Source organism: Oryctolagus cuniculus, unplaced genomic scaffold (genome assembly GCF_964237555.1).
Source record: "Oryctolagus cuniculus unplaced genomic scaffold, mOryCun1.1 SCAFFOLD_125, whole genome shotgun sequence".
NCBI lineage: Eukaryota > Metazoa > Chordata > Mammalia > Lagomorpha > Leporidae > Oryctolagus > Oryctolagus cuniculus.
The window spans coordinates 2,538-74,626 of NW_027208252.1; the positions used below are offsets into that span (position 1 = coordinate 2,538).

Below are 72,089 nucleotides of genomic sequence, written 5' to 3' on the forward strand. Positions count from 1 at the left end.
TATCATAATGAAGGAACAGGCTGTATTTTTTCCCCTGCCCAAGACTGAAAGTAGGGTCTGTTATTAGCTTCAGACAAAACTAGCACACTCTGTATCACACAATGGGACAGCACTCAACCATTTGGAAAAGGAATTGAACAAATGGCCTCATTTCAATGAAACTATTCAGCATTGTATTTATCTCAGCAACATCATAGACACCAAAGATGTAAAGTAATCAGAATTTCTTTGTGCAAACAAGGCAATCAGCCCAGCACGGCATGCGGCATACAAGGGAAAGCTCGTGGACTCGGGATCAGAGGCAGGCAAGCCTGCCCCCAAACCCATCTCATTCTGGGACAGTCAGTGCACAGCCATCTCGCAGCCTGCTCTGAAGTCAGAAGTCCCCACATCCAGCTGATCATGTGACTCAGAAGGGCTTGTAAGAGCTGTAGGACATGGCAGAATCAAGTCTCCAACCTGAATTTGCCAGCCTAGCTTATGTGGAGCTAAGCACTAAGAATCAATTATCCAAATCATTTTTTTAAAAAAGGTTTATTTATTTATTTGAAAGTCAGAGTTACACACAGAGAGGAGAGGCAGAGAGAGTGAGAGAGAGAGAGAGAGAAAGAGAGAGGTCTTCCATCCACTAGTTCACTCCCTAATTGGCTGATCCGAAGCCAGGAGCCAGGAGGTTCCTCCAGGTCTCCCACATGCATGCAAGGGCCCAAGGACCTGGGCCATCTTCTACTACTTTCCCAGACCAGAGCAGAGAGTTGGATCAGAAGTGGAACAGCTGGGACTCGAACTGGCGCCCATATGGAATGCCAGCACTGCAGATGGTGGCTTTACCCACTACACTGCAGCACTGACCTCCCCCCAAATCTTAACATTGCACCTGCAAGTCACAGGAAGCTTGTCACTGTGCCCATCACATTAGGATTTCTGCTCTGGCAGGTGGGGCAGCTTTCAGAAGCCCGCTGGCCCTAATTGGCTTCAAAGCCAGATTCCTGCAGCTGTAACTTGTTCCCATGGTGTTTTACAAGGGGAAATCCTTCATTCTTTTTTTTTTTAAAGATTTATTTTATTTATTTGAAAGAGAGAGAGAGAGAGAGTGAGAGAAAGGTCTTCCATCTGCTGGTTCACTCCCCAGATGGCCACAGGCCCAGAGCTGAGCTGATCCAAAGCCAGGAACCAGGAGACTCTTCTGGGTCTCCCATGTGGGAGCAGGGGCCCAAGAACTTTAGCCATCTTCTACAGCTTCCCCAGGCCTTAGCAGAGAGCTGGATTAGAAGTGGAGCAAGCAGGACTGAAACCGGCCCCCATATGGGATGCCGGCATTGCAAGAGGTGGCTTTACCCTCTATGCCACAGCACAGGCCCCAGGAAATCCTTTATTCCTAGAGAATGCCTTGCAGGATATCAATATTGAAAAAATTCACACTTACCTTTCCTGCATTCATGGTTTTATAGTTCTTTAACCGTAAGAGCCTCAAATTGCACTTGGACTGATAGCAACAAGTAAACGGCAAGGCAGGTAGTGAAGGTCTGTGCACTGTGCTGGGGAAGGGGATCCAAGCAGATCTCTTGAATATTTACACAAATATTCAACACCACAAATTCACAAAGCCGAGACAGCTCTCCAAGATACACTGCTATCATTTAGTACATTTGTACACCTGTGGCACCCACTCTAATAACGGTTCTTGGGATTGGGCCCAAGTGTACACAGGCAGCCACATCCAGTATGTATGTGAATGGATCCACCAGCGGCTTCTCTAAATGAAAGCTGATCAAGGAACTAAATCACTGGGAAGCCCAGCATGGGCTGATGCCTCAGGTTTCCTGGTCTTCCACCAGCAGACATAGTGGGCCTTTCTCAAGGATCTTCCTAAGGAATTATTCTTCTGTGTATTCTCACAGTCTAGAAAGATACTGACATGTATGTCCTGCAGGACAACTGACCTATCATCACTTTGAAGTCCAGAGAAGCATGATTTTGCCTTTGCCAATTGTAATGGGCTAAGGATCCGGGAACAGCCATCTGAGTGAAACACAGAAATACAGGGTGCAGCTTATTAACCAAAGTGCTCTAGGAGAAAGGCAGAAACACTGCCCCTGTTCATATCCACATAAGTGCTCTTCTCAAAAAGCAAGAATGGCGGCTGGCACTGTGGCATAGCGGGTAAAGCTGCCGCCTGCCAGTGCCAGCATCCCATATGGGCACTGGTTCAAGACCCAGCTGCTCCACTTCTGATCCAGCTCCCTGCTGATGGTCTGGGAAAGCGGTGGAAGATGGTCCAAGTCGTTGGGCCCCTGCACCCACATGGGAGACCCAGAGGAAAATCCTAGCTCCTGGCTTCGGTTCAGCACAGCTCTGGCCATTGCAGCCAGTTGTGGAGTGAACCAGCGGATAGAAGATCTTTCTCTCTCCCTCTCCCTCTCCTTTTCCCTCTCCCTCTCCCTCTCCCCCTCCCTCTTTCTGTGTGTAACTCTGAATTTCAAATAAATAAATAAATCTTTAAAAAAAGCAAGAATGGCACAAGACGATCAGTGGTGATGTGCTCTGCCAGCTGTTGGCAGGTGCAGTCAGGACAGCTGCTTTCTTCTTAGCACTCAGACATGATGAAAAAGAACAGACAGGGTGTCGGCCTGCTGAAGAGGACCCTGTTAAAGCTGCCCCCGTCTTGCCTCAGACAGCAGGCTCCATACCTGGCTCTAGGTTATGATTACACCTTCCTGCTACTGCAGATCCCGTCAGTGATAGCTCCAGGACTTGGGTCCATGCCACCCACATGGGGAGACTTGGATGGAGTTGCTGGCCTTTGGCTTTGGCCCTAGCCCAGTCTCAGCTATTGTGGGCATCTGGGTAGTGAATCAACCAGTGGGAGCTCCCCTCTGCTCTCTCTCTCGCTCTCTGACTCTTTCTCTGACTCTCTACCTGCGGAAAGAAAAAAGAGGGAAGGAAGGAAGGAAGGAAGGAAGGAAGGAAGGAAGGAAGGAAGGAAGGAAGGAAGGAGGGAAGGAAGAGGAGAGGAGAGGAGAGGAGAGGAGAGGAGAGGAGAGGAGAGGAGAGGAGAGGAGAAGAGAGGAGCAACTCTGACTAACTTATGGGGTCTTGGGTTTGGGTGGGGTGGGGGGACAGCTACAGGAAAGTCCGGAAGAGCAGAGAAGGAGCAGGTGCATGATTTGAGCTTCCTAAGACCTAGATGCTCACCAAGAGGAGGAAGACTCAGAAGGAGACCTTATCATAAGCACCAGCCCTCTAGCAACTGTGGGAGGGAGACTAGAGAGGGAAGGACGAGGAAAAAGCCAGGCTCGAACACACATTCTCATGCCTGGACAAGGGCCTGCAGGTGTGGCCAGAGAAGAAGGAAACCTTAGAGTTAAAGCTGATGTCCCCAGGTAGGGCCAGTGTCCCTGGTCCCAGTGACCGTGGCCTCAGCTCAGGAAGCCTGGTTCTGCTTAGCTGCTCAGTAGATTTGGAAATATGGTGTGATTTTAGCACTGTTTCTGTGAATAAAATCCCTGCACTGGAAAAAATGTCATCCATAGTAAGTTGGGGTGCATAGTTTCCATTAGATTACATTTCCAAATGAATATTCAAGAACACCCAGCTAATGATGTTTAGAATTATGGCCATGGATATAATTATTAGAAATGAAGGAAGTGATTTTCATAAATGAAAACTATTTCTCAAAAGAAATTTTATTAAGCAAAGTCACTGACTCTTTCCTCCTTATTTCCCATTTAAACAGTCCCAGATGTGTCTGTGTACTGTCCAAGGAATTTCTAACTCTGCCTTCTAAGGGTGCTCAATTCTAATTCGATCCTGAACTGTGCACAATGTTTTATTCCTAACAGGTAGATTCTGTGAAGTTGTACACCCTGATCACAGCAGCATATAAATTAACATGACCCTGCCCATATGTTGACCATGAATAACTCCTGCTTTTGAGGACCACACACACACACACACACACAGGGGAGGGCACCTCTCCCAGTGGTTAAAATGCTGCGTGACACTCCCGTATCCCATATCAAATGCCTGGGTTCAATTCCTATCAAGCTCCTGACTCCGTCCTCCTGCTAATGCAGACTCTCGGAGGCAGCAGTGATGGGTCAGGTATTTGAGTTCCTGACACCCCTGTGGGAGACCTGGATTGCGTTTCCAACACTCAGCTTCAACCCTGGAGTGGTCCTAGTCGTTGTGACCATTTGGGGAGTGAACCAGGGAATGGGAGCTCTCTCTGTCTTTTAATTTGCCTGTCTCTCAAGTGAATAAATAAATTGCTTTTTAACACATGGAAAAATATTATTTCCTGAAGCACTTCTGTTGTGGAAGGGTAGGTAGACAGGGGGAGGAGCTGAGGTCTGACAAATTGAGCAGAACCACTGTTGGGCAGCTCCTGCCAACCTGTGCTGCAGTGGGGCTCACTGATTGACAGTCCCAGCCAACTGATGCAGGCAGCTGATTGACAGCTGCGGGCACCACTCTGAAGGCTCTGGCTGCCAACTTGCCTTGGGACAGCTGCGCCTGCCCACATGGCAGCCCAGCCTGGATTGTGTGACAGCTCTCTTTTCTGTGCACCACTCAAGCCTCCCCAGTGTCTCATTGTCCAAACCCACCTTCTCTGCACCACAAACCTCTCCCCCTTCCCGTGGGGTCAGAAACCCCAAGTTCCTGGGGCCGGCGCTGTGGCATAGTTGTTAAAGCTACCACATGCAGTGCCAGCATCCCATATGGGCGCCAGTTTGAGTCCCAGCTGCTCCACTTCCAGTCCATCTCTCTGCTATGGCCTGGAAAGGCAGTGGAAGATGGCCCATGTCCTTGGGCCCATGCAGCCCCATGGGAGACCTGGAAGAAGCTCCTGGCTCCTGGCTTCAGAGTAGCATAGCTCAGGCCTTTGTAGCCATCTGGGGAGTGAGCCAGTGGATGGAAGACCTCTCTCGCTTTTTTCTGCCTCTTGCTCTCTGTAACTCTGCCTTTCAAATAAATAAATAAATAAATAACTAGTTTAACAAAAGAAACCCCAAGTTCCACAAATGTAGAACCAGAGCTAGCTTAAAATATCCAAATGAGTAGAGAATGTTTTCCTCCAGAATGTGTCCCCTCAGTAACCTTTGGATCATACAATATCACTTCAATAAAATTACCAGGGGAAACGCTCCGAGTCTCATCATGCACCTGTTGCTACAACACTTCCAGTATTTTCCAAAAGTGGCACAGAACTGGGCAGTACTCAAACCCACCCCAAAATGCACTCCCTTTTGAATATTCAATACACTGCTGAGTATGACATCACCCACTGTAGTCCAGGTGGTGTATGTGGATGGTCTGAACTTGTTGGCAAGGGTTTTTCCTTTGTTGAGGGTGTTTTGCATTGTGAGGGGATTTTGTTGATCCTTTTTGTGTTTTTGCTGTTTGTTCTCTCTCTCTCTCTTTCTCTCTCCACCCCCGCCCCCGATCTTGTTTCTTGAGCATACAATTTTGCTCTGCTCTAAATAAACCCTGCTTTCCCTCACACCTTGATGCACAAGAGCTGAGAAGAACCTGGATGAGCCCAGCTGGGGACCCCGCAGCCCAGGACACTTCCAGGTGAGTGTAAGGCAGGAAGCACATGAAAGCTCTTCAGTGTTTCAGATCTGAGGCAGGATGCCTCCCCCGGTCTTTAAGTTAACATGGGGGTATTCACAGTTATGCAAAACTCAAGTTGTCCATGCGGTCTTCAGAAGAATTGGAGCAGTCACTATGAACAATTTAATTGCTGTCACCAAGCTATTACTTTCTCTATGAAAAATAAGTTTCTAGCCACTGAAAGGGTAATCAGATTTCATTTGGTTTCCTTTCATAAAATATAAACCAACCCATAGATGTCTCAGTCTCTAAAATGCTTAGATTTAATATTAGGCTCCCTTAAGCTGTCTTATGCGCCCCTGCATTGCAATGTTTTATTATTGGGTGCACAATGGCACCATGCATGCATCACTGAGCACACAACAGAGGAAAAGAAGAATGAACAAAGGAAGAAAATAGAAAGAATTAGAGATAGAAGAGAGGGAGGGAGAGGAAGGCAGGAGGGATGTCCAGAGGGATGTAGACACAGGCACTCTGGGCTGCCCACTAACACTAAATACCCTTTCCACCTTTTGAATTGGCCCCACACTGTGAGTCTCACCTCCCCAAAGTAGAAATAAACACAGAACCTCCAGGGTCCCTGCCAAGCAGCATGAACAGCACGCTGAAGGCTGCAGGTGCCTGTGGGGCTGAGCCCTCCTGGCTGCTGGCTCTTCCCTGCCCTTTTCCAACACTGCCCCCCTTTACGAAAATAAAGAGCCTGGCTACCCCTCCTCATTTCCCTATGATTCCCCACTTGTCCTGCTCATCATGCGTGGCTCACTTGATTCCCGTGTGTTTTCTTCTGTGCATTATTTCTCTATGCCATGATGTTGGGCTAAAATCATGTGAACTCTCAATGCAGCTTAGAACTGCTTGAGAAATTTCACATACACAATGTGCCGGCTACTTAAATTTTAACACAACATGTCGGCCTGTTTGGTTGTACCTCATGCTGGAATAAGCACTCAGTGAGTAAATGTGATATTCAGTGGATTTCAGCTCAACGAAAATAAATAATTAAAATCTACTCATGGCATAGCATTGGAAGGAGTGTTTACACAGTTTGAAACCACAGTCCCTTCCCATTATTCCTTTCTGTTCATTCCTACCAAGTACCCGAACAAACAGAAGTGAAATAAAATTTTGCAGTAGGTGTACTTCACACACTTCACATGAACACATAACATTGCTGACAGGATTCTGAGCCGCCATTTGAGCTGTTTTGCATTATTCAATGCGATTCACTCATCCAAGAGAAGAGAAGTCCCTTCTACTTTCATGATCTCTAATTAGATGGATCAATAGAATGGCTCCCACACTATGGAAGGCCATTAAAATCTGCTAATTAATCAAAAGCAAAGCTCATCAAAGCTTGGAGTACATTTATTGTGCTTCATTTTCTACCATTAGCAGTTCTGAAACTGAAGAGCATTCATTTCCAATTTTGCCTTTGTCTAATTAATTTAATGATGCCACAGTTTGTTTTTATCATGAAGCAGTCACACAATGCCCACAACCACTAACTGTGAGGCAGTAGAGTCACACGCTCCAGACTAACTTGGCACTGTCTCATTGGAATTGGACCGATTGGTTTTCTGCCCTGTGGGCAGTGCCGGCCAATGAGCAGTCCATGAAGCCCTTGGAAAACAGAACCCGGCTACACATGAAACCATGGATTTGCAGCCTCCAAGAATCAGTCAGCTGTGAAGAAAGTTTCAAAGGCCCAAGGCATTGCAGCAATCCTGATGTGAGGCATATTGCAAACACCTGCACTTAGTTTTTATTAAGCTTACGGTGACTTTCATTTATATTCAGGCCCTCCCACCTCCCCCCACCATATGTAAGTGTGTACATACATATAGATGCATACTATATAGTCCACCTCCCCCCACCAAATGTAAGTGTGTACATGCATATAGATGCATACTATATAGTCTTCACAACCCTCAATTGTCAGATGTTTGAGGAAGAAATGAAAACCCAGGAAAATGCCTATTGATGTCTTCATGTAAAATAACACTGCAGATTCTAGTCCAGAAGTTGTTTTAGGGGGTAGCCTCTCCGCTTTATACTTTCCACTCAAATATACACTTCCACTTCCATTTAGTCAACAGAATTTCTAGGCAAAAATTAGGTCCAAGTTCCCTGGAGACATAATTAAAGAATATTGTCCTTATTTCTCTAATAGTACAGAAGACAGGCAACAAAAGCAGTGTCAAAAAGTATGCAGGACATGGTCTGACAGAAAGGATAAAATGCTCCCAGTCAGGTGTCTGGGTCCTACTGAGTGGAGCTATTAAGGGAGGTGACTCTTAGGTCCCTCACTAAGCTCTGGAAGGTAAAGGAAGAGTTAACCCAAGCAAAACTCAAGGTGAGGGTGTGGGGAAGATGCGACTGCAGGACAAGGGGATGGGTTTTCCAGAACTCTATGAGCATCCCCACATATCCCAAAAAAGCCACCTTCACTGTGTGGTTCTCGGGGCCTGAAATCATGCAAGCTCCACCCTCATCAAGACACAGTACTTTACAAAGAAAGGTTATTACTTTCTTCTGATGAATAGAATACAGGAGTTCTGACATGACAACTGTGTTGTGAGGGTGTGGCAATTTCAAAGTTGTTGACAGAGCCTCTGATAAAACATCAGGGAGAGAGGAAGGGAGGTGGTGCAGCTGAACAGAGGGTCCTTCCAGGGGTGGTCATTTTAGTACCAATGATCAGATTACTGAAACAAAAACAGAACACTGCTCCTGGAATGCAAAATGCTGAGCCCCTTCACTCGCATTATATGGGTCATGTTTTCATTGTGGATTTCTGTTCAAATCCTACATTTAAATACAGTTTAGCAACATGATCCATGAGGGCTCTGACTCACCTGATGAAGGCCAGAAGAGGCACAATCAAGGAAGAGGAGTCTCCCGAGAAGTCAGGCTAAGGAAACACACAACATGATGGCTGTTGAGAAGAGAACAAAATAACAAACCTTAGAAGAAAGCAGCAAAGGAAGAACCTTTCTGTAAGGAAATTTTGGTTCTGAATTCGACAGACTGAATACTTTCTCAGAGTATGAGATGGCATTTAGTGCTGGAGACGGTCATAAGAAAAACAGGATCTAATGAAAAATTAAAACATTTCTGGACGCTTTCTATTAATATGGATTATCAAATTTTCTAATAAATATGGTAAAAACACATCCTATGACTTTCTCCCTTACTTTTGAGGACTTCTATGCTAAATATGTCATCTTTGGTTGACTATATTGGTATATAATTAAATTGATTTTTTCTTTTCCCCTAAACTGCATTTTCTGTGCTATCTTTTCATTTACATTGCCAATTTAGTATTTTTTTGGTTCAGGGAAAGTTATTATAAGCATTAAGACTACCACTCATGGTTCTAATTTTTCCATATGTATTAATTTAGTCAAAAGAGGGGTGTTTGAGAAAACCAAAATTGACTTCAGTCTAGTGCATGCATATGTGTTTTTTCAGCAGATTTTTCTCATTTCTAAATCAGAAATGTTAGTGACATATACTTACTTAGCTATTGTTCTACCAGCCGGGGAGTATCTTACAAATGCTTTTTCATGAAATCCCAGTAGAAAAATTGAAAAGTAAGTGCATCATTCTACAATCCCAAAAGCTGTTACTTAAAAGTTTAACACTTTTCTAAATGGGTGTAATGGTCCTTTTAAGTATATCAAAAAGCAAATTAAAAAAAGAATGCATTTCAACATAAGTAATGCCATTTTCTATGCATGAAATTAGGTGATCTATACATGTATATGTGTGTGTGCATGGGTGACAATACCAGCAGTATTTAAGAAAATATTTACGAAAGATGGCAATCGGAAATGTCAAAATCTTTCCTGTGATAATCAAACAATATTACTACAGCCCTAAAGGATGTACATACACTTATACTTAACAGTTATGATATAGGGAGGCAATCAGGAAGATAGGATTAAATTCTTTAGATTAGTGAGCTGGAGACCAGGACCCCCTCTTGTCCCTACCTGATCTCACATGTGTACACCCAGCTGCCAATCAGACTATGTAACCACTCCCCTTTTGTAAGTGAATAAGAGGCTTAGAGAGCCCTGGACCTGTCCTGTTCTCCCTGTTCTCTCACAGGCTGCCTGTATTTGAGGCTGATTCAGCCTGTGCCATGCCACATGCATCTCTGGCCTGTCGACTCCTGCAAGTGGCCCCTGGTCTGCCCTTTGCCTGGTATAGAACTCCTGGTTTAAATTTCTGACCCCCTTCTCCCTTAAATAAAGCTCTCACATTCCTGTGTATTTCTCTCTCTCTAAATAAATAAATCTTAAACCTTACCATGTTGCCTGTCTCATTTGTGTCTTAGCTTAGAATAACTCTCTTAGCTTAAGACAAGAACCCTGGCCGGCGCCGCGGCTCACTAGGCTAATCCTCCGCCTTGCCGTGCTGGCACACCGGGTTCTAGTCCCGGTCAGGGCGCCAGATTCTGTCCCAGTTGCCCCTCTTCCAGGCCAGTTCTCTGCTGTGGCCAGGGAGTGCAGTGGAGGATGGCCCAAGTGCTTGGGCCCTGTACCCGCATGGGAGACCAGGATAAGTACCTGGCTCCTGCCACCAGATCAGCACGGTGCGCTGGCCGCAGCGCACCAGCCGTGGCGGCCATTGGAGGGTGAACCAATGGCAAAAGGAAGACCTCTCTGTCTCTCTCTCTCACTTTCCACTCTGCCTGTCAAAAAAAAAAAAAAAAAAAAAAGACAAGAACCCTAATCATTAATTTTAACATATGTTCCCTGATAACAGATCTACTACCAAGAATGTTTTCCAGTTGATAATGAAATTATACATATCTTTAAAATTACAATGTATGATCAATATTATATTACAAAGCACTAACTGATTAATTAGAAATATCCTTGTGTACCTAATGCCAAAATAGAGACCCTGATTTATTTATTTTCATATTCTTTGTGACTAGGGGAATGCGTACTGATTCTCATTATTTGATCTGAATAGCTAAGCAATAAATATTAGTTAGCACAGAAAGAAAAAGAAGAATTGATTGATTAGAGATGAGATGGTTATTTTATTATTTCAAAAACTACATTGAGGATGACCACAATAGAAACTTCATTTTTTCACAGATTTCAAGGTTTGGTTATATTACTGGTATAATTTCCCTTTTGAATAATCTTGAAATTTCTCAAAGATTTTGAACAAGTTAAAGAGCTTAAATCTGTGACTTTAAATTAGATGAATATAATTTAATTGCTTCTCTGCTGCCAAAGAGCATGATATTGCCTGAGGCCCTTACATCTCACTTCTTACCAGGAAGATTAATGTAAAATTCCATGAGGGTCACCTGATAGTATGAACTAAGTAAACATTAATTTTGTAGAGATTTAAATGGTCATTATGAAGAATCACATACTCGGAGCCAAGAGACAGCTAAACATTTCCCTTCCAGACCACACATTTGGTAGATTACAGATGGGTGGGCAACGGCACATTTTGGGAACCAAAGGAAGACTCTATGTCCTAAGCACATTGAACAGGAGAGAGGGAAAGCGACCAGGATTGTATTTTCTCTGGAGAGACTATGTTCACCACGAAACACTTTCAAAGATCTTACTCTTCAAATTGAAAAGCAAAGTTGAAGTGAATGCTTAGCTAGCGGTTAAGACAACCACATCCTACACTGATGTGCCCGGGTTTGATTCCCAGCTCTGACTCTTGACTCCAGCTTTCTGCTAAAGTAGTCCCTGGGAGACAGCCTTGGTGACTCAAGTAATTGGATTCCTGGCACCCACTTGTGAAACCCTGGTTGCCTTTGCATCTCCCAGCTTTGGCCTGGCCCTGTCCCAGCCGTTTCTGGTGTTTGGGGAGTGAATTTGCAGCTGACATCTCCCTCTCCCCCCACCCCATTCCTTTCATTTGTCAAAGAAACAAAAAGGAAAAATGAAGACTGATGTGATCAGGTATTGCTTTTAAAAGTGAGTGCTACAATAAAAAGAGGAAAATACAGGTTTGAGGAAACCAGACAAGGACTGCTCCTAACATGTTTTAGAGATTGTTGGAGACACCTTGAATTCGTGGGACACATGGAAATGTAGACACAGACTCATTCAGAAGCTCTCTGGGCCTCCTAACTATAAGACTACTGCCTTGATTCTACACTTATGCTTTCCCTATCAACTCTTTTGAATTTTTAATTTCTCGCTAGTTTTCCAATTCCTTCATCCAAGTCTCAATCTAGCTTAGATTCTGCAGTAGCATCTGCGTGATTAGTTTCTGTAATGTCATAAGAGGTCTCAGTAATATATTCTATTTTTAAGCAGAAGCAGGCAGCATAAGGTCTAAACTTTGCAACATAGCTTCAGGGCCCCCATAAATGTCAAGGTCCCTAATTACCTGGAGCCACATCATGAAAACATCTCAGGTCTAATTCTGTGCTCCAACCGTATCGCTTTGTCCAAACTCCCTCTTCTGCTCACAAGTTGGGCCTTGCTCTCATTAGCTTCCAGCCCTTTGCATGTGTTCTTTCCTCTGCCTGCACACTGTGTGGCAGCTACCCACAGACACCCCACAGCCCACGCGCACTTGCAGGGCAGGCAACTCCTGCTGGACCTTCAGCTCTTGGTGTAGAAGTCATGCCCGTCCCTGCGAATCCTGCCTTGGCCTTTTACAGGGTCTCCAACCCCTGTCCTCCACACCCTCTGTAGCTCACAGGGTTTATCACACCACCAGGCCCCACCTCTCCCAGCCTCTTGAAGTCAACAATGTGTTTTAATGATCATCATACTACCTTTGTTTTGATGTATAGCGAGGCACTTCAAAAAGTTTGTGGAAAATGTAATTAAAAATACTATTATTTTTGGTGCCAAGAAAATTTAAATCCATGCATATGAGTGGACTTTAAGAAGTTCAAGGGAAGATGTATATTATGGAAAACCTGTGCATAAATTTAAAACTACTTGTGAAAACACATCCCATATATTTTAATTGCATTTTCCACAAACATTCACAGGTATCCAACTATAAAGATGGTTAAGTGATTCAATAAGTGAATGGTGTCTTAAATCCTAAATTAAATCCAGTTTTACCTCTTAGCAGCTGTGTCATCTTAGTGAATCTAGTAGCCCTGTGAACTTCGGTTTCTTTGTCTTTAAAACTGAGACGGTAACACGTAATCTCACTCAACATGGATGAGTCAGTTGAGAATATAGAATGCAGTTTTAAATGAACATGTTAATACAGATGAGACACGGCACTAACTTCTTCATCCCTTGGCTTCTTCCATAAGGGAAGTGAGGCTTGAGGAGGAGTGGCTTAATGGACAGATGAATGAATGAATGAACACCAGGCAGGTGCTCTTTAATTATCAGGTGCTCTTTAATTATCCATTATCAGCAAAGCTTGGTAATGAGCTATTTCTAGTTACCATTGAGCCTTTTATTACCTCACTCAGAAACTCCTGATTGTTATCAGTACTATTCATTGTCACTGTAACAACCCAACCTCAGGAACAGATGAGGAAAAGCTCACGTCTCTCCCCATCTGAGAATGAGCTTCTGATACTGAGAAACAAAGACTAACAGTAAATACCGCGTGTAAATATAGTCCCTCTTCCCGGAGTTTTATTTTCTGTCACTCCTTTTAAAAGGCAACTTCCCACACACATCTAGACCTTGATTTTTTCATGTTCTCCAGTCCTTATTTAAAAATAACTTACACTCAAAGAATAATTTCTGTACAAATAACTAACATAGCAAATACAGAAAACATCCAGTGAAAGGCGCATTTCACAAGACCTTGCCAAAGCACGAACTCTAGAGGAAGGATTTGGGAACTCAGGGTTCAGCTGACCCCACTTTGTTCCTTGTGTGAGGCCAGGTTAGGTGCTAATTCAGCGCACACCACGGGAAGTAGCTTCCTGGGGAGGAGTCCTGCTGCTTTCCTGGTCCACCAGGCACTGTGGGTGCAGCAGTGAGGGGAAGGTGTGGCAGACGGAGCATCCCATGCTTTTGTAATCTCTGCTCATCACAGTGAGTAAACCTTCTTAGAAAGCTTTATAAAGTGAAAACCAGCTTGCCAATTCCCCCTTCCTTTCAGAGAGATGCCTTCAGGCACCTGCTGAAAACCACAGAATTCGTCCTCATTCTAATTCACGCCTTTAACCCTGTTGTATTCCTGTTTCACGTGTAACAGGTTTGATGCTTATTCCCAGTGCGAACTGTGCTTTCAATTCTCATCAACTTCAAGACACACTGAAAAATGGAAAGAAGAGAGAGGATGGTCTCAAGACATAAGAGATTCCAAACATTAACACTTCCTGTTTTTGCTTTGAGTGATAGAGGGAGAGGGGCAGACACTCTTCCATATGCTGCTGCACTCCCCAAGTGCTTGCACTTGGGACTAGGATAGGCTGAATCCCGGAGCCTGGAACTCCCACATGGGCCCTGCTTTCCCAGGGGCTTTTAGCAGGGAGCTGGATGGGAAGCGGAGGAGCAGGATCCCAAACCAGCTCTCCAGAGTTACAAGCGGTAGCTTAAGTCACTGCCCCGTAATGCCAGCCCACAAACATTAACACTTTTAAAAATTTTTAACTCTTTATTTATTGGAAAAGCAGAGTTACAGAGAGAGAGAGGCAGAGAAAGATCTTCCACCCTCAAATGACTGCAATGGTTAGGATTGGGCCAGGCTGGAGCCCGGAGCTTCATCCAGTCTCACAAATGGGTGCAGGGGGCCACGCACTTGGGCCATCTTCTGCCGATTTTCCAGGTACATAAGTAGGGAGCATGATCAAAAGTGGAGCAGCTGGGACTCAAATCACCCAAATGGCATTGAAGACGGCAGTTTAACCCACTGTACCAACACAACACCAGCTCCAAACATTATTACTTTTTTAAAAAAATCATAGTCATTAGTCATTTTTTCTCATCTCTTGTGTATATTTTAAAACATGGGTTTATTAGATTCTTTAAAAGTCCTCCAGGAGAGTCAGAGGGTGCCTCTTGCCACACAGAACCTAGATGAGAAGACCTGCGTGTATAAGGGAGGAGGGTCCACCTGCTTCCTCCTGGCTGGCTTTATTTCAGGGAGCCGGCCAGATCCCCAGCTGACTGTCACTCTCAGGACGGAGTCTCACCACCCTCAGGGCCTGGCACACCGAGTCACTGTGAGTAGAAGCACAGACAGGTAGCCTAAGCTCTCTGTGTAAGACAATGAACAGATATTGACTGCTTGTAAAACATGCATCTTTTACGTAGATAGGTAATTTCTTATAACTGGGCTAGTCCTAGAATAATATCAAAGTCACATGAATGCAGTATGTACTAATTTCCATATAATCTAATTCATCCAGTAGATGTTCCCTTTTGAAATATTTATTTAGAAAGGCAGTGATACAGACAGAAAGATAGATCTCCCATCTGCTGGATCACAAGTACCCAGAACAGCTAAGGCTGAACCCAGGAGCCTAGAAGTACATCTGGATCTCTGGTGTGGGTGGTAGGGAGTCAGTGCCTGGCTGTCACCTGGTGCCTCACAGGGTGCACATTAGCAGGAGCTGCAATCAGGAGAAGAGCTAGGACTTGAACCCTGGCTCTCCAGTATGGGATGAGGGTGTCACCGTGTCAACATCCACCCCTGTAGTACTTCCTGAATTTCATAAAGCAGGCAACATTCCCAGTAAATACTTCTTAATATTTCCTTACTTTTCCTCGCCTGCTCCCTTGTCTGAACTCACCATGACTGCCTTACCACCAAACCTTCCCTCCCTGGAGTACACCTCCCTAGTCTGCAAGGTTGTCAGCTTCTCCTCCTCCAAGCTCTGTAACAGGCACCTTCTGTCCCCAGGAGCTGCTGTCCACCTGGTCCTGGCACTGTCAAACCAGAAGAGCCTGTCTGACAAGCCTGGATATTCTTCAGAAATAGGGGAAGAAAAAAGATTATTTAAAGAAGTGGAGGAAAAGAAAGACAAGGAATACTTGCAAATAGATAATTTATCCCCCATAACAAGCTCTTAACTTTTTCACCATGTGATGAGCTCAGCAGATCAATAACATGGGTGGTTCTAAGTTTTCTAAGAAATACTGTATCTAGAAAGATTGGAGTACATCTGAAATGAGGTATGAGGACCACAGTTTAAAAGTAGTGAAGTTAGGAGTATAGGAATTAGGGAAGAAAATGAAATAACATTATATGAATTGGGATTCAAATAATAAAGATGTTAAAGATTGAGAACAGGGGCCAGCATTTTGGTACAGGTGCCAACACCTGCAACCCATATCAGAGTGCCAGTTCAAGTCCCAGCTGCTCTGCTTTTGACCTAGCTTCCTGCTAACACACTTGGGAGCACAACAGATGATGGCCCAAATGCTTGAGCCCCTGCCACTCATGTGGGAGATCTGCTTGGACTTCCCAGATCCTGGCTTGGGCCTCACCCAGCCCCAGTGATGTGGCCACTTGGGGAAGTGGTGGAAGAGTCTCTCTCTCTTTTATATATATATATATTATTTTATTTAATGAATATAAATTTCCAAAGTACAGCTTATGGATTACAATAGCTCCCCCCCATAACTTCCCTCCCACCCACAACACTCCCCTCTCCCACTCCCTCTCCCCTTCCATTCACATTAAGATTGATTTTCAATTATCTTTTATACAGAAGATCAATTTAGCATATATTAAGTAAAGATTTCCACAGTTTACACCCACACAGAAACACAAAGTGTAAAATACTATTTGAGTACTAATTATAGCATTAATTAAACACCTAAGAGTAATTGTGTATTAATTACAGAGTTCAACCAATAGTTTAAAGTAGAACATAAAAAATACTGAAAGGGTAAAGTATTAAGTTCTTTTTTCTTTTTTTGTTTGTTATATAGTTATTTTTTTATTTAATAAATGTGAATTTACAAAGTGCAACTTGTGTATTGTTGTGGCTCCCCCCCCCAAACCTCCCTCCCTCCTGTGGCCCTTCCCGCTCCCACTCCCTCTTCCATCCTGCCCTTCATCGAGTTTCATTTTCAATTACCTTCATATACTGAAGATCAACTTAGTATATACTAAGCAAGGATTTCAACAGGCTGCACTCACACAACCGCACAGGTACAGGGCATTGTTCGACTAGTAGTGTTGTTTTTAAGTTTCATAGTAGAACACATTAAGGACAGAGATCCTACGTGGGGAGCATGTATCCAGTGACTCCCATTGTTGATTAACAATTGACACTCTTATTTATGACGTCAGCAATCACCTGAGACTCTTGCCATAGCAAGAGCTGTCTAGGCTATGGAAGCCCCTTGAGTTCACCGACTCTGAACTTGTTTAGTCAAAGCCATATCACAGTGGAGGTTCCTTCCTCCCTTCAGAGAAAGGTGCCTCCCTCCTTGATGGCCTGTTCCTTCTGCTGGGGTCTTGTTCACCAGGATCTTTCATTTAGATTGTTTTTTGCCACCGTGTCATGGCTTTCCATGCCTGTGAGACTCTCATGGACCTTTTAGCCAGATCCGAATGCCCCAAGGGTTGATTCTGAGGCAGGAATGCTGCCATTCTATGAGTCTGCTGTGTGTCCTGTTTTCCCCGCAGGATCATTCTTTCCCTTTTAATTCTATCAGAAGAGTCTCTCTGTCTCTGTCTCTCTCTCTCTCTCTCTCTGCCTTTCAAATAAATTTCATTTATTAAGAAAATAAAATTAAGTTAAAATTGGGAATAAGATGAAAAGGTGGTTTCATTATTACAAGCTTGTACTAAGAAGAAAAAACATTTTCTTTTTTTAAGATTTATTTATTTATTTGAAAGATTTACACACAGAGAGAGAGGGAGAGGCAGAGAGAAAGAGAGAGAGAGAGAGAGAGAGAGAGGTCTTCCATCTGCTGGTTCACTCTCCAATTGGCCGCAACTGCCAGAGCTGTGCTAGGAGCCAGGAGATTTTTCTGGGTCTCCCATGTGGGTGCAGGGGCCCAAGGCCTTGGGCCATCTTCTGCTGCTTTCCCAGGCCATAGCAGAGAGCTGGATCAGAAGTGGAGCAGCCAGTGACCATATGAGATGCCAGCACTTCAGGCAGTGGCTTTACCTGCTACGCCACAGCACTGGCCCCATAACACATATTTTCTTTTGCTTCAAGGTCCAGATGCAACCTGTGGGGAGATAAATTGCACCTGTGAAAGAAATGTCCTAATGTGTTGCCCCAAAGTGCAATTTTTACATTGGAAGTTGATGTTTTCCAATAGTGAAAATGACGAGGACTAAGCTGGGTGACTGTTTGAACAGGGCACTTTGTCCTTCTGGGACTGTTACAATTCTAAACTGTATTGTTTTACTCTTCTAGATTTGACTTCGTAATATAATAGTTGGAATTCCTCAAATTTCACCCACAGAATAAATTTCCAGACCAAGAAACCCTTGATAGGTGAATAGGTAGAGATGATAGATAGATAGATAGATAGATAGATAGATAGATAGATAAGATAGATGGATAGATAGGTAGAATTGGACATATGTGTCTGGAAAATTTTTTAAATTCAAATTTATTTATTTATTTACTTGAGAGACAGAGAGACTATTCCCATCCACTGATTCACTCCCCAGTTGCCTATATTGGCCAAGGCTAGGCTGGGACCAAAGCTGGCAACTCAAGCAGGAACCCAGTCACTTTAGCCATCAACTACTGCCTCAAAGGATCTGAATTGGCAGGAAACTGGAGTCAGGATCTGGAGCTGAGACTCGAACTCAGGCACTGTGATGTGGGCTGTGGGTTTCTTGACTGCTAATTTGCATTCCCCTATATACTTGTGTTTTAATCCTAAAATAGACATATAAAACCTGTAAGCAGTCTTTATATATTTATTATATATATATATATATGCTTTATAGTTAAAGTTTTTCTTACACATACAAAATACTAATGCATTTACCACTTATTTAAAAAAATTTTTTTATTCATTCCCCAGCAGTATACTGAACAAAAGTATGCAAGCACTTGTCGGGGAGTTGCTGTGAAGTGTGGGTACAAGATGTGTAACCTCAAGATACAATGTGATGAATTCCTGAGGCAGCAAACCAGGGACCAAGAGTCTTGAGATAACCCACAAGTTTCTACTGTGGCCGTTTAAGAACTTGAACCAGGGAGTTTCTTTATCTGTAATATGGAAAGCCCCACTGGTCCACAGCTACTCCAGTTCTAGACCTGTGGTTTGCCTGGGGGCAATCCAATTTTTAAACTGAAGGTTCTCAGGTGAATTGGGATTACTGGCAAATGGACATTAATTAAAATCTGAAAATCACATTCAATGACAAAATCAAAAACATAAACAGAAGTTGGATGTAGAAAAAATCATGAAGTCGTTTAAGGATTTGTTACTTTCAAGATTGACTAGCAAATTATTAATACATTAAAATATATTTTCCTTTTACATTTTTGTTCCAAGTAGCATAAAACAATACAGTTTTGCTAGCTGACAGCAGGAATGAAATCTCATGAGGGCAGGAGGCATACAACTGGGCGGCGGATGTCAACACACAGGAGACAAGAGCATGTTTTCTCCTATTCCTGTGTCTCGCTATCAGGAACCATCAGATAAACAGACAGCAAGTCCACTTTACCATGCGGATTTTCTTCTTTCTTTGAATGCGCAGTTGAATTAGATTTTACAATATACATAGACATATAGAAATGCCTCCTCACTTTGCCAAATGGGAAAAAAAAAAAAAAAAAAGACAGGGCCCGGCGCTGTGGCATAGTGAGTAAAGCCACTGCCTGCAGCACCCTCGTCCCATATGGGCGCCGGTTCTAATCCCGGCTGCTTCACTTCTGATTGAGCCCTCTGTTGTGGCCTGGGAAAGCAGTGGAAGATGACCCATGTCCTTGGGCCCCTGCAACCATGTGGGAGACCTAGAAGAAGCTCCTGGCTCCTGGCTTTGGATCCTCACAGCTCTGGCCATTGTGGCCCTCTGGGGAGTGAACCAGCGGATGGAAGACCTCTCTCTCTCTCTCTCTCTCTCTCTCTCACTCTCTCCCCTCTCCCTCTCTCTCTCTCCTTCTCTCTCTGTGTAACTATGACTTTCAAGTAAATAAATAAATCATTAAAAAATAGAATAAGAAAGAGAAGTCAGAAGAAAGAAAATTATATTCAATTATGGGAAAAGAGGGTCTTTCACATGCCTGCAAATGCCCTCTGAGTTTGAGGATTAAAGTAGTCAGTCACTAATTCTGTGATTCCTGCAGCGTATCGTCTTGATTTTTTTTTTTTTTTGAGGCTGTATGATTAAAAAAACATATGCCTTCTCAGTAATTGTGACCTTTGGGCTATTCCACCCAGAAAAAAAGTATGATGAATTATTTAGACTCAGTTAATTGATTTTGTCTAGTTTGTTTAGATGTTTAGACTTATATAATTAATGAAATGAGCATGCATTTAAAAAAATAATTCATTAGGCATAAACATTTAACCTTGAGGCTGGCATTGTGGTATAGCAGGTTAAGCTGCCATCTGCAGCACCGGCATCCTTATATTGTGCCAATTCAAGTCCCAGCTACTCCCCTTCCAATCCAGCTCCCTGCTAATGCTCCTGGGAAAGCAGTGGAGGATGGCCCAAGTGCTAGGGCCCCTGCACCCATGTGGGAGACCAGGAAGAAGTTCCTGGCTCCTGGCTTCAGCCTGGCCCAGCCCTGGTCATTATGGTCATTCGGAGAGTGAACCAGAAGATGAAAGATTTCTCTCTCTTTCTGTGTCTCCTTCTCATTGTAACTCTGACATTCAAATAAATAAACAAGTTTAAAAAAATTAACCTTGATATTTTCTAAAGGAATTTACAACAAATATTATTTCAGTCATCACTGATGATATATATTTTTAAACTTTAAGAAATAATTTTTTGTATTTTGTTGCAATATGTAATAATATATTTAATAATGTTTAACAGTTGTTATATATATCAATTATATAGTGTGTCATAATGTGGAGGAAACTTAAATTGCAATCATCATCTTTAGTTGTCATATTAATTCATCACATGTGAATCTTAAAAAAATAATTGGAGTGTTGAGAACTCTGTCATGCATTCCTTTCAAAATTAATATTTTAATTTGTACAAACTGAGTTACTAAGTATTCACACAGCAGATTAGAAAATGCACACATTTTCTAAGAAGACAAAAATGATCTGAGTGACTTAAATAATTGAATATGAAGCAGTTTGTTGCCTTTGGATTACAAGAAAATAAATTCATCTAGGTCATCTGATCCTGACCTATGGAAATCTTTTTTTTTTATATCAAATGTTTAGTCATTTACTTAAGAAGCAGGGAGGGAGAGGGAGAAGGAGAGAGCTTCGGAGAGAAAGGTGCCATCTGCTCACTCCCTCCCCAAATGCCCACCACAGCCAGGAGGTCAAAGCAGGAACTGGGAACTCCATGCACACCTCCCTCATGGGTCCAAGGAACCCAATGACTTGAGTCATCGCTGCTGCCTCCCAGGGTGTGCAGGAAGCTGGCGTCAGCAGCCAGAGTCAACCAGGCACTCTGATGTGGGACACTTTCACCCAATGTCCTGACCCCCAGGACACACTCCTGCTCCAGAACCTCATCAACATTTACACTGAAACACTGCTGCTTTCTCGGCAGTTATCCTCAGAGAGCTATCCACAGTCTTCACTGCCCTCTTCTCTCTTCCAATCTCTCACCCCCAAACCCAAAGCCATTAGGCTGTCCTTTCTTATTCATAGGTGACAATGTCTATCAATAAGAAAAATCCTAGGTGATGTATTAACTTTCAATTATTGAAAAAAATGTGAAAGGGAAAATCAGAATTTTTTGAAAGAAGACACGCGTTGTGAACTTGAGCAAATAATGACTAAGATCTGACTCAGTTCTTGTTGCAGTGGGAGAGCTGGTTTGACATTGTTTCCCACTCTGTTCCACTCACAGTTGGAATGATAAAAGGGAATGTGAATTTATTCACTATGAGAAAATTCCACTGAACTCATTTTAGAATGGGATGAAACATCCATAGGATGGTCTGAGGTGAGACTCATATCCACACGTACTAATTGACTGGATCTCGCCTCCTGGGCCTCACAACAGCACGCCAGGTGATTCAGCTACACTGTCTCATTTCCTGTGGCAGAACTGTCTAAGATTTCCAGATCAAGCGAGGTTTGCTTTTTGTTTGTTTGTCTTTTACTTCTAAGACAGTGTGGAGCAGCAGACTCATAGAATGGCAGCACTCCTGCCTCAGAATCAACCCTTGGGGCATTCGGATCTGGCTAAAAGGTCCATGAGAGTCTCACAGGCATGGAAAGCCATGACATGGTGGCAAAAAACAATCTAAATGAAAGATCCTGGTGAACAAGACCCCAGCAGAAGGAACAGGCCATCAAGGAGGGAGGCACCTTTCTCTGAAGGGAGGAAGGAACCTCCACTGTGATATGGCTTTGACTAAACAAGTTCAGAGTCGGTGAACTCAAGGGGCTTCCATAGCCTAGACAGCTCATAGCAAGAGTCTCAGGTGATTGCTGACGTCATAAATAAGAGTGCCAATTGTTAATCAACAACGGGAGTCACTGGGCACATGCTCCCCACGTAGGATCTCTGTCCTTAATGTGTTCTACTATGAAACTTAAAAACAACACTACTAGTCGAACAATGCCCTATACCTGTGCGGTTGTGTGAGTGCAGCCTATTGAAATCCTTGCTTAGTATATGCTAAGTTGATCTTCAGTATATGAAGGTAATTGAAAATGAAACTCGATGAAGGGCGGGAATGGAGAGGGAGTGGGAGAGGGGAGGGCCACAGGAGGGAGGGAGGTTGGGGGGGAAGCCACAACAATACACAAGTTGCACTTTGTAAATTCACATTTATTAAATAAAAAAATTACTATATAACAAACAAACAAACAAAAAGAAACAGAAAAAAAAAGAACTTAATACTTTACCCTTTTAGTATTTTGAATGGTGGCATACAATAAGTGTATATATGAACTGAAGGACTTAGTATAAGGAGCTATCACTTAGAATAAAATGTAATGAATGGAAGACAACCTCTTAGGTATAATTCTTGATTTCATTATGAATGAAGTATGGGTCACAACAAGAAAAATGATAGCCACATGTCCCTTACCCAACTGATGACATAGGTGTAATCAAATAAACACCGGGGATGAAAGTTCACCCATATTACACCATATATCAGTACTTCAGTTTTCGTATGGCCAAATGATATTCCATTGCATAGATATATGATGTATTTAGTCTTCAGTTGATGGACAACTGGATTGCTGCAACTTTTTAGCTATTATGAATAATTTCACTATGAGTATTCTTGCGCAAGTTCTGTGTGGGTATACAATTTCATTTTTATTTGGAATATTCCTAGGAATGGAGTTGCTGGATCATATGGTAAAAGAGTTTTAAGCTTTTGAGGAAAAGCCAAACTGTTGTACTGTTTTTGCTTTAAAGCAAAATTCTCCAGGGGTGTTTCTTATCAGGAGAAAACACACTCAAAACTTCTCAGACTTGGTCAACCTCATGTTCTTGTCTCTTTTCTTTCTTTTTCTTTCCTTTGCTTTCTTGTCCTGTCCTGTCCTGTCCTTTTCCTTTCTTTTCTTTCCTTTCTTTTTTTAGAGAGAGAGAGAGCATTCTCATCTGCCAATTCATTGTCAAGATGCCCACTACAGCAGGAGCTGAGAACTCCATCCAGGTCTTCCACGTGTGTGGCAGAACTCATCCACTTGAGCCACCACCTGCAGACCATCCCAGGGTCTGCACAGCAGGGATTTGGAATCAGGAAACAGGACACGACTTGAATCCAGCCACTGCAATGTGGGTCGCAGGTGTGCAACCACCAGGCCAAACAACTGCCCACAAAGTGTTTTTTAAAGTGCTACATCGCTTTATCCTTCTCCCATCAGTGTATGGAAGCTTCAGTTTCTCCACATCCTTGCCAGTGTGTATTACCTTGTTGACTCAGGGCATCCAGTGGGTTTAAAATGGAATCTCCTTGTGGTTGTGGTTAGTATTTCCCTGGTGGCTGGTGGTTGATCATCTGTTCATATGCATACTGGTTATTTGTGTATATTCCTTTGATAAATTTCTATTCAAGTATTTTGCACACCTTTCATGGGGTTATGTCTGTTTGTTGCTGAGTTGTAATTGTTATTCTAGACACAGGTTCCTAGCCAGAGACACCATTTTCAAAGCTGTGTCCCATCCTAGGGAATTTTCTTTTCATTTTACTTGTAGTGTCCTTTAAAAGGCAAATGTGTTAAACTTGGAAATTGTTCAGTTAATCTATTTTTTTTGACAGATAGAGTGAACAGTGAGAGAGAGAGAGAAATAGAGAAAGGTCTTCCTTTTCCGTTGGTTCACCCCCACAATGGCCGCTGTGGCCGGCGCACCGCGCTAATCCGAAGCCAGGAGCCAGGTGCTTCTGGTCTCCCATGGGGTGCAGGGCCCAAGGACCTGGGCCATCCTCCACTGAACTCCCGGGTCACAGCAGAGAGCTGGACTGGAAGAGGAGCAATGGGGACACAATCCGGCGCCCCAACCGGGACTAGAACCAGGTGTGCCAGCGCCGCAGGTGGAGGATTAGCCTATTGAGCTGTGGCACTGGCCAATCTATATTCATTCTTGGTGTTTTGCTTTTGGTGTACTGTCTAAAACACCATTGCCTAATTCACAGTCATAGAGATTTATATCCACAGTTAATTCAAAAATTCAAAGTGTTTTTTTTTGGTTTTCAGCCACATATTTTGATTTTTGATCCAACTTCAGTTAATGTTTATATATATTATGAGGTATGGATTTAACTTTATTATTTGCATGTGACTATCCAGTTGTCTCGTTGGCATTTGTTGAACAACCTATGTTTCAATAAACTATGTTTCAATAAATAAAGTGCGTGCTAAAGTTTGAAGACCACCATACTGCCATATGCTAAGTGTCTCTTCAATCACTTTGAGACCCTTGCAAGCATAGCATATAGGACACCTTATTACAGAAAATTGTCAGTTATCTCTTGTAAATCATATAGATCAGTCAAGTGCAGAACTGTACCATTATATTCACAAGTGTAGGCAGTAAACAAATAAAAATAAGTGTTCATCTACCAATTCTGAATCTTTTCATAAATAGGCATGTATATATGATATATCCACTTCGAAATATTCTGAACATCATGTTTTCCAGTTTCGAGAATAAATGTGAGTAACAACTTCTTACCTAGCTGCCCTGGTTTAAAAAAAAACATATTTAATGCTCTGAATTAGCACAGTTGTCTTTTAAAACCACTGGAAGAGTTTTTATGCATAAACATCAAAGTTTAGGTAAGTGCAAAACCACAATTAATTGTTCTCTACCCTACTTCCTTTTGTCATTTTCGAAGGAAAGTGTAAGGGTCTATTTTATACAAAAAGGAGTTGTTTTGGATGATGCCCCCAGATAGTTCTACTATTATATATTCTTTTTTAAAAAGATTTATTTTATTTATTTCAAAGACAGAGTTACAGAGAGAGGTAGAGACAGAGAGAGGTCTTCCATCTGCTGGTTCACTCCCCAGATGGCTGCAATGGCCAGAGCTGCGCCGATCCGAAGCCAGGAGCCAGGAGATTCTTCTGGGTCTCCCACTTGGGCCATCTTCCACTGCTTTCCCAGGCCCTAGCAGAGAGCTGAATTGGAAGAGGAGCAGCCGGACTAGAACTGGCATCCATATAGGATGCTGTTGCTTCAGGCCGGGGCTTTAACTGTGCTGCGCCACAGCACTGGCCCCAACTGTTATATATTCAAATCTGCCAAATTGAAAATGAATCCTTTAAGCTTAAATATGACCAATGTTGAAGCCGTCTGTCAAGCAAGTGTGACTTTCTTAAAGATACTGCTTCAAATTTGCTACAACTTTTAGCATGTTGGGGAGCTTCTGTTTATACATATTCGGAAATTTTCACTCATCCCACATCTTTAAATAACTGGAACCACCAAAGTAAAGTTAGTGCATCAGAAACTGGAAATCATTTCCCAATCAAAGAACATTTCGGCAGTTTCCTAGTAAAAATTTTAGAGATGTATACTGGCTATAACAACAGCTCCTGTGGAGGGCCACATACTCGTATTTCCAGCATTGAACTAATTCACAAGAGTAGATATTTTAGCACTGTTTTGTGACTGAAGAAAAACAAGCTCTAAAATGTTAAGCACTGGAATTTATCCAAACTCCCCCAGCTAGAGTCATAATGAAGATTTGAACAAAGATTCTTCAGACTCCAAAATTCCAGGTTTTTTTTTTTTTTTTGACTGAAAAACTTCACATCATACTCATACACATTTCTTTGAAAATGTGTATTATGGAAAATCTTTTTCTTTTTTAAATTTTTTTATTTTTTTATTTATTTTTTGACAGGCAGAGTGGACAGTGAGAGAGAGAGACAGAGAGAAAGGTCTTCCTTTGCCGTTGGTTCACCCTCCAATAGCCGTCGCGGCCAGCACGCTGCGGCCGGTGCACCGCGCTGATCTGAAGCCAGGAGCCAGGTACTTATCCTGGTCTCCCATGGGGTGCAGGGCCCAAGGACTTGGGCCATCCTCCGCTGCATTCCCTAGCCACAGCAGAGAGCTGGCCTGGAAGAGGGGCAACCAAGACAGAATCCGGCACCCCGACTGGGACTAGAACCCGGTGTGCCGGCGCCGCAAGGCGGAGGATTAGCCTAGTGAGCCGCGGCACTGGATGTATTATGGAAAATCTAAGAACAGATTTCAAAGCTTTTTTTGCATCAGAATAGACCTCTCTTTTAACTTCATTATTCCACCAACTATGAAAGGCCCTCACATTCACACAATAAAACTACAGAAGTGTTGAAGCAGAAAACAGTAGAGCCAGTTTAGAAAAGCAGGGTTTATTTTTTAAAAGATAACTTCATACAACACAAGGGACTTCAAAAAGTTTGTGGAAAATAGAATTAGAAATTTCTTTGGTCCAAAACACTTTGAAATCCATGCAGTTTCTTCATGATACACATTTCCCATGAACAATCTGAAAGCTACTCGTGTGCTACAGGAATCTAGTTTCCTGTCTAGAAATACAATTAATAAATACTACGAAACATTTTACTCTTTGAACTGAGAGTTATCATGATAGAAAAGGAGTTTATAATGTAAATATAAATTCTAAAGGAGTTAGAATAAGAGGAATCCTCCTGGACACATGATGAACATATATCCCACCTGTTTGCCCAGGATGGTCCTAGTTGACATCTGTTATCTGGCATAATTATAAGTAGATCCTACTTTACCGTCCAAATAGTTCCTATAATTATACCAATAAGCGATCATCTCACATTATGGCTGGTACAAGCTGGCCGTCAAGGTAGTGCCGCTACCCGGCTAAGTTGAGAAGTGGAATTCAGTGAGCCGTAAGTGTATGCCTGCTGATGTCCTTTCTTTCCAGCAACTAAACTACAGGATGAAACGTGTGCCGTTGTAATCATCCCCTCGGGTGAAATCTGCTGCCTGGCACCTCCCTAAGGGTATAGATTATTTATCTAAATGTGGAACAACTGCATGAAAACAGAGAACGAGGGTCAGCATCCGCAATGGTGGAAACCGTGGATATTTACTTGAGGGGAGCAAAGTGCTTTTCAGTGGGGCTCTCTGTTAGTTCGTAATTACAATTAACTAAAGGAAACCTTAGTTTCTGCTACAAAGCGTGAGAAATTGCAGGGGCGGGGAAAGGAAAGGCATGATGGAGACTCTGGAACACCGCCCGGCCTCGGCATCACTGGAGTTAGTTGATAAGCCAATCAAGTGGCACGGTCTTTCTTCAGAAATCTTAGGAGAATTGAGTGGAATCAATTTCCTTTTAGAAAACTGGTGACTTCTATTTGGATTTACTAGTAGCCTCTTCTCATTTCTGATTCTGACTTTAGCCATCAAAAGGAGACTACTAATAGTTCATGGAAAATGCACATTATGAAAAAAAATCATGCATGGATTTAAAAAAATTTTTGCAGCAAGATTAACTTCTCTTTTAATTTCATTCCATGACTTGAAGAGTCGTACCTATTTTTAAAAGACGAGGTTCCTAATAAGTCCCTGGGGGAAACAATTAGATAATGTTCTCTACCGTGTTCAGGTCTGTCAGGGCTGAGCCCACTCACAGGTGTGTATTTACGATTTGTAATTATGCACACGACAGAAGAAAAACCAGGTGAGGGATCGGTTCAGGCTTCCGGGTCCCCAGAGGATATAAAGATGATCTATGTCCACCAAGTTTCAATAAAACACCACAATCAGTTTACTATTCATCCGCCTGTAGATTTAAATCAAGTCACCTGGTTCTCTGCTTGTCACACATGAAAATCTCCTAAACTCCAGCCAACTTGCAATCCCTAGACGTGGTTGTAGTGCTGGGGCCTGGCTTTCTGCAATGCAGTGGGGACAGCTAGCGGATTTCGGATTCATCCCCTGACACTCCCCTCTCCCCTCCTTGTTGACCAGCTGCAGGAAGCCTAGGCAGAAGAAATCACAAATATTCTCCTTTATTCCTGCCCATGCTATGGGCTCTTCTCCAGGTGCCCCTGCCTCCTCAAAAATTACATTTTTACTTTTTTATAAAGAGTTATTTATTTATTTGAAAAGCAGAGTTGCAGAGAGAGAGGTCTTTCATCCGCTGGTTCATTCCCCAAATGGCCGCAACAGCTGGAGCTGTGCTGATCCGAAGACAGGACCCAGGAGCTTCTCCTGGGTCTCCATGTGGCTGCAGGGACCCAAGGACTTGGGCCATCTTCTACTGCTTTCCCAGGCCACAGCAGAGAGCGGGATTGGAAGTGCAGCAGCTGGGTCTCAAACTGGCGCCCATATGGGATGCCAGCACTGCAGGCAGCAACCTTACCTGCTAATGCCACAGCGCCAGCCCCACCTTTTTAAAATTTATTTATTTTTATTTTTATTTTTTGACAGGCAGAGTAGACAGTGAGGGAGAGAGACAGAGAGAAAGGTCTTCCTTTGCTGTTGGTTCACCCTCCAATGGCCGGCACGGCTGGCGCACTGCGGCTGGTGCACCACACTGATCTGAAGCCAGGAGCCAGGTGCTTCTCCTGGTCTCCCATGCGGGTGCAGGGCCCAAGAATTTGGGCCATCCTCCACTGCACTCCCGCAGCCCCACCTTTTTACTTTCAATCATGCACACTCCATATCTCAGATTCTTTCTCCTCCCATACATCCTGCTCACTAGGGGAAGTGAAAGAAGGGAACATTGAAAACTCAGCTCTGTTTATTTGCTACATGTCTACTCCATTTCCAGGAGGAATCTCCACTTCTTTCCAATGATCCCAGGAATCTTCTCTCTATTTTTGTTAACTTATTTCTCCTCATTCAGTTCCCCCTCCCACTCTGTATATTTTTTTTCTGTGTATACCTGTGTATGCCCCAGTCCAAAATCTGCACGGGCAGCTTCCTCCTTTCCTGCACCCCGTAGAGACTGTGTAATCACCTTTGTCAGGAACATGAGATACTGTCATGTGTTTGGTCACCCAGAGTTGTCTGCAAGTACCAGAGCGAGAGGTCACTTCTAACAGTCATCATCAAAATAAAATATAGCATGTACTATGAGTTGCACAGTATTCTGACTGCTTTGAATATGGTAACACTTCAAATCTCATGACAGTTCCATGAGTAGGAAGTGCTGGTATCACCCCGAAATGACAGCTGGATATGAGACTCACGGGCACCTGGTCTGCTGTCCAAGGTCCACAGGCAGACACGCAGTGCTGGGCATCCACCCAAGACAGCCTCATTCCACGGTCTATGCTCTGAACTGCTACCTGACCCATACTGTGTCACCAGAAATGTGGCTTAAGTGAAATCGGAGCTTGCCAAGTTGAAAGGCATACTACTGTAACATCATTTTAGTATATGCGTGCGTTCCAATACATGCCATCCGTATTATCTCACACCTAGAGCTTCCCCCAGCTCACAACTGGCTAACCAGAAGGACAATAAAATGATAAATTGCATAAAATTATCCTGCAAATTATCATATGAGTAATAGTAAGAGAAGTAATCTTTCTGGGTTCCAAAAATAAATCATTAATCTTCAAGTACAAAGAAACCTTTAGTGGGACTACTATATATAACTGTGAGCATATTGTGTGGCAACCTTAGAAAGTGAGAGCTTGTTTAAAGACAGTGCAAAGCTTTTGGGTTGAAACCTGACACCTTGCCTGTCTTCCAGAGAGCTCTATGCTCCTGGCTCCATTCCCCAAGTGCTGCTATTCTTTTCCTCTTTACCTCTCCTGCCATTTGTCTACCCATGGTTCACACAAAGACAGGATAGCTGAAAAGGCACACTCATATAGAAATTATCTGAAAAGTTATTTTACTATTTTATTAAGCTTGGTAAAGAATTGTTGCTCTTGTTTAAGAACTTGTTTTGCCACTATAACAATCACCATATAGAAAGGTACTAACCTGATTTCAAGTAAAAGCTATTTGTCCTGAATCTCCTCCATTTGTTCAGATTATAAAATCACATAATGCAAATGATAGCAATAATTTTATAAAGAAACTATTTCAGTAGGTCTCGGTTTACTTCTGCAATTAAGTTACTTTACCTTCCAATGCTATATTCTCTTCCAAGTAATTTATCTTGTTGCATGGTTACATATTTATTTACAAATATAAATGACCACACCAGTCTTAAAATTAGAATATTCACAAGGCAAATTTCAAGCATACAGCAGTTTGTATTTTATCATAAAGCAAAAACAGTAGGATCAGAGTGTATTTTCTCATTTTCCCACCCACATAGTTAACTACTTGTGTATCCAAGATTTTCCTAAATTAGTTAAATAGCATAGTTATTCAGCCAGATGGCATTTTAGTTTCTAAGATTTCCTTTCTTACATAATCTCTAATTGCATTGCTTGCAAACCAGATTTTTATTATCTGGAAGCTGAGTCAATATGGAATTTAATGAGTGCAGTGTAAATAATAACAGCACAAGTTCAGGATGGTTCTAAGCTTCTCCATAGGAAATCAAACATAAAAATAATATTCCTGTCATGCAGATGCATCTCAAAAAGCAACCTTCTTCCTGTCAAAAGCCCTCAGCTTCTTGACAAGCTACTTTTCTAGAGGTAAATACCTGTCAGTCTTTCATTCCTGGGAAGAGAAATGCAGCAAGACAGTATTTTTGAATCACTCTCTCAAAACAAAACAAAAAATACTCTGGGTTTTGTTTCTCTCCAACACTGGGCTCTGATGCCTGTCCATTGTCCATGCATGGCACGAGTACCAGTCCTACAGAAAAGCCATTTGGCAGGAGTAAGGATGAGCATCACTCAGGCTTAGGTCCTGGTTCATCTTCCCACTCTCCAAACCACAGTCACTTCTGGTGCCCGACCCCAGCACTCTCTGACAACTGCATAAGGAATCCGCTGTCCTTGCCTGCCCACAAGTTAGCCCTCTGTGTGTGGTGAAGACAGCCTAGGATCCTCCTTGCATGTTTCAAAATACCAGACTTGCTGTGCAACATCCTTTAATTTACCCAGTGGGCCACCTCCATTCCTTTAGCAAGTGTTTCTGCGTGTGTATCTTGCGACAGAAATTGTCTGCATACTCTCCTGGGAGCTCAAAGATAGTAAAGATTAACTCTGCTCTTCAAAATGTATTGCAAATATGCTGTGCCAAGTGTTTATTTGGTATGGGTTGTGAAGAAGGAAAATGGAGAACCCATGTATGGGAATTTATATTCTAACATGGAATCCTGGTGAAGAGACCAATGATTCCACTAGGGTGGTTTGTGTGATAAATTCTAATTGGGCTACCACTGTGATACAAGGAGAGGTGGGTTGTTGTGAACCTGCATAAGAAAGATATGGGAGTGGGTGTTTGGTCCAGCAGCTGAGACACTGCTTGGCATACCCTCACGCCATGTCAGTGTGCCTGGTTCGAACGCTGGTCCCTCTGCTTCAATCCTACTTCCTGCCAGTGTGCATTCTGGGAGGCAGCAGATGAACTCTCGTGTACCCAGGTCTCTGCCACACATGTGAGAGACCTGGACTGAGTTCCTGATCCCCAGCTTCAGCCCGGCCCAGCCCAGACTATTGTGGATATTTGGGGAGTGAACCAGTAGATGAGAATTCTCCCTCTGTCTTTCAAGCAAAATGAAAACAAATGAGTGATGTTTTAAATGAAAGGGGCAGAAGAGTTTCAACTTCAACACATCGTCCAGAACAGAGTGCCCTTGTGAAGGAACTAAGGCAAGAGGCACTCTGCCAAGGTAACCCATGCGGCAAGAAGCATGGGCAGCCACGAGCAGCACGCACCTCTAGGAAATCCAAAGTGCTTTGTGCAGCTGCAGTCCCAACGTGGAGGGGATGGTGAAAGGAGCTCCTGGAAAGGAGGCAGGAGCCACAAGGGGCTTCTTTTACAATGAAGTCTAGGGGAGGCCAAGAAAGCACGTTGAACCAGACGTTGAAATCATCCCACGTGAACCAGAGATGCTTGTGTTCATGGGAAAATGGACTGGAGCAGAGGCAAGGCGGTAAGAGGAGGCCAGTCAAGGGGCCACAGCAGTGATCAGGGGGCAGGTGCCTCTCACCCCCCAGGTCCACAGACGGCACCAGTCTCCCCTGAGACCACCCTGCCTGTTTCTTCTCTGGCTCTTCTCATAAGACCGGCTGACTCACATTGAGGTAAAAGCCTCTACAGAACGTCCAGTCCTCTCCCTAAGTTGAGTTGCATTAGAAAGCCATTGGTTTAATTAACCTTTTGCAGAAAAGTCCCTGGTGAGTTTGATTTTAATATCATTTTTCACAATGAATGTTTGCTATTGAATTTCTTTTGGGGGATATGGCTAACATGCTGCATGTGTCCTACCTAAGATCTTGTGGGATGCATATTTTAGGATGTAGAATGACAAAACAATCCTTCAAAGTTCGGGTTTCTTTTTAAGATTCATTCATTTATTTATTTGAAAGCCAGAGTGATAGAGGGGAGGGAGAGAAAGAGAGAGAGAGAGAGAGATCTTCCATACTCTAGTTTACCCCTTGAATGGCTGCAACTATTGCAGTTGGGCCAGGCTGAAGTCAGGAGCCAGAAATTCCATCCAGGTCTCCTGTGTGGGCAGCAGGGACTCAAGCATGTGAGCCATCACCTGGTGCATTCATAGGAAGCTGGATGAGAAGCAAGGAATCAAACTAGGCACTCATAATGTTATGACATGCAGGTAACCCAAGCAGCACTAGCCCATGGGTTTCTGTCTTTGTTTTTTCTTTTTTTTTTCCTAAAATTTATTTCAGAGGTAGAGTTTTTTTGTTTTGTTTTGCTTTGTTGTTGTTTGTTTGTTTGTTTTTTTGACAGGCAGAGTTAGACAATGAGAGAGAGAGGGACAGAGACAGAGACAGAGAGAAAGGTCTTCCTTTTCCGTCGGTTCACCCTCCAAATGGCTGCTATGGCCGGCGTGCTGCGCTGATCCGAAGCCAGGAGCCAGGTGCTTCCTCCTGGTTTCCCATGTAGGTACAGGGCCCAAGGACTTGGGCCATCCTCCACTGCACTCCTGGGCCACAGCAGAGAGCTGGACTGGAAGAGGAGCAGCCGGGACAGAACCAGCACCCCAACCGGGACTGGAACCCGGTATGCCAGCACCGCAGGTGGAGGATTAGCCTAGTGAGCCATGATGCCGGCAGAGAGGTAGAGTTTTACAGACAGAGATGGAGAGAGACAGAAGGAAAGGTCTTCCATCCTCTGATTCACTCTCCAAATGTCTGCAACTGCCAGAGCTGAGCTAATTCAAAGCCAGAAACCAGGAGCTTCTTCCTGGTCTCCCACACGGTGCAGAGGCCCAAGGACTTGGCTTATCTTCCACTACTTTCCCAGGCCATAACAGAGAGATGAACTGGAAGTGGAGCAACCAGCACACAAACCAGTGTCCATATGGGACATCAGCACTGCAGGCAGAGGCGCTTAGTAGGCGCTTAGCCTACTATGCCACAGCACAAAACCCATGGGGTTTCTTTTTTATTGAAAATTAGCTATAATTATAAACCCTACCAGTATCCTTTTTTGTTTTTGTTGTCACAAAGCACAAACTAATTCCCCCCCCAATAAAGTGAAACTCAAAGTTCACCTTCAACAAAGTAAAGATCTGACTTCCTTTTCTTGGTAATTTCTTATATAATTTAACTACCATTTTAAACACATGCATCATCACACCATCATAACATTGATAATTCCTACAGAATGTTTAAGATCATGTACGCAATACCACGTACGTCCATAGATCAAAAACTATACCCAAATCCTCAATGTTAGACCTTCCTAATATTTCTGATCCACTTGCGACCAATCTGTTTTTACTGATAAACTAATCTATTTAAGTGCAACCTAATTTTTAATGAGAAGCTTTTTGTAATAATGTCTTGAAAAAGTTTAACTCAAGAAATTTATACTTTTAAGTCATTTCTAGAGCATCTTCAGTCACAGTTACTCCAGGAATGTGTTCTAAAGGTGACTGAGGTGACCTGCCACTCTCAGGAGTTGGTGGAGTGCTAAGCTTTGCTCTCTGCGGAGTGTGTGTGTGTGTGTGTGTGTGTCCCTGCACTACATGACCAAGAGCTCTTTAAGGACGTGTCGGGTGCTCTTAGAGGCATGGCCAGCCATAGGCCCCGCCCAGACCTGTGCAGGGTTGCAGCGAGCTGGAGTCCTGCAGGTTTCTGCCAGCGACCTCAGTCTCCAGCATTTTCATCAGAGGGAATCTGTGGTGTCTGGGATGGTGCTGCTGGGCTGAGCATGCAGGTGGGTGGGTACTGACCCAGGCCGTGAAGTCGGTGCCCAGCAGCAGGTGTCAGCCTCGTGTCCACACGGCTCATCGCCTGTGAAGTAACACCTTCACGTTAGGGACTCCATTTTGGAGAACAGGAGACTCCATTCTGGGAAGGTGCCCCCCACCACCACCACCATGAGACTCTGGTCTGAAACTGTGACCTAAAACAGTCGGACAATAGCAGTCCACTACATCACACTTGGCAGAGCATAGAAACCCCCTAGCATGATCGCTCAAGCTTGGAAATAGATAGGCTGCACCTGGGTAGATAGGCTGCACCTGGGTTAATGATAAAAATGCAATTTGTCTAGGTCTTATGTATGACTTAAGCCAATACCTGGATTAATGTCAAGATTATAATTGAAATTGTTAAGATTGTAACTGATATTGCCAAGATTATAATTGACATTAGTTTCCCATAGGTTTTAGGTCAGCTTGACCCCAGTAACCATGTATTCCCCCCGATCCTAGCAACCAGATATTCCCCTCCCGATTTTGTGGTTTTTGCCTTTAGAAACCCTGTTGCTTTGGGCTTCAAGGTTGAGAGTTCTTTGGGGCATGACCCCACTCTCAGCCTCTGGCAATAAAGGACTCTAGAATCTATCAGGTCTGGCACTCCTGTTAGCACTCGCTCAGGCACAACACCTGCCCTTCATCCACAGCCTTGTCTACCTGGTGCGCCTTGCTGTCAGCCACCTCCTAATGAAAACTCCACCATGCATCATCTCAGCGGTTCCATTCCCTGGGCTTGGCCATTGCGTTTGGGCAAAGTCCAGCCGAGTAACTAGAAAACGCACAGGAGAAAGGTGGACCTGTGCTTGGCTTCACCGTGGTGGGCAAGGCGTTTACTTCCTTCCCTTCTGTGGTGTGACACTGCTGCACTGCCTTTTAACAGCAGACGTGAAGGCTTGAATGCTGATGTCTGGGGCCCTCTGAGCAAGCCTGTTTGGGAAGGGAGTTGCCAAAGACGTGCCTAAGGCAGTTTTCTTGGAGCCAAAGAGAATGTTAAAAAGTGGCCTGAGCATAGCCCATTTTAGGCAGAGTGTTTCTATCATCCAGAAAGAAGCAACCGTGGGGAGAAAGGGGGGAGGAGGGAGTGCCTGCAGCGCTTTCTGAGCTCACAGTTTTACCGCTAGCCATTGTTTCCAAGGAAAAGAAATCAGAAGGCAGCTTGATGGGAACACAGCTGCACATAGTTTTGCGTGGAGGCTTCAGCCCTGCTGCCTGGCACTTGACAGGCTGGCTGTGTTTGCCTGATTACAGGTGCAGAGAGAGCTCTTCAAGAAATCAAGAATATTTTTTAGAAGGCAATCCAGAAATGCATACAGTTCAAAGAAAGCACTGATGACATTCTCCAAACTTAGCTAAATTCTACCAACGAGGGCAGGGGGATCTTCCTATGACAGATGATGGAATTCACAGAGATGCTCATTGCTTAGATGAGCTTCTTTTGGGCCAGAGAAAATTCACATCAAGAAAGATGCTACTTAGAACAGAAATCAGTCTGTAGAGGGGAGCTACCTCCTCTCAGTTAAGACCAGCTCCAGGATCTAAACGTACTTTATCATTGTGGAGAAACCTTAAGACTTGGATCTCCTAAACCATGGAGAGAACGGCTCAAACTCTCCAGATTGCGGCAGGGCACACCATTCCTCCAGGAGATCAAGTGTGTGATGTCAAAGACCTAGTCAAGGACTTCAAGACTCACAGACAGAATGTGTGGACTTTAAACCTGATTGCTACTTACAGGATAAGCCTGCATCAGGAGAGAAGTTTTCGTTATATTGGGGAAATTTTTGCTGATGATCAAATTAAGACAGTTTGGGCACGTTTCCAGCTGTGAATTACACAACTAGGACTTGCACCCCTGAAAACCTAATTCTCCATCACCAGTGAAGATCGGCATGAGAAGGGCTGCAAGGAGTTACTGTGTGATACCTCCCTGTAAGCTGAAGCAGCATCGGAAGAGAATGACATCCACCAAACACTTGCATAGAGTGCTTTTTTTTTTCAAGTGTGTAATTCTAAAAGTCCAGTTAACTAACGATTTTAATATTTAATTAATTTGGAGTAGTTATATCAAATCTAATGGCATTTGAAACACTTTCTCTAATAATTTTGATACATTGTATGTGTGCTTGAAGGTAGCCAATTTCGTTGGTAAAATTGTTAAAGGGGAAATGGGTCATTGGCACATCCTTGGTAATAGTTTCCAGGTATGGATTTTAAGAGTCTACAGGGGCTGGCACCATGGCTCACTTGGTTAATTCTCCACTTGCTGCGCTGGCATCCTATATGGATGCCGGGTTCTAGTCCCGGTTGCTCCTCTTCCAGTCCAGCTCTCTGCTGTGGCCAGGAAAGGCAGTGGAGGATGGCCCAAATGCTTGGGCTCCTGCACCTTCGTGGGAGACCAGGAGGAAGTGCCTGGCTCCTGGCTTCAGATTGGTGCAGCGCCAGCCATGGCAGCCATTTGGGGAGTGAAACAACGAAGGAAGACCTTTCTCTCTGTCTCTCTCTCTCACTGTCTATAACTCTACCTGTCAAATTAAAAAAAAAAAAAAAAAAAAAAAGAGCCTACATAGCTCGTGGCAAACAAGTTCAGAGAACTTAAATCTTGGATTAAACAAGGTCTAATAAGCCCAGTGAGATTATCCATTTATTTGGGTAAGTTTCCTGTGTGTCAGGATGAGCAGGGTGACAGGGTAAGGAAGTAAACTGACACGTAAAGCCTTGGATAAAAGAGAACAGCGTTTTGGGGTGATGACTCCCAGAAACGATGGACCTGCACTGTAGAGAAGTAGTTGCTTTGAAAGTTTAGCTGGAAGCACAGGTGTAAGACATTGGGTGATAGAGACCAGGACTTGACAATCATGTTTCCTGAAAATAATACAATTATTAATACTAACAGCCAATGATATGTCTTCCTCTGACTGCTAAGTATTACGTATTTCTTTATCTGATAAATCAAGTTCCAAATGGCCATGTGAAAGTCTGAAGTCAGGTCCCCGGGGGTAATTTGTTTCTTTTCTAGGAACTCAAGGTTGTTCCCTGTTTTCATCTGCAGAATCCAACTGGGGATATTTTGGCTTCCAGTTCTGCTGTGTAGTATCTGAGACCAGGGAACTCTGCTTATTTGATGTAAAGTGATACGAAGCTGGGTTCCTGGCAATAGTTTTATTAATTACATTCTAGGAAGCCTGGGTTCAGGAATCAATAGAAATTATAATTTGAGGCCTAACACTATACCTGTAATTTGACCTTATAATATTAATACCAGATCAAACAGCCATGTTATCCCCTGTGGACATAACAGTTTTGAGAGGCTGGAAGATTCATGTTAAATTCTTAATTGTGAAGGCAAAATTGGTGCTGTTAGACAATTTTTCATATTAAATCTCTTTGAAGAAATAAAAATTTAGTGCACACCAATGATATAAAAAGGAGTGTGCATAATACCCCTAGTATATACATCAAAACTGCTATTTGGGTACACCATGACTCATCTTTAATAGAATAACTGGAAGCTATTCGAATAAAAATTCTTAATGATCACAAATTATTTATTTATTTGAAAGATGAGTTGACAGAGATGGAGATGCAGGAAAAAAAAAAAAAAAAAAGATGTTCCAAATGTTGCTTTACCCCCCAAAATGGCCAAAACACACAGAGGCTGTGTCAGGCCAAAGCCAGGAGCCAGGAGCCAGGAATGCCATGCAGGTGGCCCACATGGGTGGCAGGGGCCCAAGCACTTGGACCATCTTCCTCTGTTTCCCAGGCGCACTTACAGGGGAGCAGCCAGGATGTGATCCAGTGCTGGGATATGGGATGCTGGCATCATAGCAGCCGCTTAACCCACCGCACCACAATGTGATCACAAATTCTTAAAGACAGCCAACAAAGAACCATTTCAACATACACATGTCAATACATTTTGTCAGGAAGGGGGTCATTGATTTAATTCCATCTAATAAAACAGCAAAACAGCTTATGAGCAGCTTTGCTGTATGTTTATTTATTTATTTATTTTTATTTTTTTTTATTTTTTTGACAGGCAGAGTGGACAGTGAGAGAGAGAGACAGAGAGAAAGGTCTTCCTTTGCCGTTGGTTCACCCTCCAATGGCCGCCGCGGCTGGCGCGCAGCGGCTGGTGCACCGCGCTGATCCGATGGCAGGAGCCAGGAGCCAGGTGCTTTTCCTGGTCTCCCATGGGGTGCAGGGCCCAAGCACTTGGGCCATCCTCCACTGCACTCCCTGACCACAGCAGAGGGCTGGCCTGGAAGAGGGGCAACCGGGACAGAATCCGGCGCCCCGACCGGGACTAGAACCCGGTGTGCCGGCGCCACTAGGCAGAAGATTAGCCTAGTGAACCGCGGCGCCGGCCTATTTATTTATTTATTTTTTGACAGGCAGAGTGGACAGTGAGAGAGAGAGAGACAGAGCAAAAGGTCTTCCTTTGCCGTTGGTTCACCCTCCAATGGCCGCCACAGCTGGCACGCTGCGGCTGGCGTACTGCGCTGATCTGATGGCAGGAGCCAGGTACTTCTCCTGGTCTCCCATGGGATGCAGGGCCCAAGTACTTGGGCCATCCTCCACTGCACTCCCTGGCCACAGCAGAGAGCTGGCCTGGAAGAGGGGCAACCGGGACAGAATCCGGTGCCCCGACCGGGACTAGAACCCGGTGTGCTGGCGCCGCAATGCGGAGGATTAGCCTAGTGAGCCGCGGCGCCGGCCTGCTGTATGTTTATTGATACATAACCCAGAGGGGAGACAGTGGTGCTGCGTGGTGAGTTGCTGCCACAGAGGCCTCACCTCTAACACCGCGTGTGAGCACCTGCCATCCAGCTGCCAGCCACGTGCATTCAGGCTGACACATCAGAAGGACGCCCTCATTCAGCTCTTCGGAACTACTCCCAGGCTTGGTCCTCGTGCATCTGAAGTCTTAGTTAACAGACTGCATCCAGGTTATCCAGACGCACTGCAGCTTCTGCACTTCTGCTCAGCCAGTCTGGCTTACAGCGGATCTGTCTCTGCTTCACTCCCTCTAATGAATCCAGGCGGGGTCCTCGTGCTTGGCGCTACTCTTCCTCACCTGGTTCCCCTTTCAAAGCACCTGCTCCTTCCTCCGCCTTTGTCTTTCCTGAACCAGTTATTTTAGAAGAGCAACGTGGTACACTATGAAAGATTAGAAAGGAACAAGAGAACCAGCAGCCTGCTTCACCCAAGACTGGGTGCCCCAAGAGGCGAACCCCAGCCCGCACGGTTCCACAGCAGGGATCCCCTTGACTGGGAAAGTGCTGCTGGCCATAGTGTGGGTGCCAGAAGCACTCCTAAGATCTTTCTCAGTCCTGTGCCCCTACCCTTAAGTCTTTAAAACTTAATCAGTTGCACCAGTCCAAAGTGGAGAAAAATTGTAAACATGGGAGAAGAAGAAATACTGGTCCTACTCAGACTAAAGTAAACATAATGTCATCGCCTTTATCAGAGACTGGGTGTTGATGAAGGCAAGGCACATGTTTCACAAGAGGTGAGCAGTATCTGGGGAAAGGAGCCGGAGAGCAGAAAGAACCACATGCCAGGGTGGTGGGGAAGTTCTGCCTCCCAACACAGAGGGTTGTGGCAAGCAGAAAAGCACGTGGGTCTCTCTGAAATTGATTTTTTTTTAAGTACATGAAATCTATGAAGATTAAGTTAGTGGAAGGTTAGAGAAATGCACACTTTAAGTGAAGCATTTAGTAGCACTTATACTGTCACTCTGTTTCTTTTAATAAGTATGCAGGGCACATCAAAAAGCCCATGGAAATGATTTTAACATATAAATTTACTTTGGTACAAAAAATCTGAAATACACCAGTTTATTCTTAATGCATATTTTCTTTGTACATTTTGAGGGTTCTTCATATTGGAGATGATATTAAATTAAATATGTACACCTCAAGGTCTAAGGTAAGCCATAGAAAAAGAATAATTAATGTGATTGGGAAATACAACTATTTATCAGGTACTGAAAGCATATAGCTAAATTTGAATCTAAAACTATTTTAAGGAACACATTTCATGTTCTTGTGACAGTGAGAGCCAGTTATGAAACAAAGAGAGACTTAATTAAAGTCAGCTGCAAGGTTTTTTCTGATTGCCAGTCTCAGCATTCTGGAAAACTCATACTGGGTCAGCATGAAGTCTTTCATGCACATGATTCTCGATTAATGGTCAGCTGAGAGACGCTCAGCATTTTAACTTTGAAGAATTTGTTCTACTTGAGAACAAAGGCATGCTACACAGTCGATGTATTTGCAAGAAAACCCAGCAGAGCACTCCAGCTTTTCAGATAATGCTCAAGGCCTCTGGATTCCAGCCCTTTCTCAGGTATGGGCGCTAAAGATGGCTTCTTCCCGCAACAACCCCGGGAGCAGCCAACCTGAAGACTGTCTCACAGTCTCACTCCAGACTGAGAGGCCCTGGCAGGTCCATGTATGTTGTTTACTTAATCCCTGCAGGCCCCTAAAAGGATAGTCATATGAGTTACCCTATGTTTGTAGTGAAAAAAAAAAATGGAGCCTAGGACAATTCATATTCACACACACAACATGAGCTATACCTTCCAAAACGAGATACAAACATAAGGTCTCCAACTGAGAACCCTGTACACTTTCCAATGTGCTCTCTAGAATTTGTCTCAGTGACCTGTCTGCCCAACATAAAAATAATCTAAAACATACAGAGTTTTGGGGAGCTTTCCAAGATGTCACTCATGAGGGAGACTCCGAAATTATTCATGGTCATGGTAACAGGTTAGAAAATAGCAGAGGTTGCATGCCATTGAGTCATTTTATGTTTCCCAGGGCCAGATGTGTTTTCTGTAGACTCAGATAAACTGCACGGCTTCATCTGCTGTTTTTGTTTTTAATGTAGCTTACCCATTTCACTGGTTGATAATAAATAAAAATAGCAATGTTGACCTGGGGATTTTTTAAAATATCTTTTATAATATGTTGAAAGATGGCCAACATGTTTGGCATCTAGCATTCTGTAAACTGCAAGGACAAGGACACCGTGTTCTCAGCAAAAGCATCAACCTTCTACAAGCAGAGACCTGAAAAAAACCATGAGTCACAGAGAACGAGCAAGAAGTGACTTTCCCTTCACTCTGTTCTACTTCAAAGAGCTCATCAATAGGGCAAAAGAATTATCCATTACTCAAAGAAGATAATTAAGTAAACTATTAGTGGGAGAGTGAAAAAGTGATTTCAAGATGATCTGCTCCAACTCTGGAATATTTTCATCCAAATGCAAGAAGTTGGAATTGTGCCCGTGTAGATAACAACCTCTTGCTGAATTTGATTGGCAGTCATTCACACCAAACTATGTTCTGGACACTATGGCACATGCACGGGAGAACAGGATCAGAACTTGCCCAGGAGGTCTCGCTGAGAAGGACAGACGGCAGTTCCAGCTGTTATTATGATAGGACAATGTAACAAGTGTCATTATAAGTTTTTAGCAATATTGGGAAAGGACATTCATAAAATAATTGCCTACAGGTATTGGAAAAACATTCAAACATGAAACCTATGGTGCAGATTGAAATGGAATGTTCCATGTAAACAAGAGGTGTAAGAGAAGAAACAGAACATGTGAAGATAACAGTGTTGTCAGAGTCAGGGAGTGTTTTTTTTGTTTGTTTGTTTGTTTGTTTGTTTGTTTTTTTTGACAGGCAGAGTGGACAGTGAGAGAGAGAGACAGAGAGAAAGGTCTTCCTTTTCCATTGGTTCACCCCCCAGTGGCCGCTACAGCCAGGGCATTGCGGCCGGTGCACCGCGCTGATCCGAAGTCAGGAGCCAGGTGCTTCTCCTGGTCTCCCATGGGGTGCAGGGCCCAAGGACCTGGGCCATCCTCCACTGCACTCCCAGGCCACAGCAGAGAGCTGGCCTGGAAGAGGAGCAACGGGGACAGACTCCGGTGCCCCGACTGGGACTAGAACCCGGGGTGCTGGAGCCACAGGCAGAGGATTAGCCTAGTGAGCTGCGGCGCTGGCTACCAAGACACTTTTAAGATCTGGACAATGACTTTATGGGAGTGAGCTACCTTAATTTCTCTTATTACCTCCACCCTGCACTACTCCTCACCCTCATCAGAACTACCACTCCCCGGCCAGCGCCACGGCTCACTAGGCTAATCCTCCAACCGCGGCGCCAGCACCCCGGGTTCTAGTCCCGGTCGGGGCACCGGAATCTGTCCCCATTGCTCCTCTTCCAGGCCAGCTCTCTGCTGTGGCCCGGGAGTGCAGTGGAGGATGGCCCAAGTGCTTGGGCCCTGCACCCACATGGGAGAGCAGGAGAAGCACCTGGCTCCTGGCTATGGATCAGCGCAGTGCACCGGCTGCAATGCGCCAGCTGCAGCGGCCATCGGGGGGTGAATCAACGGAAAAGGAAGACCTGTCTCTCTGTCTCTCTATCTCTCACTGTCCACTCTGCCTGTCAAAAAAAGAAAAGTGTCTTGGTAGCCTGAAGCCATGTTCTAGGGTAAGGGATATCAAGGGATATCATCTTTCTTTTCTTTTTTTTTTTTTTTTTTTTTTTTTTTCTTTTTGACAGGCAGACAGGAGCCAGGTGCTTATCCTGGTCTCCCATGTGGTGCAGGGCCCAAGCACTTGGGCTATCCTCCACTGCACTCCCTGGCCACAGCAGAGAGCTGGCCTGGAAGAGGGGCAACCGGGACAGAATCTGGCACCCCGACCGGGACTAGAACCCGGTGTTCCTGCGCCGCAAGGCTGAGGATTAGCCTAGTGAGCCACGGTGCCAGCCAGGATATCATCTTAAAAATACGTGAAATTCATTAAATTAATTGGATGATTCCAAAATACAGACTTTAAGTCAGACATATTTTTATTTTTACATATGCATCTAGAACATTTTCAGATTATTTTTTTAGATTCTGATATTATCAGCAATTCTAAGTGAACGGGTTTTTGAAGAAGGCCTGAGAATCTGCCTTTTGGTGAGAGAGCAGTTAACTGCTAGAGGGCAAGAGAAAACCCTTTGAGAAACACTGACCAAGAGCTCCAGGTGGGAGCACCTTTCTCGAAGCTCCCACAGCTTGTGGTGGATTGGCTGAGGAAACCAGGAGACGAGTACACTCCCAACCCTCCCAACACTACTGGAAAACAGTTTCTTTGCTCTCTACAGAAGCTCAAGGGCTTTGAGTTTATACTTTAAGGTAAAGGTGGTAAACTGTTTTGATTAGGTTTAAAACAGCGACCCTCGAATTGCAGCATTCACAGAAATCACCCACAATACATTCTGAAAAATACTAGCACCCTGTTCCTCACTTCCAGAGTTCCCGAAACAACAGGGTCCATAAGATCAAAGAATCTGCATGTTTAATGACACACATCCGAGACTCTGATGCAAATGATCCCTGAAGGAGCTGTAAGCCATTACTCCAATAGGATCCTCCTAAGTGTTAAGGCTACTACCGGCTTCCTGTTAGACGTCTTGCCTCATTTGTAGCAGGTACTCTTTGATATCTTTTGGGCCTGAGTAACAATGCACTGTAGCGTTCACAGAGAGAAGATGAATTAATCTAGTTTGATTTCCCTTTACCTTCATACAATGATCACGTAATACACAAAAGCTTTTCTTCTCCAGCATTACAATCATGTGTCTCAGGAGTCATTTTCTTGATCACTGCCCTGTAAAATTTCCTGGTAATTAGTGTGGGGGACCTACTTTCATTTATCACATTTGCTTTGTAGTGAGTCATGATCTGTGGCCAATTAGAGATTTGTTTCATTTTAGTGCATCAGTCAAGCAACACAAGCAAAAATTCAGAACCGGAGTTCCCCATCAGAAAATATGAAGCTCACAAAAAATCAAGGCACATTTTAATAACTGAAAAGTTTTACAATGTAATTGATCACTTCTCAACCAGGGAAAGATGGTAAAGGTTGAATTCTCATTAGTGAAACTTGAGTTTGATATCACTGTACTAAATCAGAAGCCAGTTTCAGAATGTACTTTATTAAAAGTGTTCTATTTACCAGCTCAACAAGTGATGTGATGAAGGAGACCCAGGCTGTGTGCCCACTGCAGAGGTGGGGCTATGTGGGCAGCTGCTGGAGGAAGGCAGTGAGGAGCAGAGCTCCTTGTTCTGCCGGGAGGCCTAGTTATCTTGTGCCGGGATTCAGCTGCCCACTGGAACCCAACAGCACACATCAGTGATGAGGCACACTTGTTCACGACCCTATCTCCAGCCCTGTGGGTGAATCTGACACACGGGAAGAATGCAGCCAATGTTTGCTGTCAAACCCGCCCCTCAGACGACAGATAAACGAAGAACCCAGGCAGCCCCCCAGACCCTGCATCGAGGAGATGGAACTCATGCTTCTTTCACACTGGGCGAGCCTGGGCACACTGAGCAATAAGAAGACCTCACCAAAGAAAGATAAAAGTCTGGGGCCGGCGCTGTGGTGTAGTGGGTAAAGCCGCTGCCTACAGTGCTGGCATCCCATACGGGTGCCGGTTTGAGTTCCAGCTGCTCCTCTTCCCATCCAGCTCTCTGCTATGGCCTGGGAAAGCAGTAGAAGATGGCCCAAGTCCTTGGGCCCCTGCACCACATGGGAGACCGGAAGGAAGCTCCTGGCTCCTGGCTTCGGATCGGCGCAGCTCCAGCTGTTGCGGCCAACTGGGGAGTGAACCAGTGGATGGAAGACCTCTCTTTCTCTCTCTCTCTGCCTCTCCTTCTTTCTTTGTGTAACTCTGACTTTCAAATAAATAAATAAATCTTAAAAAAGAAAGAAAAAAGAAAGGCAAGAGACCAGTGACCATGGAGATTCAGTCCCAGGCCAAAAGCCTGGGGAAGCAACTATTTCACTGACACTGAATTTCCCTAGGAGTACTTTGTGTCATTAGGGTTTTCAAAGTTTATTTTTGAAAACTTATAAATGTGATTTTTGCTAGTACCACATCTTCTATCTCCCCCACTCACCTTCAAATACCAGGGTAATTCAAAGAGTAGGGAAAATAGGAGTAAAAGATAAGCTTATTTTGCTGCAAAATAATTTTCAAATCTGGGGCCAATTCTGTGATACAGTGGGTTAAGTCACTGTCCATGACACTGGCATCCCATATCAGAGTTGTGGGATTGAGTCCTGTTTGCTCTGCTTCTGATCCAATGCCCTGCTAACAGCTTAGGAAGGCAGCTGAGCATGATCCAAGTCCTTGGGCCCCTGAACCCAACTTTGGCCTGGTCCTACACTGACTGTTGTGGCCATTTGAGGAGTGAACTACTAGATAGAAGAATCTTTCTCTCTCTCTCTCTCTCTCTCTCTCTCTCCCTCCCTCTTTCTGTTGCTGTGGCTTTCTGAGCAACATTACAAAGCAATTTGAAATCCACACATCAAAGGAGTCCTCAGAAAGTTCATGGGAATGTGTATTATGAAAACACTATGTATGAATTTCAAAAATTTACTTTTCATCAAAATAAATGTATCTTTTAATCCAATTTTTCATTCCTTTGTATGTTAACATTTTAGATTCATTGACTTATAAAAGATAGTTCTGTCAGAATACTTTTGCTGGCCGGCCTTGTGGCAGAGCAGGTTAAACCACCATCCACAATGCCAACATCCCGTATGAGCATTGGTTCAAGTCCACGCTGCTCCATTTCTGACCCAGCTCCTTGCTAGTGTGCCTAAGAAGAAAGTGGAAAGTGGCCCAAGTACTTAGGCCCCTGGCACCCACATGGGAGGCCTGGATGGAGTTCCTGGCTCCTGGCATCCACCTAGATCAGCCTTGTCACTTGCCATTTCAAGAGTGAACCAGCAGACAGAATATCTCTCTTTCTTTCTGTAACTTTGCCTTTCAGATAAATGAGCAAATCTTAAAGATACTTCTGCCATTAACTATTGCAGGAGAGCTCCAAGTATCTTACCCATGCTACAAAACTGTATTTATACCACTCCATGAAAAACAGGATCATTTGTGAGGCTTGATGAAGTAAAATGATTCATGCTATTGTTTATGAAAATACATTCGAAGCTTAAACAACAGATAATAAACATTACATTTATTGAAATGAATAACAGTGCTGTCAGGAGGGTTTTGCTTCTCACAGTTCTGGAACAAAGTGTCTGATGGTAAGATCTGCTGTCTGATGAGGCTCACTGCCAGTGTCTTCTTACTGGGTCCCCACACAGTGCAAGAAGTAAACAAGCTCCCTTAGGCCTGTGATGTGAGGCACAAATCCCATTCATTCATGAGGACTCTGTCCTGACCCAATCCATAACTTCGTGGGCTGAGATTTTTAAGATATGAGTTTTATGGTGACACAAATATTCGGATCAGGGTAGTAGTAATTATTTCTGAAGAAGGCAGGTAAACAGAAACTAAATAATTACCCATGCTTACAAAGCATTAATTCAATAGAATTATAAGACAGAATATCATCAGACATGATTCTTTAAAGTGCTTTTCATTGTCTAAGTGGAAATTACATATTTTCCCCAGTTAACTGGCCCACTGCTCTAAATGAGTTTTCTCCTCCCCAAGATCTTTAGAGGATAGCAAACTTGTTTGTCTTCATTCAGAACCTAGGCCTACACTGAGTTCTTCTTCAAGGGCCTTTTTAAAAGTCAGGAGGGCTGGTGCTTTGGTGCAGTGGCAGCATCCTTTATAGGCACTAGTTTGAGACCCAGGTGCTCCACTTCCAATCCAGCTCCCTACTAATGAGCCTGGGAAAGTATCAAAAGATGGCCCAGATCCCTGGGCTCCTGAACCCAAACGGGAGACCTGGAAGAAGATCCTGGCTGCTGGCTTTGGCCTGGCACAGTCTTGGCCATTGCAGGCATTTGGGGAATGAACCAGTGGATGGAAGATTTCTCTCTCTCTCCCTCCACTTCCTCCCTGTAACTCTATCTTTCAAATAAATCTTTAAAAAACAAAGTAAAAATTGGCAGCTATACAAAACCTACATTATCTCTTAAGAATTAGGATCTCTAGCATCCCATCACAGCCACTGCTGGCAACACCAGCATCCCATTTGCAAGTACCAATTCAAGGCCAAGCTGTTCTGCTTTCTTTTCTTTTCTTTTCTTTTCTTTTCTTTTCTTTTCTTTTCTTTTTTTTTTTTTTTGAATATGATCTTAAGATCTTATACTTAAATAGCTAACTCTTTTTTTTTCTTTATTTGACAGGTAGAGTTATAGACAGTGAGAGAGAGAGAGAGAAAAAGGTCTTCCTTCCGTTGGTTCACTCCTCAAATGGCTGCTACAGCTGGAACTGCACCGATCCAAAGCCAGGAGCCAGGTGCTTCTTCCTGGTCTCCCATGCAGATGCAGGGGCCCAAGCACTTGGCTATCCTCCACTGCCTTCCCGGGACACAACAGAGAGCTGGACTGGAAGAGGAGCAGCTGGGACTAGAGCTGGCGCCCTGCTATCCAAATGGGAGAGGCAGATGGAGCTCCTGTTTCCTGGTTTTGGCCTGACACAGCCTCACCTGTTTGGGCATTGTACCAGTTGTGGAGGGGAGGGCAGTTGCTGGAGTGAGTTATAGGTTCTTTTCCATGGCTCAGTATAAAAAATAAAAGGCTAGGAAACAATTTGCAAAGTGATAGAAACTTTTATTTGATTGGCAAGCAACAGAGAAAGCATCAGATCTGAGAAGAGTCCAGGCAAAGTGCCCAAGTGGGACACTGGCTTTGAAGAAGTGCCCAGTGTTTTTAAGGCATTTTATGGGGTGCCCATTGGATGGGGGGTTCACATACTGTATGTTGATTGGCTTTGGGCTGTTGGAGTTACCAGGGGTTTCTTGGAGACCTATCTCCTTAGGGGCTCATAACCCTCTGCTATCTCTGGGTAAAGATTGCAACTAACTTGAAGGCATGATTTAAAACCCCAAGATCACAAATGTAGAATAGGAAGCTATTATTGGGGGCAATGCTGGTCTGTCTAGAGACAAGTTCTCCAACCACAGCTGGAAGCCTGCTTTTGAAGGACATTCTACCTATGTCTGATGGGCCCCATACCCCTCCAGCCTCACTGGGCAGCCTCAAGCATTTGTGAGGTGAATCAGCAGGTAGAAGACCTCTCTGTATGTCTCTCTGACTCTTTCTGTTACTCTGCCTTTCAAGTAAATAAATAAATTTTTGTGAGCAGAAAGCAAGTAGAAACTGCATGACAGACTGTTTTCTCCTCCCTACCAGGTGACATGCTTGTGCTCATTGCTGCTCTTCCTAATACACAAAGGTAAGTGATTAAATTTCAGGATTCTCCTAGCAGACATGAGAGAGGTGGGTGGAGGGAAGACAATTACAGGATCATAGAATAAAAAGATTAAAGGTGTCTCTGCCTCTATGACTCTCGTCTTCTCTACTCCCCATGTAAAGGATGTGAATAGGTTTGAATAATAAAAATGGAATTTCAGTGTGAATCTGCTGCTAAGGATAGAAAGACTGTCAACCCTGATAGGGATTGAGATCTTAAGGAAATCAACATTTTTATAACAGCACTGACAGTCTAGGATTTTTCCCACTGTTGCATAACTTTAATAATTTAAGCAAACATGATTTTATTGACAAGTTTTGAGTGAGTCAAGTTTCCTTTTGATTGATAAGATAAAACTAAGTTTGATGAGTCATTGTATCATCACAAATAATGCATTTCTATGATTATGTCAAGCCAAAAAGTGAGAAATGATACCATTCAAAGGTGTTTCTTTAAAAAATAATGCATTGGGTAATCCAAGATGGCTGAACTTAAACTGCTCTGGAATATGAAAAGAACAAAAGAAAGACCATGTTTCAGGGGTCTGACAGAAATTTTTGGTGAAGAAGTGAATAAACAAAACAAGCAAAGACTCTGAGTGCAAGAGAAGAGAAGGCAGAAATACTGCTTCAGTCAGCTGTGCATTGCAATAAGCTACCAGCTGTGAGTCACCATCTTATCATGTCAAGATAGGAAGACACTACTAGGCACCTCAACACTCACAGTTTTAGCAGAGAGGGAATTCCACAAGCACAGGCTGACTTTTACTTCAGCCTGGAGAGCTGACTGGGGCCTGAGTCACTGCTAGGCTTGTGCACTAAAGCCAGCTTGCTTTCTCACCCTCCCCTACCAGGGTGGAGTACCATACGCAGCAGCAAAAAGTCGCCCAGTGCACCTCGGTTTTGCTGCTACTAGTACCATAGTAAGAGGCAGGGCAAAATATGGGGCAAAGAACAGATCCCCTGTATCTTACAACTGTGAGAGGTTTGGGGCATTAGCCCCAAAACTGTACTTAGAGACTCTACATGAGCATGGGGGATTCACCTTAACTTCTGGGGCTAATACCAAAAGCAGCCAATAAAAACATTCACTCCTACCCTGGGAGATCCGGGTAATGACCCCACTAAACCCTACAACACCAGGACTATAACAATTTGTTCTAAATTTCTCAGTGCCACTGGACATAGGGAAGAATCTACCTTCATTCCCCCTCTCCGGACTTACATCTTCCTGTATACCTTGTAGTCACCCTGCAGAACTGGAACAGTTTGAATTCATATCTGCTATTTCTAGGACTAGAGCTGTAGGTATTACAAACAACAGCACAGTTGGACTCTCCTAGCAGAACCTGAGGAATGGTCCATCAGAATCACACTGTCCTAGAGCCATAGCAATTGATGCCACGAGCCCCAGCATCACTCAGATTTACCAGTAGGTCATGGGGTAGCCACCCTTGTCTCTCTTAGCACCAAAAATGAGGCCCTGGATATCACACTTGCCAGGGAGACTGATGGCATACTCTTTGTGGACCAAGATTTATACCCAAGGAAACCCTTATGCATCTCAAAACTACATTTCTATCCCTATACTTTGCAGCCAACTAGACTGCTGTGTCACTTACAGACACAGCTGACATTAAGACAAATCACTCAGAGGCTACACTCCTAGGATCACCTAGAACCAAAACTAAAGCAACAGGCCAAGTGATACCCTGCATTCCAGCAAAACCATAGACTCTTTTCCAATGAAACCTACTCTATAAAGAAGAAGAGGCAAGTGCACCAGATGGGCAGATATCAATGTAGGGACATAGGAGACATGAAGAAGCAAGGTGGCAAGAAACCTCTAAAAGAATACAATACACCAGAATCAGATCTTGAACTGAAGGAAATCTATGAAATGACAGATATAGAATTCAAAATAATGACTGTAAGTAAACTCAACAAGATGCAAGAGAATATAGATACACAAACAAATGAAGAAATCAATGAGTGACATGAATGAATGTATTACTAAAGAGATAGAACTCATTAAGAATAATGAAACAGACATTTTGGAGATGAAATCTTTAATCAATGAAATAAAAGATACAATGGAGAGCTTTCACAGCAGAATAGTAGAAGAATTGAGTAGAGGAAGAAAGACTTTCCAACCTCAAGGACAAGAATTTTGAAATAACCCAATCAGACAAAAATAAAAAGAAAAGAATTAAAATGAATAAAGAAAGACGAAATGAATACGGGATACCATTAAATGATAAAATATTCATATTATAGGTATTCCTGAAGGAGAAGAATAAAAAGGCATTGAAAACCTGTTAAATCAAATAATAGTTAATAATTTCATATATCTTGAAAGAGACATGGACATTCAGATACAAGAAGCTCAAATAACCCCAAGCAGACTCAATGGTAAAAGGTCTTCTCCAAAGTATACTGCCATCAAAGTGTCAAAAGTTAAAGACAAGGAGAGAATCCTAAAGACAGTAAGAGAAAAGTGTCAACCAATTAGGTTGACATCAGACTTCTCAATGGAACCCTTCAGGCCAGAAGAGAGTGGGATGATATATTGAAGATCTTAAATGAAAAAACTCCCAACTAAGAATATTATATGCAGAGAAGCCATCATTTAAAAGAGAAGGAGAAATAAAATATTTTTCCAGATAAGCAAAAACAGAGAATTCACCATCACCAGACAAACGTTAGGAAATTCTGAAGGGTGTCCTGCATTAGAAGCAGACATGAAACACATATCACCACCAAATTCACTGACAGAGCAGGTACAATCATTATCCAATGACAGGATAGCTATGACAGGTCTTAGTTCTTATCTATCAATACTAATCTTGAATGTAAATAGATTAAATTGGCCAATCAAAAGACTTAGATTGGCTGAAGGATAAGAAACAAGAACCCTACTATATGCTCCACAAGGAACTCACTTCACAAACAAAGATACACAGACTGAAAGTGCAAGGTTGGAAAAAGGTACACCAAGCAAATGGAAACCAAAAAACAATAGACATAGCTATCCTGATATCAGATAAAACAGACTTTAAATCAAAAACTGTTTTTAAAAAAGGACATTATATTTTGATAAAAGTTTCTACTCATCAAGAAGACATAACAATCATAAATATATATGTACCCAACACAAGACCTCTCACATATAAAGTATTTTTCCAGATAAGTAAAAATGCAGAGAAGCTCAAAGAACGTCCTGCATTAGAAGTAAGCATCATGAAAACACATGACACCACAAGATTCACTGAAAGAGCAGGTAGAATCATTATCCAATTAACAAAATTACAGGTCTTAGTTCTTGTCTATCAATAGAACCTTGAACGTAAATGGATTAAATTCACCAACCAAAAGGCTTAGGTTGGCTAAATGAATAAAAAACCCTGACCCCACTATACACTGCCTACAAGAAACTCAGTTCACAAAGATCTATATGAAGTGAAAGTGAAGGATTGTTAAAAGATATACCAAACAAATGAAAACAAAAAGAGAACAGGTATATCCATTTTGATATCAGATAAAACAGACTTTAAATCAAAAATTATAAAAAGAGATAAAGAAGGATATTATGCTTTAATAAAAGCTTCAATTCAGCAAGAAGACATAGCAATCATAAATTTATATGCAGCTAACACAAGAGTGCCCAGATATATATATATATACATATGTATATGTATATGTATATATGTATATGTATATGTATATATATATATATATGAAATACTATTAGACCTAAAAGGAGAGATAGAATTCGTTAAATAATAGTGAGTGACTTCAACACCCCACTCTCATCAATGGACAGATTGTCCAGCAAAAAATCAATTAAGGTACATCCGAGTTGAGACATACTATTGAGCATATGGACCTAACAGACAGAAAGGCAGAGTTCAGAGAGGAGGAGGTAGAAGTAGAGGTGGTAGAGGTAGAGATAGGGAGGTCTTCTATCTGTTGGTTCACTCCCAAATACATGGCCCGAGCCATGCCTATCAGAAGCCAGGAGCCTGAAGCTTCTTCCATGTCACCCACATGGATGCAGGGGTCTAAGAACTTGGGCCATCTTCCACTGCTTTCCCAGGTGACAGCAGAGCTGGATCAGAAGTGGAACAGCCAGAACTAGAACCAGTGCCCATATGGGATGCCAGCACTCCAGGTGGCAGCTTTACCCATCATGCCACAGTGCCAGCCCCTCTCTGAATCTTTTGAGATAAATAATGAGATAAGGTTAGTTCTTACTTTCAATCAGATCTATTAAGACTCTTCTCTAAGAAGACATGCAATGACCATAACACTTATCTTCCATTTGTTTAGTGTAACTGATTAAGTATATTTTAAAGGATTTTTGTCTGACATGTCATACTGGACTCAAGCAAAATCCTCAAGTCTTAGAAGAGGGTTTGTTTGTTTGTTTGTTTGTTTGTCTTTTATGAAGTCTATTTGGGACATGCAGCAAATGAAGAAAAGAAATGAAGTCTTAGATTACACTACTTTAATGTTTCAAAGACATGTATTAGCCCCTTGTTTTACTTACAGCTCTAGGCTCTGCCCTCTGTAGGAATCTAAGAAACAAATAGCAATCTTGGCACTCTACACTCGCAACCTCCAGTCCACTTTATTCTTTCCCCTGACAGGTGTGGCCCCCAGCCCCAGTGGTGAAACAATGGCCACAAGTTGGAAGAGCCCAAGTCTCCTGGTCAACAGTTGCTTTCAATCATTTGGTTGTTAATAAAGTCATAATGATTCACATTCCATTTGGGCATAACCATTTCTTAAGTCAAAAGTAAACACCATGGAAAATAAAAATAGAATACTTGCACATTTTTCACATGCAAAACATACTGGGGGAAATATTCAGCGAGATAATTATGGAAATTGGAACTTAAAAGATGTGAACCACATAATTAAATTTCCTACCAAAAAGACTAGCAGCCAGCAATTTGCTACAGGACATTCACATTCGATTCAAAGGCTGGAGCTACTAAATCACTAAGTCCTATCATTTGGAAAGTTGTAATTGGTCTTTGGTTCAATTTAATGTACTGAAGAATGGCTCGCCATGACATTTCATTTCTATAAACAATATCATTTAGAGCTCCTAGTGATTTCCTTCACAACCTCTACAAATGGAGCTATATTCTGTTCAAAATCACTTGAGTAAACATGTAAAGTTCAGCTTTGACAAATCACATGTTTCTTCTTTTTTATTAAAAAAAGATATGTTTATTTATTTTTATTTATTTGAAAGAGTTACAGAGAGAGAGAAATCTTCTATCCACTGGTTCACTCTCTGGGCCAGGAGTCAGGAGCTTCTTCTGGGTCTCCCACATTGGTGCAGGGGCCCAAGCACTTGGACCATCTTTCACTGTTTCCCCAGGTACATTAGCAGGGAGCTGGATTGGAAGTGGAGCTGATTTGGGCTGTTGGCTCCACAGGCGGCAGTTTTATCTGCTATGCCATAGTGCTGGGCCCAGCAGGTTTCTTTTAAAGAGACCTGCATCGAGTTCCCTAATGAAGATTGATCAAAGAACTCCCAATGGGGCATGATAAATTTTAAAAGTAAGATACTCTGGAAAGTGAATTAATTATTTCCTCTGTGATGTTCATTAAGTAAACTGCATCTCCATTGCCAGTGTTTCAGAAGTATGGATGGTCTCAGTTCTCACATTTCTTCCTTTTTTTTGACAGGCAGAGTGGACAGTGAGAGAGACAGAAAGGTCTTCCTTTGCCGTTAGTTCACCCTCCAATGGCCGCCCCGGCAGGCGCACTGCAGCCAGTGCACAGCGCTGATCTGAAGCCAGGAGCCAGGTGCTTCTCCTGGTCTCCCATGCAGGTGCAGGGCCCAAGGACTTGAGCCATTCTCCACTGCACTCCCGGGCCACAGAAGAGAGCTGGATTGGAAGAGGGGCAACCAGGACAGAATCCAGCGCCCCGACCAGGATTAGAACCCGGTGTGCCGGCGTTGCAGGCAGAGGATTAGCCTATTGAGCCGCGGCACTGGCCCTCAGTTCTCACATTTCAAAAGTACTTAGGGGGCCAGCACCATGGCTCACTTGGTTGATCCTCCACCTGTGGTGCTGGCATCCCATATGGGCACTGGGTTCTAGTCCCAGTTGCTCTTCTTCCAGTTCAGCTCTGTGCTGTGGCCCAAGTGCTTGGGCCCCTGCACCTGCATGGGAGATCAGGAGGGGGCACCTGGCTCCTGGCTTCAGATCAGCACAGTTCTGGCCGTAGCGGCCATTTGGGGGGTGAACCAATGGAAGGAAGACCTTTCTCTCTGTCTCTCTCTCTCACTGTCCACTCTGCCTGTCAAAAAGAAAAAAAAAAAAAAGTACTTAGGAACACAGTGCCTTCAAACAGGGAAGTCTGTATTTTCGGTAGATAACACAGAATTTTCTTCCTAATTCCAAGAGACTCACAAGTACATTGCAGTGGTAACAAAATACTATGGTGAGGGAAAGGAACAGAAGCTCAATTGTGGGGTGTTTTTTTTTTTTTTTAAGAAAAAAATGCAACTTCAAAAAAACATAGCAACTCTGGAAAGTTGTGACTGAGTTACATGACACTGAGATTAGGAGGGGAAGGCATGGCTGGACACTCACCGATGTAACATTACAAAACCACCCAGCAGGCGGAGCCAAGATGGCGGAATAGTGAGGGCGCGCACCGATAGTCCGGGAAAATTTAGTTTAATAAAAGGGGAGTTACGGTAGCCGCAGAAAATAGAACCAAAAAAAAATTGCAGGGGAAACCCTTCTGGATGGAGCAGCCGTGAATCGGAGGACCTACTGGGAGAACAAGGTCGCCCACCGCACGGAAGCCAAGTCGCGGGACCGAGCCGCAGAAGCCCCAGGGTCTGCGCGACAGTGCTCCAAGGGGAGTGCATGCCACACAGACAACAGCGGGGAGACTTGGGACGCTCAGGGCTCCAAGTCCACACATCGGTGCTGGAAGGGGAGGTGAGCTCAATAACCCGAGACATTGGTGGGGAAACGGGGGTCAGAATCTAGAGGGGGGCCGGAAAGTGCAGCAAACTCACTACCGGAAAGAAGGAAAAAAAAAAAGCTTCGGGGTTTCTCTTCCCCCTAACCTTGCAAAGGTTACAAGGCTGCAAGGCTTGAAGAATTCCCAAGAGACAAAGAGCAGGCCTCCTCTCTGGATTTACATATCAATGGGGGAGAGTTAAGGAACTGAGTCACTACAATTCAGTAGCCTAGGCAACCCAGTGGGAGTCCAGAGGAGCCAAAGACTGGAAGCTAAATACCATCAATTCTGCACAGCCCTGCCCTGCGGTGTTACTTACCCCCTGAATAAATAAAATAAATAAATAAATAAAAAGAGAGAGATTTACCACGCATAACCTGAGGGTGTCACCTTTGCACACCCTTAACCAGGAAGAACCAGGCAGAGCTCTCAGGCCGCACCCATCTCAAGCCTCCAAGGCTCCTCCAACAGCAGGCAGTCCACTTAACACGGACACAGTATAAAAAAAAAAAAAGAAAAAAAAAACGCACAGTGACGCAAGAAGAATTAACTATGCCGAGTAACAAACACAGAAATAGAGGGAGCAAGATCAACGATGACACTATGATGCCTCCAAATAAGCAAAACACCCCAAGCCAAGAGTATGAAGATGATGAGATAGAAGAAATGCAAGATACGGATTTCAAAAAATTTATGATAAGAACATTTAGAAGTTTTCAAAAGCAAATCCTTGAACTACAGAAATCCTTAATGGACAAGATTGAAAATCTCTCTCGTGAAAATGAAATTTTAAGGAAGAGTCAAAATGAAACTCAGAAACTAGTAGAACAGGAAAGTGTAATAGTCCAGAAATCAAAATGAAATGAAGAGCTCAATAGATCAAATGACAAACACATTAGAAAGCCTTAAAAACAGAATGGGTGAAGCAGAAGAGAGAATATCGGACTTAGAAGATAGAGCACAGGAAAACATACAGTCAAACCAAAGAAAAGAAGAGGAAATTAGAAACCTAAAAAATATTGTTGGGAATCTACAGAACATTCGAGTTCTAGGAGTTCCTGAAGGCATGGAGAGAGAGAAAGGATTGGAAGGCCTTTTTAGTGAGATACTAGCAGAGAACTTTCCAGGTTTGGAGAAGGACAGAGATATCCTAGTACAGGAAGCTCATAGAACCCCCAATAAACATGACCAAAAGAGATCCTCACCACGACACGTGGTAATTAAACTTACCACAGTGAAACATAAAGAAAAGATCCTAAAATGTGCAAGAGAGAAACGTCAGATTACTCTCAGAGGATCTCCAATCAGACTCACAGCTGACTTCTCATCAGAAACACTACAAGCTAGGAGGGAATGGCGAGACATAGCACAGGTGCTAAGAGAGAAAAATTGCCAGCCCAGAATATTATATCCTGCCAAGCTCTCATTTGTGAATGAAGGTGAAATAAAGACCTTTCATAGCCAACAGAAATTGAAAGACTTTGTGGCCACTCGTCCGGCCCTGCAAAAGATACTTAAAGATGTGCTACACTCAGAAACACAGAAACACGGCCATCAATATGAAAGAAGGGAAAGGAAGAACACCTACCAGTAAAAGAGCATGGGAAGCTCAAAGCATATACTAGAAAATATTTCCGGGAAAATGGGAGGGCAAAGTCACTACATATCAATTGTCACATTGAACATTAATGGTCTGAATTCTTCAGTTAAAAGACACCGTTTGGCTGACTGGCTCACAGAACACAACCCAACTATTTGTTGCCTACAAGAAACACATCTCTCTAACAAAGAGGCATGCAGACTGAAAGTGAAAGGTTGGAAAAAGATATTCCATGCCAACAGAAACCAAAAAAAAGCAGGTGTAGCCATATTAATATCAGACAAAATAAACTTTAATACAAAAACTGTTAAGAGAGACAAAGAGGGACACTATATAATGATTAAGGGTTCAATTCAACAGGAAGATGTAACTATTATAAATGTATATGCACCTAATTACAGGGCACCGGTCTATTTAAAAGATATGTTAAGGGACTTAAAGGGAGATTTAGATTCCAATACAATAGTACTGGGGGACTTCAATACTCCACTCTCAGAAATAGACAGATCATCCGGACAGAAGATCAACAAGGAAACAGCAGATTTAATTGACACTATTGCCCAAATGGATCTAACAGATATCTACAGAACTTTCAACCCTACATCTACAGACTTCACATTCTTCTCAGCAGCACATGGAACCTTCTCTAGGATTGATCACATACTAGGCCATAAAGCAAGTCTCAGCAAATTTAAAAGAATTAGAATCATACCATGCAGCTTCTCAGACCACAGCGGGATGAAGCTGGAAATTAGCAACTCAGGAAACCCCAGAAAGTATGCAAACACATGGAGACTGAACAACATGCTCCTGAATGAACACTGGGTCATTCAAGAAATCAAAAGAGAAATCAAAAACTTTCTGGAAGTAAATGAAGACAACAACACAACATATCAAAACTTATGGGATACAGCAAAAGCAGTATTGAGAGGCAAATTTATAGCAATAGGTGCCTATACCAAGAAATTGGAAAGGTACCAAATAAATGAGCTTTCAGCGCACCTCAAGGACCTAGAAAAACTGCAGCAAACCAAACCCAAATCTAGTAGGAGAAGAGAAATAATTAAAACCAGAGAAGAAATTAACAGGATTGAATCCAAAAAAACATTACAAAAAATCAGCCAAGCGAGAAGCTGGTTTTTTGAAAAAATAAACAAAATTGACACCCCATTGGCCCAACTAACTAAAAAAAGAAGAGAAAAGACCCAAATCAATAAAATCAGAGATGAAAAAGGAAACGTAACAACAGACACCACAGAAATAAAAAGAATCATCAGAAATTACTACAAGGACCTGTATGCCAGCAAACAGGGAAACCTATCAGAAATGGATAGATTCCTGGACACATGCAATCTACCAAAATTGAACCATGAAGACATCGAAAACCTAAATAGACCCATAACTGAAACAGAAATTGAAACAGTAATAAAGGCCCTCCCAACAAAGAAAAGCCCAGGACCAGATGGATTCACTGCTGAATTCTACCAGACATTTAAAGAAGAACTAATCCCATTTCTTCTCAAACTATTCAGAACAATCGAAGAAGAGGGAATCCTCCCAAATTCTTTCTATGAAGCCAGCATCACCTTAATCCCTAAGCCAGAGAAAGATGCAGCACTGAAAGAAAATTACAGACCAATATCCCTGATGAACATAGATGCAAAAATCCTCAATAAAATTCTCGCCAATAGAATACAACAACACATCAGGAAAATCATCCACCCAGACCAAGTGGGATTCATCCCTGGTATGCAGGGATGGTTCAACATTCGCAAATCAATCAATGTGATTCACCACATTAACAGACTGCAGAAGAAAAACCATATGGTTATCTCAATTGATGCAGAGAAAGCATTTGATAAAATTCAACACCCTTTCATGATGAAAACTCTAAGCAAATTGGGTATAGAAGGAACATTCCTCAATATAATCAAAGCAATTTATAAAAAACCCACAGCCAGCATCCTATTGAATGGGGAAAAGTTGGAAGCATTTCCACTGAAATCTGGCACCAGGCAGGGATGCCCACTCTCACCACTGCTATTTAACATAGTTCTGGAAGTTTTAGCCAGAGCCATCAGACAAGAAAAAGAAATCAAAGGAATACAAATCAAGAAGGAAGAAGTCAAACTATCCCTCTTTGCAGACAATATGATTCTGTACTTAGAGGATCCAAAGAACTCTACTAAGAGACTATTGGAACTCATAGAGGAGTTTGGCAAAGTGGCAGGATATAAAATCAATGCACAAAAATCAACAGCCTTTGTATACACAAGCAATGCCATGACTGAGAAAGAACTGCTAAGATCAATCCCATTCACAATAGCTACAAAAACAATCAAATACCTTGGAATAAACTTAACCAAGGACGTTAAAGATCTCTACGATGAAAATTACAAAACCTTAAAGAAAGAAATAGAAGAGGATACCAAAAAATGGAAAAATCTTCCATGCTCATGGATTGGAAGAATCAACATCATCAAAATGTCCATTCTCCCAAAAGCAATTTATATATTCAATGCAATCCCAATCAAGATACCAAAGACATTCTTTGCAGATCTAGAAAAAATGATGCTGAAATTCATATGGAGGCACAAGAGACCTCGAATAGCTAAAGCAATCTTGTACAACAAAAACAAAGCCGGAGGCATCACAATACCAGACTTTAGGACATACTACAGGGCAGTTGTAATCAAAACAGCATGGTACTGGTACAGAAACAGATGGATAGACCAATGGAACAGAATTGAAACACCAGAAATCAATCCAAACATCTACAGCCAACTTATATTTGATCAAGGATCTAAAACTAATTCCTGGAGCAAGGACAGTCTATTCAATAAATGGTGCTGGGAAAACTGGATTTCCACGTGCAGAAGCATGAAGCAAGACCCCTACCTTACACCTTACACAAAAATCCACTCAACGTGGATTAAAGACCTAAATCTACATCCTGACACCATTAAGTTATTAGAGAACATTGGAGAAACCCTTCAAGATATTGGCACAGGCAAAGAATTTCTGGAAAAGACCCGGGAGGCACAGACAGTCAAAGCCAAAATCAACTATTGGGATTGCATCAAATTGAGAAGTTTCTGTACTGCAAAAGAAACAGTCAGGAGAGTGAAGAGACAACCAACAGAATGGGAAAAAATATTTGCAAACTATGCAACAGATAAAGGGTTAATAACCAGAATCTACAAAGAGATCAAGAAACTCCACAAAAACAAAACCAACAACCCACTTAAGAGATGGGCCAAGGACTTCAATAGACATTTTTCAAAAGAGGAAATCCAAATGGCCAACAGGCACATGAAAAAATGTTCAAGGTCACTAGCAATCAGGGAAATGCAAATCAAAAGCACAATGAGGTTTCACCTCACCCCGGTTAGAATGGCTCACATACAGAAATCTACCAACAACAGATGCTGGCGAGGATGTGGGGAAAAGGGGACACTAACCCACTGTTGGTGGGAATGCAAACTGGTCAAGCCACTATGGAAATCAGTCTGGAGATTCCTCAGAAACCTGAATATAACCCTACCGTTCGACCCAGCCATCCCACTCCTTGGAATTTACCCAAAGGAGTTTAAATTGATAAACAAAAAAGCGGTCTGCACCCTAATGTTTATTGCAGCACAATTCACAATAGCCAAGACCTGGAACCAACCTAAATGCCCATCAATGGTAGACTGGATAAAGAAATTATGGGATATGTGTTCTTTAGAGTACTATACCGCAGTAAGAAACAACGAAATCCAGTCATTTGCAACAAAATGGAAGAATCTGGAACACATCATGCTGAGTGAAGTAAGCCAGTCCCAAAGGGACAAATACCATATGTTCTCCCTGATCGGTGACAACTGACTGAACACCAAAAAGGAAACCTCCTGAAGTGAAATGGACACTATGAGAAATGGTGACTTGATCAGCATAGCCCTGACTGCTAATGGACAACTTAATACATTATCCCTCATAGTATTTTTTTTTGTCTGTTCTACTTAATATGACTGGTTTAATTCTGTAATTATCACACAGTTATTCTTAAGTGTTGAAAATTAACTGAAATGTGATCCCTGTTAAACATAAAAGTGGGAATAAGAGAGGGAAGAGATGTATAATTTGGGGCATGCTCGGGCTGACTTGCCCCAATTGGTAGAGTTGGAAACATACCAGGGGATTCCAATTCAATCCCATCAAGGTGGCATGTGCCAATGCCATCTCACTATTCCAAGTGATCAATTTCAGTTCACAATTGATCATAATGAAAGGACTAAGAGTCAAAGGGAGCACATAAACAAGTCTAGTATCTGCTAACACTAACCGATAGAATAAATAAAGGGGAGAGTGATCCAACATGGGAAGTGAGATACTCAGCTGACTCATAGAATGGCAGATGTCCTAAATAGCACTCTGGCCTCAGAATCAGCCCTAAAGGCACTCGGATCTGGCTGAAAAGCCCATGAGAGTATTTCAGGCATGGAAAGCCAAGACACTCTGGCAAAAAGATCTCTGTGAGTGAGATCCCAGTGGAAAGAACAGGTCTTCAAAGAGGGAGGTGCCTTTCTCTGAAGGGAGGAGAGAACCTCCACTTTGACTATGACCTTGTCTAAACAAGATAAGAGTCGGAGAACTCAAGGGGCTTCCATAGCCTTGGAAACTCATGACTGGTGCATAGGGAGATTACTGATGCCATAAACAGGAGTGTCAATTCGTAAAGTCAACAACAGGAGTCACTGTGCACTTACTCCTCATGTAGGATCTCTGTCCTTAATGTGCTGTACACTGAGGCTTAATGCTATAACGAGTACTCAAACAGTATATTTCACTTTGTGTTTCTATGGGGGTGCAAACGATTGAAATCTTTACTTAATGTACACTAAACTGATCTTCTGTAAAAAAAAAAAAAAAAAAAAAAAAAAGAAATTATCAATTCCCAACTTGACTCTCACTGGGATTAAACATGACAATAGGTCTGATCTGATTTCATCATCATTTAAAAAAAAATCATCTATTATTTTTCACTTTATGTTTCTGTGTGGGAGCAAACTGTTGAAATCCTTACTTAAGGTATACTAAGCTGATCTTCTGTATATTAAGATAATTGAAAATGAATCTTGATGTGAATGGAAGGGGAGAGGGAGTGGGAAAGGGGAGGGTTGTGGGTGGGAGGGACGGTATGGGGGGGAAGCCATTGTAACCCATGAGTCGTACTTTGGAAATTTATATTCATTAAATAAAAGATAAAAAAAAAAAAAAAAAAAAAAAACCACCCAGCAGCCTAGGCAAGGGAGGCGGTGTTCTTGTTAGCAGGAACGCATGACTGCTGAGCACAAGGAGCAGAGACCTCACATGCTCTTTTATTCATGGTGAATGCCTCACTAACTGTGGTAGTCCTGCAAAGGAGCTCGAGGGCTTGGAGTGCCAGTGACTCATTCTCTTCTGCTGAAATTTCTAATCCAAAGATTTTAGAAAATAACTTCTCCTGGGTAACTGAATTTAGTCATTTAGTTCACACATTCCTGGCGATCACCAAGATGTGAGAGGATTCATTAGTTATCTTAAGTCTGGTTTACAAAAAATGAAAAGTAGTTACTCGGCTAGGAGACCATGGCAGTCACTCAAATCAGAAAAGACAGGGGCCGACACCGCAGTTGCCCCTCTTCCAGGCCAGCTCTCTGCTGTGGCCTGGGAGTGCAGTGGAGGATGGCCCAGGTGCTTGGGCCCTGCACCCCATGGGAGACCAGGAGAAGCACCTGGCTCCTGGCTTCAGATCAGCACGCCGGCCGCAGCAGCCATTGTGGTGTGAACCAACTGAAAAGGAAGACCTTTCTCTCTGTCTCTCTCTCTCATTGTCTAACTCTGCCTGTTAAAAAAAAAAAAAAAAAAAAAAAAAACAAAGAAAACAAGACAGGAAACCTCCATGGCTTACTCTCATTTCAAGTCCAGGTGGCACATGGGTTCTGTCCCTGCTGGCTGTTCCACCTGTGCCCAGTGAGCAGTCTTACCCACCAAGGCAGGAGGTGATCAGCCCTATGTCCCTTTCCAATGACGTAGATTTATTGCTTGCATTGGGCAAATCCACTGAAAAATACATTTTTTCACATTTTGTAAATTAGTACCACTAATATAGTAAGCTTTCAACCTACGCTTTCTATAATAAGGATCTTGCTACAGGGGGTAACAGGAAATGTATAGACATAAAAAATCAGGCAGTTAATATTTAAAAATATAAAAAATAAAATGGTTGATGCAGACTATAGGAGGGTTATTATTTTTCACGAAACTATTTAATGAGGTTAAATAATCAATTAAAAACACTAATTCTGGAATTTACTTTCACTAACTGGTAATTATTGAACAGTCTTTATTAATAAATGACTTTAAAACTTTCTTTTTTTTTTTTTTTTTTTGACAGGCAGAGTGGACAGTGAGAGAGAGAGACAGAGAGAAAGGTCTTCCTTTGCCGTTGGTTCACCCTCCAATGGCCACCGCGGTCGGTGCGCTGCGGCCGGCGCACCGCGCTGATCCGATGGCAGGAGCCAGGAGCCAGGTGCTTTTCCTGGTCTCCCATGGGGTGCAGGGCCCAAGCACCTGGGCCATCCTCCACTGCACTCCCTGGCCACAGCAGAGGGCTGGCCTGGAAGAGGGGCAACCGGGACAGAATCCGGCGCCCCGACCGGGACTAGAACCCGGTGTGCCGGCGCCGCTAGGCGGAGGATTAGCCTAGTGAGCCGCGGCGCCGGCCTAAAACTTTCAAATAATGCAATAATGCTGGTTTTTATTAACTTAAATAAAAATTGTATAGTGTAAAAATGCTTGAATTTACTGTAATAGTTTTACTTTTATCTGCCTTTAAAAATTTTCAGAGAGAATATAGCTATGGCAATAAAGAACTTCAACATAGCCCTTTTAAAATTAATTGTGACTTTATGTAGTAACTGTAAAAAGATTAGAAAATTGCACAATTTTAATTTTTTTAGTGAAAACTGCACTGAAATGTAAGTACAGCTAAATACAGTTCAAATCTAGACAATTATCTTCATCTCATTTCAACTAGAGACAAACAAGTTGCCTTCCTTGCTACAGGTGGCTAATTATTATTCTTATGTAAATTTAAACAAGCATGTATTGTGGGCATATACATGTGCTGTTATGAAGGTTAAGAATAGCTAATTTTTAAGATTTATTTATTTATTTGAAAGGTAGAGTTACAGAGAGGCAGAGGCAGAGGCAGAGGCAGAGAGAGAGAGAGAGAGAGAGAGAAAGAGAGATCTTCCACCCCCTAGTTTACTCCCTAAATGGCCACAATGGCCAGAGCTGGGCCGATCCAAAGCCAAGAGCCAGGAGCTTCCTCCAGGTCTCCCACATGGGTGCCGGTGCCCAAGCATGTGGGCCATTTTCTACTGCTTTCTTAGGCCCCCAGCAGGAGCTGGATCTGAAGTGGAACAGCCAGGACTCGAACTGCTGTCCATCCAGGATGCTGGCACTGGAAGTGGAAGCTTAGCCCACTACACTATAGCACCAGCTCCAAGAATCTTTATGACTTTATTCAAGAATTAGTGATGCCCAAATAATCCTTTCACTATTTCGCTATGTTCATGTTTTCTCAGTCATGATCTCTTTTCTCAATAGAGAGGGTAGATCATCACTCACCTGCTAAACACCACTTTCTAACAGTAGCAACAGTTGAAGTGAGAAACTGAGTTAACTAAACATCTAGCAATTCCAAAAGAGAGCAAAGAATCCTCACTTCTGGGCTTCCAGTTGCCTGATGATGGAAATAACACTGGTGGTTATTAGAAATAACCTCATAGTACAAAGAAAAGGACTGAAATAAATACTAACGGGACTCAGAACAAGAAAATAATTTAAAGCATAGCATGGAATCTTTACCTGCCTGCCAAAAGGCAGTCAGATGACTTTTATCCTCACCAGCCAAGGAAGCATGTATATACTGGACTACAGCTTTGTCCAAGAATTCACTGGATCAACTTTACCCTGTGAATACACATATGCATGAATATAGTGGCAAAAATGCAGCTGTTGTCACAGATTTTTGTTACTTATAGGCTTCAGAATAAAACTGAGAACACTGCTTTAAAAACACGGCTCACAAGGCTAATCCTCCGCCTGTGGCGCTGGCACCCCAGGTTCTAGTCCCGGTTCGGGCGCTGGTTCTGTCCCGGTTGATCCTTTTCCAGGCCAGCTCTCTGCTGTGGCTCGGGAAGGCAGTGGAGGATGGTCCAAGTGCTTGGGCCCTGCACCTGCATGGGAGACCAGGAGGAAGCACCTGGCTCCTGGCTTCAGATCGGCGCAGCTCGCCGGCTGTAGTGGCCATTTCGGGGGTGAACCTATGGAAAAGGAAGACCTTTCTCTCTGTCTCTCTCTCTCACTGTCTAACTCTGCCTGTCATAAAAAAAAAAAAAAAAAAAAAAAAAAAAAAACACACACACTTAACTTAAGGGCTGGCATAATGATTAAAGCGGCAGTCTGCGAGGCCAGCATCTCATATGGGTGCTAGTTTGGGTCCTGGGTGCTCCACCTATGATCCAGCTCCCTGTTAATGGCCTGGGAAAAATAGCAGAAGATGGCCCAAGTGCTTGGGCCCCTGCACCCATGTGGGAGACCCAGATGAAGCTCCTGGCTCCTGACTTCAATCTGGCCCACCTTGTGCCATAGTGACCATCTAGGGAGTGAACCAGCAGACAAAAGATCTCCCTCTCTGTCTCTCTCCCTCTGACTTTCAAATAAATAAATAAATCTTAAAACACTTAACTTTAAATAATCTCTTGCCAGTAGAGGGATAAAAAGGGAAAAAACCAGAACATCTGATCATACAAAATGGAAATGAAGACAACTTGAAATTGCTCCTGAACAGAGATGCTGTGTTCTATTGTTGTTAGGGAAACCCCATTTCCAATGTCAGGATGAAAACACACAACGGACATACAGTTAGAAGGAGAACAAAGGCGTGATGCCCCAGAGGCGTTTGTGCAGTTCACTTAGCCTATGAGAGTAGCACATTAACTAGGTAAGCAGTAGCTGAGCATTTCTGTGCAACACAACATCCTTGTTACTGAAGAAGAAACTAAGAAGTAGTAAATGCACTTGAGACTGTGTGAAGGGACTTCAAAAAAATTGTAGAAAGTTGAATCAACATAAATTTATTGTGGTACAAAGAAATTTTGAAATTCATGTGTAGTTTTTTCATAATACTCATTTTTCACAAACTTTCTGAGTATCTCACATGCATGTATTTCAAATCATGTTTCAACAAAATAAACTTGCATTTTAATTGCATTTTCCACAAGCATTTTGAAGTACTCTTGTGTGAGAGAATACACTGTAATTGAGTCCTTAAAATGGGAGAAGTAATTAGCTGTTAAAAAAAAAATTCACTGAAGTTCCCCTTAAGGAAAGTTGATTTGTTAATAATTACCTACATTAAAATACCAGACATGATAGAGAGAGATGGAGTGGCACATGAGCATCAGATTTCCAAGGCATTCTAAAATGTAACTTTCTGTCATCCCCCATTTCTTATTTTGCTCTGGATCTTAAGGTTAGTCCAGCACACATTCTAGCATGATCTAATATCTAGTCCACTTGCATATATTAATAACCACACTCCTCAGATCCTATATCTATGATGCAAGATATCAGCCACACAATAACAAGATCTGGATAAACATCTAATGCCAAAGCACTTTTCCTTTATTTAGCATCATATGTCTCAAATGTGATTCCGGAAATAATAACTAATATCAAATTTTTTCTTAACAATTTTCCTTCAGGCTATTTGTTTCTTGCTTGATCCATCATCTGAATTAATGGATTATGAAGTTAAGGTCAGGGCTAATTTTCTTTTCAAAGTCTGTAGATCGCCTGTTCAAACATTAGAAAATACTCAAAAATATATATAACAAACACATAATAATATATAATATATAATATAAAATGCAAGCCTGAGACCCCGAGACACTAACCCTAGTTTGTCAGAAGAGAGAAACAAGAAGCAGCCCTTGCTCAGTAGTGGAAGCCCCACAGAATGCCCTCCTCTGAGCCCTTCTGCCCCTCCCACCTAGTTTTCATCTGTAGCTTTCTGTGCCTTGTGCTTCCTACAAGTCCCCATGGCTACCAACGATTTACAAAACCGAAGGGGAAGTTTTAAGACAATTCTACAAGAAATTCAGTTATACTATTTAGAATTTCAAGCTTGGTTCTGATTCCTCAATTATGTGCATGAATCATGAATTTTTTAAAATGTAATTGCTTTTGCACTGCTGTTAGAGTACAGTGATATTTCAAGGTACTGAAAAGACACAACAACTCCACACAGTTCAAAATTGTCCCTCCTCACCCATTGACCAGTGTCATACTGAAGTGACACCCTGCTAGTAGGACTCCATTTTAGGGCACCGAAGACTCCATCTTGAGAAAACACCCCTCCACCGTGAGACTGGTCTGAAACTATGGTCTAAAACTAAGAAAATAACAGAATCATACACCCGACTTGGCAGAACATAGGAATTCCGTAGCATGATCACTCAAGCTTAAAACAGGCTGCACCTGGATGAATGTTACGATTGCAATTTGTCTATGTCCCACATATGATTTAGTACCTGGACTAAAGTCAAGGTTGTAATTGGTATTAGTTTTGCAAATGCTTTAGGTCAGTTTGACCCTAGCAACCATGTATTCCTGCTCCCCTCCTTGTGGTTCTTGCTTTTATAAACAAACTCTGTTGCTTTGAGCTTCGGGGTCAAGAGTTCTTTAGGGCATGAACCCACTCTCCACCACAAAGGACTCCAAAGCTTATCAGTGTGTGGTGCTCCTCTGTCAGCATTCACTCAGGCACAGCAATACTTCCTTTCTTTATTTTACACCTCTCTCTTTAAAAAGTAGCAAAATAAAATATTTGTTCTAAGCCAGGAAGGAAAAGCGCAGGCACACTGAAAATTGGGAGGAGCTGGAGGTGAGCACTGTGAAGAGAGGGTGTAGAGGATGCATTCCAGTCTGAAGACTGCTGCTGTCTGTTCCTTTTTTGTGAGAATAAATGTTCCCTGCGCAAGTCACCCTTGAAGGCATGTGGCTGTCCTCTTAAAGCCTTTCTCCCTAGTGTCCTTAGAAGGGGAGATTGCACATGGTAGCTGTGGTTATGTACAGGATGAGTCTGAAGCTCACCTCTGTCAGGCCCCTCTTAGCTCCACTTAAGTTCTTTTTTTTTTTTTTAATTTATTTACTTATTTGCAAGGCAGAGGGAAAGACAGAGAGAAATAAATCTTCTATCCACTGGTTCACTCCCCAGATGGCCACATCAGCTAGGGCTGAGCTAGGGGTGAAGCCAGGAGCCAGAGGCTTCATCCAGTTCTCCCAGGCGGGTGCAGGGCTGCAAGGACCTGGGCCATCTTGAGATGCTTTCCTCAGGCACATTAGCAGGAAGCTGGATTGCAAGTGGAGCAGCCAGGACACAAACCAGACACAGATGCGGGCACTGCAGGCACTGGTTTAACACACTGAGCCACAATGCCAGCCCCTCCACTGTTTTCACTGTGAAGAGGTAGTAGTAACCAATGCAGAATTGCTAGGACACTAACCAAGGCAAGGTGTCAGTGCACTTCATACACCTTCTGTCACCAAGCTTGAAGTTAATACTGTCTATTTTTAAGTCTGTGTTCAAGTTTGATGCAAGCTTTCCCCAAATCCCTTCCCAGGCAATGCTTGTTTCTTGCTCCTCTCTTTCCATAGCACCTGGAAATCATATGGTAAGTGGTTGTATAATGAGGTTAGCTATAAGTCAGCAACCAAGCAGATAAGTGACTAATAACCAACTCAAGAAGGAGGTCAATGGGGAATGCAATTTAATCTCTGGGGAAGTGTTTTACTGGTGCCTAGTATATACTGGGGCACTAACATGTGTTCTCTGAGAGGAATAATTAGAGCTCTCACAACCTAAACATATGTAGCTTTTTCATTGGGCAACCAAGAGAATAATGACAGTTTTGCTACCTCTGAGTTTGTTGCTTCTCAAAGGCAGGTCAGTGAACTCTCGCTTGCATAACTGTTGACACTGTTTGCTAATCTTTGGTTTGAGAAAGGATTTAATCCTTGGAATGTTCTGGATATATGAGAGTGAGGCAAAGAGAGACCAAACTGTTATGAAATAACAGATGGAGTTTTGACAAGATATATATAATTTGGAAGAGAAAAGGTAAGGCACTTGTTATATTGGATGTGAGGAGATGTGAGGAGCTAGAACAAGTGGAGAACCAGAGAAGGAGAGATTGAGGGGAAGTGGAGGAACCAATAGGTCAGAAGTGAGGCATTCTCAGAGAATTTTTCATAGCGATGTCTAACACACACTTTGTTTTGATTTTTCAATAAGCAATCTGAAAACCTGAATGATCTAAAGCAACAGTAGTGATCAGTCTCCTACCTGCTCAGGTGACACATAAAATCCTCCATAGTGCAATTGTATATAATTACAATTGTATATAATGCTGAAACAAATTAGTTTGTATGCTACGTATGTGCTGATATTTCTACAGGATAAGCTGCTTGAAGTATAGTTGCATATACTTTTTTAAAATTTTTTAAGGAATAGAAATTCATAAGTTCAACTTTAGGAATATAGTTATTATTCCCACCATTACTGCCCTCTCACCTACACTCCCACTCCTCCTACTCCTCCCTTTCCCCTTCCCAGTCCCGTTCTCCATTAAGGGGTTCATTTTTTTTTTTCTGATGGGCAGAGTGGACAGTGCATCTCCATTGCCAGTGTTTCAGAAATATGGATGGTCTCAGTTCTCACTTTTCTTTCTTTCTTTCTTTCTTTCTTTCTTTCTTTCTTTCTTTCTTTTTTTTTTTTTTTTTTTTGACAGGCAGAGTGGACAGTGAGAGAGAGAGACAGAGAGAAAGGTCTTCCTTTGCTGTTGGTTCACCCTCCAATGGCCGCTGTGGCTGGCGTACTGCGGCTGGTGCACCGCGCTGATCCAAAGGCAGGACCCAGGTGCTTCTCCTGGTCTCCCATGGGGTGCAGGGCCCAAGGACTTGGGCCATCCTCCACTGCACTTCTGGGCCACAGCAGAGAGCTGGCCTGGAAGAGGGGCAACCAGGACAGAATCCGGTGCCCTGACCGGGACTAGAACCTGGGGTGCTGGCGCCGCAGGCAGAGGATTAGCCTATTGAGCCACAGCGCCGGCAAGATTCATTTTCAATTAACTTTATACACAGAAGATGAACTCTATACTAAGTAAATATTTCAACAGTTTGCACACACACATGCACACACACACAAAACTGAGAACTAGTTTTACAGTTAACTCTCATAATACAATTCACTGAGGACAGAAGTCCTGCATGGGGAGTTAGTGCACAGTGACTCCTGTTGTAAATTTAACAAATAACACTCTTATGTATGATGTCAGTGACCACCCAAGACTCTTGACATGAGTTGCCTAGGCTATGGAAGCCTTTTGAGTCCACAAACTCAGTATTTGGACAAGGCCATAAGCAAAGTGGAAGTTCTCTCCTCTCTTTAGAGAAAAGTACCTGCTTCTTTGATGGCTACTTCCTTCCATGGGGGTCTCACTCACAAAGATCCTTCATGTAGAACATGGTTTCCCATGCCTGAAGTGCTCTCATGGGATTTTCAGCCAGACCAGAAAGCCTTAAGGGCTGATTCTGAGGTCAGAGTGCTAATTAAAGCAATTGTCATTCTGAGTCTGCTGTGTGGACTAGTTGCATATATTTTTACAGTTTTGGGTAGCTCTAAATTTCTCTTTGCAATGGCTACATTGTTATCATTATAACCACAAATTCTCTTTTCCATTACTCTTAGCCTTCAGAAAAACTGCAGTGCCATTGTTTGGGTTAAACCTTCTTCCATGCAGAATCATGCAACAGCACAGTTAAGTCCTTAGCCTTCTCTGCTAAGTCCAAACTGGCAGAAATGGCATCATGTAAAGAACAAAATATACACCTGGTTTCCAGGTGGTGGTGGTAGTGGGCAGGGAAGTCTCCAGGTGGGGTTGGAGCCAGAGAAACAAGCTGTGATCAAACTCTGTCATCAGAGGGGATGTGAGAAATACCAGGTAATCCCACCCTGGAAAAATACCAGGTGAGGAGGGCCCGTGAAAAGGTGACATGGGGCCGGTGCCATGGCTCACTTGGTTAATCCTCTGCCTAGGGCACCGGCATCCCATATGGGCGCCCGGTTTTAGTCCTGGTTGCTCCTCTTCCAGTCCAGCTCTCTGCTGTGGCCCGGGAAGGCAGTGGAGGATGGCCCAAGTGCTTGGGCCCCTGCACCCGCATAGGAGACCAAGAGGAAGCACCTGGCTCCTGGCTTCGGATCGGCGCAGCTCGCCAGCTGTAGTGGCCATTTAGGGGGGTGAACCAATGGAAGGAAGACCTTTCTCTCTGTCTCTTTCTCACTGTCTAACTCTACTTGTCAAATAAAGAAAAAAAAAAGAAAAGTGATGTATAATCAATCTATTAAGAGAATTTCAGACACAAATTTATTAATATTCTCCCCCACAGAGTGCCACTTAAGATTAATACAAGCTTAATTAACATCACAAAGAAGCATCCTCCTCTTTCTTCCTCCAGTGACCCTGACCCTGAGCAAGATCTCGAAGGGCAGCAAACATCCACTTTATGCATCAGAGCTCTGAAATCAGAGGTTACTGTAACAGCCAAGTAAGAGGCAGCGTGAGTGTTTTCTTAAGGGAGGATGACTTTATAAATGGCTTTGAAAACACTAAACAATTAAGGGTACAACCATGATGGCTTCTGTCAAAAATTTTAACATTATTCTTGGGAAAATATAA

The 72,089-nt window shown here is 43.0% G+C and overlaps 1 pseudogene; it reads left to right on the top strand.

Annotated features, from left to right (window-relative positions):
* The first annotated feature begins 29,276 nt into the window (after positions 1-29,276).
* LOC100357179 (lanosterol 14-alpha demethylase pseudogene) lies at positions 29,277-36,310 on the top strand (annotated as a pseudogene).
* Positions 36,311-72,089: the final 35,779 nt, after the last annotated feature.